The sequence below is a fragment of the Ostrea edulis genome, chromosome 10, assembly GCF_947568905.1.
Source record: "Ostrea edulis chromosome 10, xbOstEdul1.1, whole genome shotgun sequence".
Lineage (NCBI taxonomy): Eukaryota > Metazoa > Mollusca > Bivalvia > Ostreida > Ostreidae > Ostrea > Ostrea edulis.
In genome coordinates, this window is record NC_079173.1 from 23,574,139 (window position 1) to 23,646,227 (window position 72,089).

Below are 72,089 nucleotides of genomic sequence, written 5' to 3' on the forward strand. Positions count from 1 at the left end.
ACATGGAATATTTACTCCTCCTCGGCACCTGATCCCACCTCTGGTAAATCCAGAGGTCTATTTTAGCGTTACTCGTAATTTTATATTCTTCATAGGCATATTTTCATAAAAAAGGCCTTGAAATAAATGGCTTAGACTAACCTTTTTGGGAAATTTATCGTCCATACTCGGCATTGCGTGCAATGAGGATAAATCTTGTTATTTGTTACAGTCTGTCAAAACCGAATGAGAGGCCCATGGGCCACATTGCTCTCACACGAGTCACCTTGGCCCTGCCGTTGTTAAAAAAATATCAATCTTTATTTCTTTGAAAATTTTTGACCAGATATTGTGGCCCCAATCTAGCCCCAACATCGTCGGATACCCACAGCTGATCTTCTGAAGACAATGGGTATCCGACAATGTTGCCCCAAATGATCTCAACATAACTGATAATGAATTCACTTAAAACAGATATACCCAACACCAATATGACTAACATGATCTTGCTGTTCTGGTGAAGTCGAAGGTCACAAGGTCATGGATCATGGTATGAAATGAAAGATATTGCCATTAAAAAGTATATGCAAATATGAAAGCTCTATCTTAAATAGTTCAGGCGATATTGATTAGGTCAGATTATTTTGTAAACAAATTCTTTAAAATCCAAGGTCAAGGCCAAATGGTCAAACACCACGGAATAACAGTCTTGCCATAAAGAATGCATATGAATTCTCTAATTTGAATAGTTCAGGAGTTATTGATTAGGTCAGGTTATAAAAAGTAGGTCAAGGTCAGAAGATAAAACACAATTGTATTACAAGGTTTTGTCATAAAGAATCTATATACCAAATATGAAAGTCCTACCTTGAATTCTTCCGAATATATTAAACCCATTTTCTTACAAGTAGGTATCAAGATCAAATGCCATAGTGTGAAATAAAAGGTCTTGTATAAAATATTAAAGATACACCTTGAATAGCTGATAAGATATTGAATAGTTAAGATTTTTATAAAGTAAATCGTCAAGGTCACAAATTCAAACTTCACTGAAGAATAAGGTATTGTCATAAAGAATTTATATGCAAAATATGACAGTCCTACCTCAGATACTTCAGGGGATATGATAATGTTATGACAAACGGGATGATTTCAGCTTCTCCACCGTTAACTTCCCATATTTATGTAACAATATTTTATTATCACCCGTATATGGTATTTATATCTCTCAACTGATTCCATACGAAAGAGCTTGTTCTGCGTGTGGTAAGTTTTTAAAGAGCGTACCACTAAGCCAATTTCAATCAAACTTAGCACAAATCAACCTTAGTTAAGGAGATTCAAGTGTGTTGAAATGAAGGACCATATTCTCTTCAAAGGGGAGATATAAAAAAGGCAAACTTAGGATGGAGTCATTAAAAATCTTCTCAAGAAAATCTTCCCAAGAACCACTGGGCCAGAGACGTTGAAATTTACATGAAAGCTTCCTGAGATAGAGTACATTTAAGTTTATTCAAATCATAATTCTCGGAGGTAGAGTGGGATCGCAATAGTGAATGAAATGTTATGCTAATATATAGGGAAAATCTTTGAAATATCTCTTGAACAATATAAGCTAAGGCTTTCATATTTTGCATATACATTTTTTTACGTCTAGACCTTTCATATGACATAATGGTGTGTGTGATCTTGTGATCTTGTCCTGGAAATGTGTTTTACCTTTAACAAAAAATCATCTGTTCAATATTTCCTGAACTATTCATGGTAGGTCTTTCATATTTTGTAGATATAAACCATATGGTAAGACCTCTCATTTCATGTTATGGCTTTAGACTTTGTTCCCTTGATCTCGGAATTTGACATATTTTTAAGAAAACAAAACCTATTAAATGTATGTGAAACTATCTAAGGTAGGGCTTTCATATTTTGTTCATAGAGTCATGGCATGAAATTGTGACTTAATGGTATTTGATCTTTTTTCCTTAGAGTTTGATCTATATCTACTTTTGAAAAGTGACCCATTCAATGAAAGGCGAAGGTAACGAGCAGTGATCAATCTCATAATTCCTATAAGCAATACAAAATAGAGAGTTGGGCTAACACAGACCCCTGGATATACCAGATGTGAGATCAGGTGCCTAGGATGAGTAACCATCCCCTGTCGACCGGTCACACCCGCCGTGAGCCCTGTATCCTGATCAGATAAACGGAGTTATCAGTAGTCAAAATCAGTGTGTTGTATACCAGGGTTGATTGAAATTGGTTCAGTGGTTCGGGAGTAGATAGTGTTCCTATGTATCAGGATGTAAAACTTTGATCCCCTATTGAGGCCCCATCCTATCCCTAGGGCAATGATCTGAACAAACTTGAATCTACTCTATGTCAGGAAGTTTTCACATAAATCTCCACTTTTCTAAACCAGTAATTCTTGAGAAGAAGATGTTTAAAGATTTTCCCTGTATGTTCACAACACAAAAGTATCTACCATCTATCCTTCTGTGTTTAGTAATCCAGAAGTGATCAAAGAATTGGGTTACATGAGAGGGATATGTTTTGGTTCCAGCTGACAAAGCTTCCAACAACATTGTATTTAAAACGAACATGGCATTAATTCCACATTCGGTAACACTATTTATAATCCAACTTTCCTTTCAAAATATGAAATTGTTCAAAACCATGCTTCAGTTTCAAACACATAATATCCTCGTCAATGGGACGAATGAATGCAAGGTGAAGATAACGAACAGTGATCAATCTCATAACTCCTATAAGCAATACAAAATAGATAGTTGGGCAAACACGGACCCCTGGACACACCAGAGGTGGGATAAGGTGCCTAGGAGGAGTAAGCATCCCCTGTTGACCGGTCACACCCGCCGTGAGCCCTATATCTTGATCAGGTAAACGGAGGTATCCGCAGTCAAAATCAGTGTGCCAAGAACGGCTTAACAATCGGTATGAAACACGTCAGACAGCATTTGACCCAATGCGAGGTTGTATTGACGAACTAGATCGTTATAACGACCATATAATTTGCTAAATGCTGACTTCAATCGAGACTGTTGAAATCCCTGTACCATCAACTTGTTTGTCAGCAGCTTACCTCGATTTAAAAACTGACTATACCCAGAACAAGCTCTTGCATATCGAATCAGTTGAGAAACTAGATAGTAGAAGTATCTTCCTTTCTAAATGAAAGGTGAATATAACGAACAGTGATCAATCTCATAACTACTATAAGCAATACAAAGAGATATTTGGGCAAACACGGACCTCTGGACACACCAGAGGTGGGATCAGGTACCTAGGAGGAGTAAGCATCCCCTGTCGACCGCTCACAACCGCCGTGAATCTAAACAGTTAGCACACAATCTGGGTGCGTAGTTATGACGCATTTTGGAGAGGACAAAATAGCCTTGATTTTGCTTCATGACTAGACCGCGAAGTAAACCAGCAACGGTACCTTTTGTGTATAAAGGCTACTTTCACTTCTTGAATCCTAAATCAAAATCGGAGTAAAAGGTCATCATACATATTTGTTACGGTCATCATACTACAAAACTTGGGAGGTCGTTTTATCGATAAATAAGTTTGCTTGGGAGAAAACTACAGTGACTAACATTATATACTCCACTGGACACTTGATAATTATCGTAAATGATGCAAATGAATAATCAATTGTCTGAAAGCGTGATTATAAAATTCTTACAGATGAGGTCAGCTGCCATTTTAATGACCCTAATATATACTGCGGTCATCGACTTATACACAGTGATGATGGGCATAAAGGACTAAAACACTGTCAAATTCTTAACCCCCAATCTGATTAAAATACGATCTTTGATCCGCTCCTGTTATATTATATATCGCTACACAAAGCACAATTACTGAAGCAGATCAAAGGTCTGGTTTTATTCAGATTGCTTAACCCCTGGGGTAGTGTCCCAGCATTTAATTTGGGTTTATGGTATCACAGAGTTCGGGTCTAAAACGGCCTTAGCCCCTGTGTCACACACATTTGACAATCATTTTATTGTTTGTAAAGTTGGTGATCAAATTATCTTTAAATATCTTTTATAAAGATCTATAGAAAAGCATTTAAATTGATGATTGATATTTGGGGAGTATAACGACACCATATGTTTTATAGTTGTAAATATTCTGTGATCTAGTATAAATATATAGCTCTATAATAAAAGTAAAAAATTGGTTATTATTATTTTTGTAATTTTGAAGCTAGTGCTAAAATAGGTAAAAATTAGTTCCACATCAATACCCCACTTTATTGCACGTGTTAAACTTCATTGTCATTATTCCTGTTTCAATTCTAATGTCATTGTTGCTCATTTGCAGGGTGATGACATTTGCAGGGCGTTTCGCATTTAACTATATAGCAAAATGACAGCTTATGTCCCTTTAGGGTGTTTCTTTGTCAGTGATCAGAACACAATGATGATTTATTTGAATATATCTTAGAATAATATTTAATAAAGTCGAAGAACATCTTCAGGGACTCACATCTTAAAAAAGATCTTATGTCCCAAAATTTTATATTAAAAGGAACCTTTGAGGATTTGATCTTATATAATATGTAAAGAATTTCTTTCGATAGATGTGAATGATACGGTCAAACTGGACTATATAAACAACAAAATAAAAGTGTAAGGAGGTGATTGAAGTTGATTTTCTTTTCAAACCCCAGGACCTACACAAGGTTAGTCCGCTCGGCTTCCAACTGATTCATAATAATGTCCTGTTCATTCGGCCAAATTCACTGATGAGCAGTGGGAGCCAGACAAGTGATTGGTTAGTCCCATAAGTGGGGATTATATATTTTATTTGAATTATGATAAAGGACAGCTTTCGTGTTCAATTACGGTATATCAGATTTTAAGTCGACTTTGCTGTTTGTTGATTTGTTATGTCCTCACTTTTAAAAGATATTGTTGTTACCCTGGTTCGTCCGTCCGTTTGTCACTCTTTCTTTTTCTTCAAACTCCTCTTTTATTTTAAGCAGCAACCAATTAATGTTTTAGAATATGATAGGTGGTGTTCTGTAGATGGAACAATCATATTTACCATGGAAGCAAAATGAGGGTTAAAAAAACACACACCGACGTTTCCGTACAAAAACGTGATTCTCAGAACTCCTCTTGCATTCACGCAGTAGACAAAACATCTTTTTGGGAAATGTTTTATTGGTATCTGTAGATGTGCAGCAAGAATTTTGGAATTTTTCTTTTCACCCTGAAACCCAAATGGGGTTTGAAAAATGACGTTTTTGTATGCAAAAAACCCTGATTCCCCAAACTTATCTTACAATTTAAGCAGTTGCCGAATAATCTTTTGGAAGATGATTGATGGTGTCCTGTAGATGACCAAGAAGTTTTGAGATATTTCATTTTCATTCTTGGGCCAAAACGATGCTGTTTTGACTCAGGTGAGTTAACAAAAAAGTCTTTCTTGGGTCAATAATATGAAGATATTTTTAAATGAAGGCAATTTTTCACTAATCAGTTTGATATAATTTCTATTTGTCTGTGTTACTTTTGTAGGAATATTTAGATACTTGTTGTAATGTTATTGATGATGAACAGAAGATTGTGACCCTGAGTCTGAAGATATACATTGTATGATGAAGAATGAACGTTGGGGCCACTAACTCTTCTGTACTACAAAACTAAGTAAGAAATAAGATTGTTCTCTAAATCATGTTTATCTATGTACTAGTATATACATTGTTCAAAACTAAAAGATAATTTACAAAACACAAATAGCTAAAAGAGTAATGTTCAATCAGCCAAAAATAACCACAAATCTACAGTGTCAATACACAGGTTAGTTACACATCACAAACACTGCTGTAATTAACAGATTTTATAGGTGTAATTAACACTGCTATACTCAACACGGTGTTGCTAGATGTACTTAACCGAGTGTTGGGATGTGCAATTGACACTGTTTAAAGTATTAGATATTGAATTTTCTTCACTTTACCAGTGTCACACTCAGCCACAAAGAGGTTGTCTGTGATGTCCACACATAAACCCCATGGATCGTGTAAGTCACAGTTCTGAATGTAACGGAGGAACTGTCCGTCCTGATCTAGGATGTGGATACGGTGATTGTTACAGTCTGCTGTCAGGATGTGACTCTGGTTGTCTCTAGTGATGCCGACTGGATCAAAGATTTCTTTGGTTTTAAAGAGATGACTAGTGTATCTAAATCGGAGTTTTCCTGACTGATTGACCGTGACGACTGCACTAGCTCCACGGTCAGCCATACAGATATCCAGGTTCCTGTTCTCACTGATATATTTATGTAGAGCAACAGGTGAATAGAGAGGTTGACCCTGATCATCAAACTGAATGGTTTGTTTTTCTGTGGAGTCAGAGTAACGCACAACTTTGCATTGTTACTAGTCATCACTGATCATGATAACAAGGAGATCATTAGAGGCGGTGCTGCACATATAGTGAGGTTTCCATCCCTGTAGTGTGATCACGGTCTGTATCTGATTATTCTTTACTAGGTTTACAGTTTTAATTTCAGGGTCAGTGTAAAAAAGATATCCGTCCCGTGTTGCTGCTATGTCCCGTGGTTGGTACCCTGACTCGGTTTGTATTGATGTCAGTATCTTACCTCGGAGGTTGAGAAGCTTCATGATTTTGTCATACCCACATGTCCAGACTTGGTCTTCACTCAGACAGTTAACACGGAGTAGTTGTGTATACCCAGTGTCTATGGTGGCGGTGATTCGCGGTTTATCAAGCAGTGTTTTGACTGGAGAAGATACAGCTTCTGGTGACTTCATTGTGTTGTCAAGTTCTTTTGTAATGGATAATGATGACAGAGAACCAAATATTTCATTGAGCTGATCTTTGCTTATTTTCTGAGGAGAGAAACTTGGTAATGTAACTAGGACTTTAGGAGGCAATCTTCTGAACTCGTTATTCCTAGATTTGTAGGTAGAGATTAGAGAGATATCTTTGGATTCTGATATCGCCTTGAGGTTTAGAATGGCTTGTTTGAGTTCAATAATACTATGCGTAATTTCATCTGTGTTTTGATCTAAGGCAGCCATATGTTTGTTTTTCATCTCAGCAATGTCAGATTTCCGTTAGTTGACAATGGCGGTGATCTCTCGGTGTAAGACTTCTCCTTGTTGGTCGGCATCTGTGGTCAGTTTCCTGTAATTCGTTTCTAACTCGGCTTTTTCAGTTTGGACATCCGACACCATTTCTTCATATCGAGGATAAATTTTAGTCTCTAATTCTTCCAAATCTTTTTGTAAACCATGTGTTTTAGAGCCGAGTTTTTTCAAAACATCTGATATTTTGTGACCTCTGTGTTTATCTGATGAAACGCAGGTAGAACAGACAGGAACGTCGCATTTCTCGCAGTAAAGTTCACAGTGTTTGTCGGCATGTTTCGGACATTTTGGGTAGTTTGGGCAAGAACTTTTCTCGTTCCGACTCTGTGTTTTCTAGACGAATCCAAGAGATGTTTTCCTACACAGTTAGTACATAGGTGGATATTACAACGTTCACAGTGGCTCTGTAAGGGGGGGGGGATTTTACAGGAGTCACACAGTAGGACGTCCTGGGCACTACGCCGGGGGTGCAGCATTTCTTGTGTCGGGGTCACATCAGTAGTTCACTGTCAAAAAAGAAATCAATGTTTAATCAGTGGCGAATCTAGACCTTACGTGGTGGCGGGTGGGGGTGTTGAGGCCCGAAGGAGAGGGCATAGGAGGGGGATAAAAAATTAAAGATTGATTCAAAGTGGTGCATTTTAATGCATTTTCGACTGAAATTCTTGTTCCTTCTTCCTTTCATTTATAGTCACCACATCCTTTATAGAATTTAAAGAAAAAGAGTAAACTTGACTTATTGATTCAAAATAATTCATTTTAATGCATTTCAGACTGAAATTCTACTATAAAAAAAGAAGAAGAGCGGTCCGGGTCCGGACCCCCCCCTTAAATCCGCCACAGTTTAATTATAGTGTTAATTTTCAATTGTAGAAGATGGATGTGAACTTCAAGAAGCATTTTACATGTAACCGATTGAAACAAACAATTTACACATTAAAATTACTAGTAGCTTTCTTTTTTCGATAATCATAAATATGAAGGAATACACATTACCACACCCCTACCCCCGAGTTTTAAATTCAAGAAACCTTGATGATCAGTGTTAGCCAACCTATCTTATTAATGTCATTGATGATTCAAATACATACCTTGTGCATTATAACAATATGGTGACACTGTAAGTTTTGTCTCACCGCTAAATCCAACATGGTGTCCGTGATATTTCAATCTTCAGTGCAGCCTTGTACGTGGTATGATCGACTCTGTACACACTATCTAAACTGTAGTATATGCTATTTGAATAGATTTAACGTTCACATTGACCCAGTTCTTGATATGGCATTGAACTGCACACAAATGCTGTCTTTCAGATAGAATAAAAACATTCATAAATGTCTTTAAAACCCAATATGTATAAGAGAATGAAGTAGGCTAATTTTAAAAAATAAATAAAATGCCATTCATTCATTTCTTTTCGTAGTTTAACCTTTAGTTAATAATGATATTTCATAACATGTACGAAGATGACTAGAAAGTTTCGTGTTCATGTAAAACTTATACGGTACCAATTCTGATGCACCAGATGCTCATTTCGACAAATAATATCTCTTCAGTGATGCTCAACCGAAATGTTTGAAATCCGAAATAACAATGAAGTTGTAAAGGCATTACAGTGTGCGAAAAGAGTGGAGTCAAATTCGTCTAAAGATAAGAGCTATGCGTGAGGGAGATAATCCTTAATTTTGAAATGAATTTCTAAATTTTATAACAGCAATTAAATATACATCCGTATTTTCAAGCTAGTAACGAAGTACTTAGCTACTGGGCTGTAGAGACCCTCGGGGACTAACAGTCCACCAGCAGAGGCCTCGACCCAGGGATCATAATGTAAAACTTATACGGTACCAATTCTGATGCACCAGATTCGCATTTCGACAACTAATATTTCTTCAGTGATGCTCAATCTACACGGATTTTCTCTCTGGATTGACTTCCATAGTCTTTGACTTTCCTAAGCCTATACAAGATAGTGGAGCTAATTGACCTATAGCTTGGGGTGGGCCATGCGTACCGTGCATCTAGTCTCCTCCATTACCTTGTAGTTCTGCTTGGGGCCGTAAGGTACCCAATGTCCATCTGCTACCTCGAGGAGGGATCCCATATCTGGGAACGTAGGACTAACTGTGGAGAGGGTATACCTGGCAGATAAGACTTACAAATTTTGCTCACTTTTCACAGCGAACTGATAGCCAGGAGTGGAGCTAAAAGCGAGAGTGACAAGCACATAAACAGACAGACTCACACATTTTACGCATCACCCACCAATTTAGCATTTCTCGGATTTCTAAAGCCACAGGAGCGTATACATCTGGAGGTCAACAAAGATCAGCACAAACACCAAAATTAGGATTTTTAAGAGTAATGTGCTTGGGGTCCTCCTGTGTGGCGATGAATCTTGGAAAGTAACAAAGGCCATCTAAACCAAGCTAGATGCCTTCTAGACCCGTTGTCTTCGCAGAATACTACGAATCTTCTCGCCAAATACAATATTGAATGAAGAGCTGTACCGAAGAACTAAAACCACTCCTCTATCACAAGAAATAAGAAAAAAGAAAATGGCTGTGGATAGGGCACATATGTAAAAGGCACCCGACCTCCATCTCAAAGGTTGCATTGAGATGGACACCACCCGGTAAGAGAAAGAAAGGAAGACCAAAAGACACCTGAAGTAGATCGGTGGAGAAAGAAATGAAAGAGAAGAACTGGACATGGGACTGACCAGCATTGAAGGCTCTGGTGACGGCCTTAAGTACTGACTAGCACGAAGAGGATTAAGTTAAGTAAGTAATATCGGTATTCTGGGTTTGACATTTACTTTTTTGAGCACTAGACCAGTCGGGCTACTTCAAATGATTTTTACTAGACCTGAATTTATATCCACTAGCCCTGACCAACTTTCCAGAAAAAACCCTGATAGTTTCTCCATATTTAAATACTTCATGTAAATGACAAATGTTTACGACGTAATCTATTAACTTGATAAACACTTTAATTATTACAGTCAATTCAAATAAACTGTTTAAAATTAACATCGAGTAGATGTCGTAAAACATCACTACCGACCGCGACTTATTTATTAGAACTAAAAATAGAGATTATTCCACCACACATTTCAAGATAGGTAGTTTCTTGTTTATTATTTAACACGACCAGTCGGACTAGTAAATCGACATTTTACCCGACCGGACCTATCATTTAGTAGACTCGGTCGGTCGGACATGCCTTAGTGTCAAACCCTGCGGTATATGTATAAACGTGTTGAATTTCCAATGAATAAAATATTGCAAGTAAACAAGGAGGAAACAGGGAACTATGGAGGGATATCAGTGCCAGAATTCTATTTTAATATATCTGTTTCTAAACAAAACGCGAATCCCTTAACTAAGGATGGTTTGTGCTACATGTAAGTTTTATTGAAATTGGCCCAGTGGTACGCTCTGGAGAAGATTTTTCTTATACCTGTAAATCTCTATTTTAATATATCTGTTTCTAGATAAAATTAGAAAGTTAGCGCAGTTACAAATACAAGCGGTATTCTCTCGAGATTTTTACGTATTTGGATTACATAACACCAATAAAAGTATAACTTTCTAATTTTGTATCTTACTTTTATTTCCTTCAAAATTTTTGACCCGATATTGTGGCCTCAACCTAGCCCGAAATGATCAGAACATAACTGAAAATGAATTCACTTAACACGGATATTCCTTAACACCAATATGACTAACATGATCTTGCTGTTCTGGTGAAGTCGAAGGTCATAGATCATGGTATGAAATGAAAGATCTTGCCATAAAAAATATATACAAATATGAAAACTCTATCTTAAATAGTTCAGGAGGTATTGATTAGGTCAGACTATTTTATATTCTTTAAAATCAAAGGCGAAGGCCACAAGGTCAAACACCATGGATTAACAGTCTTGCCATAAAGAATACACATGAATTCTCAATCTTTAATAGTTCAGACGATATTTTAGAAAGTAGGTCAAAGTCAGAAGATCAAACACAATTGTATTACAAGGTTTTGTCATAAAGAATCTATATACAAAATATGAAAGTCCTACCTTGAATTCTTCCAAATATATTAAACCCATTTTCTTACAAATAAGTATCACGATCAAACTCCATAGTGTGAAATATAAGGTCTTGCATAAAATATTAAAGATACATCTAAAATAGCTGATAAGATATTGAATAGTTAAGATTTTTATAAAGTAAATCATCAAGGTCAGAAGATCAAACTTCACTGAATAATAAGGTATTGTCATAAAGAATTTATATGCAAAATATGACAGCCCTACCTCAGATACTTCAGGGGATAGAACTCAACTTTACGACAAACGGGATGATTTCAGTTTCTCCATCGTCAACTTCCCATGTTCATGTAGCAATAATCCATTATCACCTGCATATGGTATTTATATCTCTAAACTGATTCAATACACAAGAGCTGGTTCTGCGTATGGTCAGTTTTTAAAGGGACTGATTCACGATTTCCCCCGAAATTTTGTTTATTACTTTCAATTATCAAAATCTACAGTCTAATTTGTTTAAAAGGTTTCACAAAAAAGTTAAGGTAATAAAGTATGACAGAAGCGCATTATAGAAAGTTCATTATCTGTTTTGAAAACAGATTGAGGTGTGTTGTTTACAAAGTTTTCAAAATAAATGGATATTCATCGAATCGAAGGTTATTGTACATATCACATCTCAAGTATACCTTGGGTAAAATGTGTCATTTAAAAGTGTACAAAATTAGGATGCTTTAGATTGCAAAATTAACAATTCACTGGTTTTGTTTACATAAAAAGACTCGAGTCTTTGTTTACATCATAAATAATTAAAACTAAAATATTGCTCTTATCCTTGCATTCAGAAGGCCCAAATTTTGGTTGTCAACATCAAATTTGTTATATTCTTAATTTATAACATCAAGAATGAAAAAAAAAAAATCTTCGAAAAACCTGAACCAGTCCTTTCAAGTTAATGGTGCAGGGATTTCAAAAGTATTGAATTTCGCAAATCCTATGACATCATCGGACGATGATTCTATGGTCGTGTTAACGATCTAGTTTGCCAATACAACGCATCAATGGGTCAAATACTGTCAGACGTGTTTCATACTGATTGTTAGTCCGTTCTTGGCACACCGATTTTAACTACGGATAACTCTGTTTACCTGATCAAGATATAGGGCTCACGGCGAATGTGACCGGTCAACAGGGGATGCTTACTCCTCCTAGGTACCTGATCTCACCTCTGGTATATCCAGGGGTTCGTGTTTTCCCAACTTTCTATTTTGTATTGCTTATAGGAGCTATGAGATTGATCACTGCTCGTTATCTTCGCCTTTCATTGAATAGGTCACTTTTCAAAAGCACATATAAATCAAACTCTAAGGAGAAAAGATCAAACACCATTAACCATGACTCTATGAACAAAATATGAAAGCCCTACCTTAAATAGTTGAACATACATTTATTAGGTTATGTTTTCTTAGAAGTATGTCAAACTCCGAGATCAAGGTAACAAAGTATAAAACCATGACATGAAATGAGATGTCTTACCATATGGTTTATATCTACAAAATATGAAAAACGGATAAATCTGGAAATATTGAACAGATGATTTTTGTTAAAGGTAAAATACACTTCCTGGTCACACACCAATGCGTCATAAAAATGTATATGCAAAATATGAAAGCCCTAGCTTATATAGGAAATGAAACATGATATCATATTATCGCTGTGAAACCTGCACACATACTTATAGAGTGTGTATTCATGTTTGAATAGTTTATCCATAAGTCTTCACGCCGCGGTGGCCTAGAATTTAGAGCGTTCGCCCCGCATGCGGAAGGCTGGGATTCGAATCCTGGCCGCGAAAGACCTAAGTCGTTAAAACAGATAGTGGCAGTTCCATCGTCAATTGTGAGTGTCACAGGTCCTCGGAGATGACCTTACAAACGGATGTCCAGTGGCATGCTAAAGAACCCCCACTGGTCAATGGGCATAAGCGCCATAAGGCCTAAATTTGACGCCCTTCTCCGGTCTTGGTGATATCCCCATATGCGTGAAAAATTCTCGAGAGAGATACAATCAATCAATCAATATCCATAAGTCTTTTTATCATATAGCTAATAAATAGTCTAATATAAAATCTGCGTAAATTCTAGAGAATGTTAGCGTTCGATATCCTGAGAATTTATTGAACGCTAACTTTGCATTGGGTAAATTGTATGCGCCCGAAACATTCCGAGTATGAGCGTTCAATATTGACGTTACCGTAACGCCGTAAACAAGCCAAAATGGCAGACGACGGTCCTCCGAATCTGACAGAGCTGGTATTTTGATATTTACTTAAGCAAAATGTTTTGCTGTACATAAATTATGATGTCCCCATTTACAAAATCAGTTTGCTTCATGCATTAATGACAGGTTAAATATTGAACAGTTAAGAAATGCATGCTGTTATTGCACACTGCCAATATTGATGAATTGTCGTCTATTTTGGAGTAGTTTGAGTGAAAAGGGATATAATTTAAAAACTAAATACTTTAGCTATATAATAAAAGGGTTATTGAACTTATATTGGTGAATATTGGCACGAGTTGGCTGTGAAAATGCACCAGAGAGAGATACAATCAATCAATCAATCTCCATAAGTCTTTAAATTGTTCTTGCATTGTTACAACATTATCTTTACACACATTGCATTGTGGAATATCATCAGCCGCAGTACATATATGTGGGCAGCTCGTTCCATCCGGCTGCAGTTTTGTACACATTTGATTTGAAAATCCTCAAACTGTAGGGGGTTGCAAATGTAGCCATAACTTTTTTATATTTTGAATTGTTTACAAAAACAATTGATGCTCTTGGTAGTTTATAAAACGACCGTCCTATCAGTATCTAATATGTCATCCTTCATCCATCAAGAACGCTAAGTACTACATTGTTGAGAAATGTCATGCATCGTTTCCCACAAAGACTTTTCTTCACGAGGGATAGCGAATTGCTTATTGGTATATTAATGAATGTTATCTACCCTTTTTTGTTTTGGATATTATCATTATGTACCTAGCTGGTGCTGATTGGTTGTCATACACGTCACACATGTGGATGTGTCGTTCAAAGACAACTGAAGTGTGGATAGTGTTTATAGATCTTAAACATACTGATTTTGACTACGGATAACTCCATCTACCTGATCAGGATATAGGGCTCACGGCGGGTGTGACCGGTCGGCATGGGATGCTTACTCCTCCTAGGCACCTTATCCCACCTCTGGTGTGTCCAGGGGTCCGTGTTTGTCCAACTATCTATTTTGTATTGCTTATAGGAGTGATGAATTTGATCACTGTTCGTTATCTTCACCTTTTACAGAACCAATGATTTATCTAAAATATGCGATTTCCCCCGTCATTGGTCGTTCTGCCGAGTCTGTCTCTATTTTACCTAGGCTTTTGAGATGGCGACTTGTGAAGTGATGGGCGGGGATATCACATATTTTGAATAAATTATTGATTCTGTATGTTTTCATTGGGTCGAAAGGGGGGGGGGTATGTGCATAAGATCTATACACGCAATCCATACATCAGGTGTCTGTGGTTAAAGTAACATGCCGAGACTCACGAAACTCCGGTGATTTGGAATAATTGAATGACTCAAACGATTAAGAATTGCAGTGAAACATGTGATAGCGTTTTAGGTCATCTGAGCTGAAAGCTCAAGTGAACTTTTCTGATTTCTCGTTGTCCGTCGTCCGTCTGTCTATAAACTTTACACATTTTCGACTTCTCCAGAACCACTAAGCCAATTGCAATCAAATTTGGCAAAACGAATCCAATGGTGAAGGGGATTAAAGTATGTTGAAATGAAGGACAATGCTCTTCTCCAAGTGAAGGGGAGATAATAGCAAATTAAAAATCTTCTGAAGAACCACTGGGCCAGACAAGTTGAAACTTACACGAAAGTTTTTTACATAGTGCAGATGCCAGGTTTTTTTAAAAAAAAAATCACGGTCCCCTGGGTTAAGGTGGGGTTACAATAGAGGATCAAAGTTTTAGATGTGAATTTATATGGATTTTTTTTTATATCTTCTCAAGAACAACTGGGCTAGAAAGGTTGGAATTTATATGGAAGCTTCCTGACATAGTGCAGATTCAAGTTTATTAAAATCATAACCCCCGCGGAAAAGGCGCTGTCTCAATAAGGGACCAAAGTTTTATATGCTAATATATAAGAATTTTTTTTAAAAATCTCTTAAACTATTTAAGCTAGGGCATTCATATTTTGTCTATACTTTCCTTACGAGAAGACCTTTCATGTGATGCAATGCTATGTTATCTTGTAACTTTGAACTCGAATTGTGACCCACATGTACTTTTAATAAAACTAATACCTATGAAATGAGAGAGGAAGATAGCGAACAGTGATCAATCTCATAACCCCTATAAGCAATGCAAAATAGAGAGTTGGGTAAACACGAACCTCTGGATATACCAGAAGTGGGATCAGCCGGTATCTGGGAGGAGTAAGCATCCGCTGTCGACCGGTCACAGCCGCTGTGAGTTTTATACCTTGATCAGGTAAATGGCGTTATCCGTAGTCAAAAATCAATGTGCCAAGAACGGCCTAACAATCGGTATGAAACACGTCAGACAACATTTGACCCAATGATGGGTTGTATTGGCAAACTAGACTACAGAATTTGCTAAATGCTGACTTTGAACGAGACTGTTGAAATTCCTGCACCATCAACTGTCAGTAGCCTGCTTCGATTAAAAGAAATGATCATATGCAGAACAAGCTCATGCGTATCTAATTATTTGAGAGATATAAACACCATATCCAGGTGATAATGGAATATTGCTACATAAATACATGTATGGCAAGTTGGCGATGGAGAAGCTGAAATCATCCTGTTTGTCATAAAGTTGAGTTGTTAGTTTGCTGTTAATACATATATATTTTCAATAAAATATCTACATAGGTTGCAGAAGTGGACGATTTGGTGGTGTCTTTTATTTCGAGTTCACAGGGATATATCGAACCGGAATATGAATGAAAATCCTTATTGTTGGTAGTAAAAACTTTGTCGATATATCTAAATGTCGAATTGAAGGCCACAGCAAGAGATATTTTCTTCTCACGTAGAAGTTTTTGAATAAATTCTGCTTCATATGAATATAAAAACAGGTCAGCTAACATACGAGCACAATTCGTGCCCATGGGAATTTCAACAGATTGAAGACCTGATCACCAAAGACTACGAAGATATTGTCAAAGAGGAACTCCAGCATATTTTTTATTTCAAATCCAGCGTGGAATCAGAGTGTTGTTTAACAAAGTGATTTTTGGGATGACTGATCACAAGGTAAAGGATATAAGCCAAAAACTGTCCATTCTGTGAGAGAAAGAACTGATCAAGGCCCGTAGGCAATTTGAGGCTTATATCCTACTTTTAAAACATTTTTGTTACGCAATCCTTTGTCTTTTTAGGCTTTTATATAGAAGAAAGTCCACTTGTAGTGAAAAGGTTACCTGTAGGTGTCCAATAGGTTGACAATTGCTGTCCATTATTTTTAAAAATGGACAGATACTGTCCGTTCTTAAAAATAATGGACAGTAATTGGCAACTTATTGGACAGTGCCAGGTAAACCCAATAACTTATTAGACGTCTACATGTAGGCTGAAAATAAGAGAAAGACAATACATTGTCAAAGAGATACAGATTTAATTTCAAATTCCCTACAACTGATATCGGAAAAATCACTAAAACACTTAAAAACGATATTTCTCTTTAGTAGAATTCTTTGCTTCAACTCTTAATTTTTTAAATTCCATTGGCCATTACTATATCGCATCAAAACTTAAATTTGAAAGACATATTTCCATACTGTATTTGAATTTCCCTGGATTCAGAGGCCCATTCTGAAACTTCTTCTTTACGCTTTTTTATGTTTTCTTTATTAGCATATCCTAATTCTGAATTATTATTTTCGCTTTCATGAATAATTTCATTTCACGAGATAGGCGTATTGGGTTCTTTTGGCTGGCGTTAATTATTTCCTCATCCAAATATTTGAAAACACAATGCTTTTCAAATCAAAATTTGGCTCCATAACTTTCTCACCCTCCATATCCAGAATATAACACATATTTGCAGTACTTTCACTAAAATCCTTGAATTTTGATTGTGCAATGAAAATGCTCTCCCCATCAGAGGAAGACATGTTGATATGGCTCAGTACTATAGAAAAAGTGAATATAAAACCTGCAGTAGAAGACTACTTACCTGTCACTGTCCAATAAGTTAACAAATGAAACAGAATTCTACGCCAGACTGGTTATATTGTCAGACTATTCAAAATAGCTTTATTCATAATTATCATTGTAAGTGGGTTTACCTGAGTCTGTCCATTCTCAGAACAGAAGATGTAATGTTTTATATGAATAGTTCCGTTTTCCATTTTTGTTGATTGATTGATTGATGTTTTCCGCCACAATCAACAATTTTTCAGTTATATGGTGGCGCCCAGTTTTTTATTGGTGGAAGAGAAAACCCAGATACAATGCACCTGGCCTGGAGGTTATAAAACGTTTTTGAACATGTTTTCTTACTCAGACTCAACCTCTGTATTCTAAATTGCACTTATACTCAAAAGTGAAGGTTATAAAACTGTTATAAAATCATTTTTACACTAAAATGGAGTACATACTCAAATTTTTAAAGTATGTTTCGAAGCTTGTTCAGAATTATACTCAAAACAAAAATGGCTGAGTTTGAGTATGAGTACAGTAAAAGTTTTATAACCTCCAGGCCTGGGAAGAGATACAATGCACCTAGGAAGAGACCACCAACCTTCCGCAAGTAAAATGGGAAACTTTCTCACTAACCGGCGCGAGCGGGGTTCGAACTCGCGCCGACCAGAGGTGAGAGGCCGTGTGATTTCGAGCGCGATGCTCTAACCACTCGGCCAGGAGCCCCCATTTTCGTTGAAGAAGCAATTGTTTAAAATGTCAAAAAATATAGTCTCTAAATTATTGTGAGGAATGGTCGTGTAGTGTTAAGAAGTCATACGTTTTGATGTTGGTATGAGAAAAGTTTTGCGATTTTAAATTTACTAAAAGTCCTAAACTATCTAAGGTAGATCTTTCATATCTTGTATATAAATTCTTATTGCAAGACTTAATTTCATATCATGTCCTTTTACCTCGTGAAATTCAATTCCGAGTTTGACTCACTTTTACAAAAAATAACCTGGTAAGTATTTCCGGAACTATATTTGGTGAAAGGTAAAAATAACGAACAGTGATCAATCTCATAACTCCTATAAGCAATACAAAATAGAGAGTTGGGAAAACACAGATCCCTGGATATTCCAGAGGTAAGATCAGGTGTTTCGATTTGGACGATTGATTCTAAAGAGTAAAATTGATTTGTGTAACATGTCGTTTACCTGTGTTGGGTACCATTCAAGGTTTAGCTGCCTTAGAATTTCCTGAAATAGGTAGGGCTTTTATAATTTGTATAGAGATTCTTTATGGCAAGATTTCATGTTGTGATTTTGGAGTTTGACCTACTTTAAGAAAAGCCCGACTTATTAAATATCCCCTGAACTATTTAAAGTATAGGCTTTCATATTTTTATATAGATTCTTTATGGCGAGACTTTGTTATGCTTTAATTGGTGTAGACCTTGAACGGCGACAACGGCAGGGCCAAGGTGGCTCAGGAGAGCGATGTGGCCTATGGACCTATTGCGTTGTTTTGTCTAGGGTACTACTCATTCAATAAGGTGTTTCGATTCTGAAGGGTAAAATCGACTCATGTGAAAGGCGAAGATAACGAACAGTGATCAATCTCATATGTAGATTACCTGTGTTGGGTAGCATTCAAAGTTTCGCTGCCTTAAAATTTCGTGAAACACCCCCACCCCAGTATTGCATTGCATTGCTTTACACTACTTTTTCATTTGTGGAATGTCAATGTTGATCAGAGGAGTGTTTATTGTTTATTTAACGTAATAAAGTTTGCGGCACTCTCCCAGACAAGATGTTATAATTTTATGATAGTGTACTTTCATGTACAAAACGATAGTTAGCGACTTTTCATTCCGAATATAACGAAAAGATGACAGCCCGTCACGCTAGTCCAAAAGACGACAAAAAGAACCAATTGAATTCATAATGACTTCTTAAATACGTATATAGTCGTCATTTTATCCACCATCTTCTTTCAGCAAATGTTATTATTGCACTTGAGTGATTTTCTAGCTGGACTCAACCAGTCCACATATTCGATAGCAATTAATAAGAAATAAAAAAAAAAACGAAATCACGTTTTAAAACATTATTATGGTGCTCACAATTACGAAATTCATACCGAACATCATTTAGTAAAAACATACTGAACGTTTATATGATAAGCGGAAAATGCGATAAAAGTCTTTTGCATTCTTCAGTCAATATCCATCGCACCGGTTTTTTTAGACACAATATCCAAACCTTGGAACAATTTAATCAAAATTCAATCGATATCTATACATAGTATAGATGAAGATCAAGTTTTGATGATATTGAAATAAGAAATAATGTGAGTAAAACTCCAGATTTGGCACCCAAAATGACTGAGTATTTTGGTTAATACTTGACTTTCACAAGTGCCCCCCCCCCCCCCCCCACCTTGTTTTCGGAAATCCTGGATCCCCCACTGTACTTGCATATACATGTAAACATTCGCAGTTACATGTATCACGTCAATAACATGATAAACGTGGAGAAATCGTTTGCCATTTACATACCGTTATAGAACGGAAAATGCAAAGAACATATGACATAATTATAACTATAAAACACATTCAATTCTTACCAAATACAGTTGCATATGCAAAGATATAATGTAATGCACATGATTTGCTTGCCTAAAATACGTATCAAACTATTTACCCGGGACCGGTGACGTGCACTTACCGAAAATGTTAGATACTATTTAAGTTCATATTTCCATATCCATATAGCAATATTCCATTATCACCGTCATATAATGTTGGAATCTCCGAACTGATTCAATACGCAAGAGCTTGTTCTGCGTGTGATCAGTTTTTAATTCAAGGGAGGCTATTGACACACAAGTTGATGTTGCAGGGGTTTCAACAGTCACCATTAAAGTCAAATTTTTGCAAATTTTATGGTCGTTATAACGATGAAAGGTGAAGATAACGAGCAGTTGTCAATCTCATAACTCCTATAAGCAATACAAAATGGAGAGTTGGGAATACACGGACCCCTGGATATACCAGAGGTGGGATCAGGTGCCTAGGAGGAGTAAGCATCATCTATCGACCGGTCACAGCCGCCGTGAGCCCTATATCTTGACCAGGTAAACGGAGTTATCCGTAGTCAAAATCAGTGCGACAAGAACGGCCTAACAATCGACATGAAACACGTCAGACAGCATTTGAACAAATGATAGGTTGTATCTAGTTTACCAATACACTTGTGTAATATCATGTACTTGTATGGGGAAAAGTATAAATCGTGACAATAACATATCATAAAATAGTATATTTTCAAAAAATGTTTTGTTAAAACTTACAAACAGATATATAAACAGGAATACATGTATGTCTGTTAAACACTATAAAAAGTACAGTTTCAAAAGTACATAAAAAGCAAATATAAAAATAATGCTGCCCTTAACTGAAGACATTGTGTATGTCAAGATCACATGCAACATTTCTGATTTTTGTTTTCTTCTACACTTATATAATTTCATCAAACTATATGGAGATTCCATGTATTCTTGTAGGTTTAAATTTTATATTGTTGTTGTTCGTTGATTGTTTTACGTTCCGTCGAGAATTCTTCACCCATATTGAATGGTAGGTAAAGTACCACAAAAGACCTATGCTTCGCTCTCAGGGCAGTAACGTGCAAACACCTGCCGCGACACGGGACCTACGTTTTTAATGTCATATCGGAAAGACCTGTGATTCTCACTTCCCATGGGGATCCGGGTTAGAATAAATCCTCAGTACCCCTTGCTTGTCGTAAGAGGCGACTAAATGGGGCAGTCCTTCGAATGAGACCATAAAAACCGAGGTCCCGTGTCACAGCAGGTGTGGCATAGAGATCCCTCCCTGCTCAATGGCCATAAGTGCCGAGCATATGCCTAAATGTTATAGCCCTTCACCGGCAGTGATGACGTCTCCATATGGGTAAAATATTCTCGAGAGGGACTTTAAACAATATTCAATCAATCTAAATGCTAAGTGTTTGGCAAAGGAGCAATCAATCCATATATTTACATCTTGGGTTTCACAACCTAACTAGTAATGCAAGAGTTCCGGGTTCGATCCCTGATTGATCCGAAACATTTTCTCCCCTTCTTCACTAAGATAATTTAGTAATATCCTTATATAAAACCTTCTGTAGTACATAAGAACTGACTTTTCATTTCTTTTAAATTGCCACCACTAGGAACTGTCCAACTATGCTGAATTTAAGACAAACCTGGAAACAAAACAGATTTTGTAGAAAAGAGATAGGATGTACCCGAAATCTCACGAAAAATTCTATATTATCGAGAAACGTCGCGCATGACTTTTAAAAACAAACATTCATAACAAACACATGCCTAATAAATTCGAAACTTATAACAGTAATTGTACTTTAGTAACTGGGACCTATATTCAATATAAAATCTTATATATATATAATAAGTATGACATTTGTAATCGTTAATTGATTCTTACATCCTAAATGGCAAAGATAACAGACAATTTTGCAAAACAATAAACTTGGAGATCTGCAATATTGCAATATACAAACAATTATATATATATATATATATATATATATATATATATATATGTGTGTGTGTGTGTGTGTGTGTGTGTGTGGTGTGGTGTGTGTGTGTATATATATATAATTATATGTGTGTGGTGTGTGTGTGTGTATATATACACTTGTATATATATATATATATATATATATATATATATATATATATATGTGTGTGTGTGTTACAAAAATAACCGGATAGGAACAATTAAATTGTCAAATTTTCTTGACGACTATTCCCAATCTTAGGACAAACGAAAATGATTTACATGACTAAAAGATGTACAAATAAGCAAGCGCTAAATATACAAACGTAAAAATGATCTTTCTACAGACTTCCATGTAAATTTCAAGATGAGATAAATCATGCAGTAATCAAAATTTTGTGAATTCATTCCTAAGATGACGGTGGGTCATTTTTGTTTGGTAAATCCTTGAAAACGATACAATGATTACAAAGACCACACCATCCATCTATAACATCTGAAATATGATCGTTATGCATTGAATACCTTATTATTTACATGGTGTTCTTTTACATGAATGAAATACAACTGGTTGATGACCGTAAAGCACGGCTCCTCTTAGGACAGCCAGTCCTGGTTCCGGTAGAACGATCACATCTAGATGCATGAATTCGTCTACTATCATTTGCTGAATCTGCGAAGAATCCGAAAAACCCCCAACCATCAGTATGATTTTCGTGCCCTCGGCCTCTTCCTTGTCAAGACTTTCTCTGATTGATTGCTTAATTCCTTTAAAGGCATCGTCAAACAGGGAAATGAAAAGATTCTTTGTCATTCTAAACTTTTCGTCCTCCCACGTCAATTTGCCATCATATCCTGCTCTTTGTATTTTCTCTGAAATATCAGGCTTGTGTTTGGCCTCATACATATCCTTTAGATTCATTGGGAGCCTTAAAAGAACTTTTTCTGCATTTATTGAAAGAACCTTCCGTTTAAGAGCTTCAAAATTTCTCATCATTTCTATGTAATCTGCTGGATGTGTTTTAATGAAATCATCCATGAGTTCTTGGCCCACAATATCACAGATGATCGACTCAAACGCATTGTCAACCGTAGTCCCACCAAACGGTCCGCTACACTTTGTAAGGGTTTTTGAAGTGCCATCTCGCTGCATTTGATTGACGGTTATATCAATTGTTCCACCTGTATAGATATATATACCATATATAATTGCAATAAATATATATAACATAAATAATTAAAAGGGGAAACCTATATTTAGATTGTCCAATGAGCTGTAGAAAAAATCAAAGATAACAATCACAGGATTTAATTAAAAAATTGTAGTTTTTCTAAGTACACACGCGTGATCACATACACTTTTTCAAATTATACAGACAATAATCACTATAATAATCTACTAGGAACATGAAACTTACAATTTTAGTAAAAGATTGCTTACACCTTCTGAATATATATCTAGTTTCAATTTACCAAGTTTGGCTCCACCCTGGAGTCAGAACCTCTACACCTACCATACTGCAGGATGAGTATTGTTAATTTTATTAGATCTATTGGATTCTTACCTTCTTTAAATGTTTTTCGCGCAATATCAACCATGATGTTAATTTTCAATTGTGTAATATTCACTGTGACGTCATAGTGCTTTTGTGTATGTAGTCTTGCGTTTGGTTGCAATGACAGATAAACACGACTGAAGAAGACCGGTAACACGGTCGAAATATTACAAGAAAGTGTTTCGAGATATATATAGATAGATAGATAGTACTTACGACTGTCAATAGCATATTATATAATCTGTCTGTTTGTAAAATGCTTTTTAGCCATAACCTATTTCCATTATGATAACCTACAACTGTAAGTAGCATATATATATATATATATATATATATATATATATATATATATATATGCTACAGTTGTAGGTTATTATAATGGAAATAGGTTATGGCTAAAAAGCATTTTACAAACAGACAGATTATATAATATGCTATTGATAGTCGCAAGTACTTTATACTGGAAATATGCTATGGCCATAGAACATCGAAAAACAGTTATATTTTCCAAACGTTGTTATTTAGTGTATATCAATCTTATCTTTATCTTTTGAACTGAATCAGCAACAACTGTACCTCCTGCATCCAGAAGAAGATATTTTCTCCCTTCCACAAAAACAGTCATATTGCTTGTGCCATCCTGTCTATAGTAAGGCAAATGATGAAGGTAGTACGACACGGCCTGAGCCTCCTCTGTGAGGACGAATTTCTCTTTTGGAATTCCAGCCTGAAACCATCAAGTTTTTAAAATATGAAATCTTTGTAAGTAAAACTTCTAGGTAGTCATAAAGAGGCAGAAGATTACATATACACATATACACACATAGCAATATTCATTTACATTTTTAAAAGCGTTCTTGGCACACTGATTTTAACTACAGATACCTCCATTTGCCTAATGAAGATATAGGACTCATGGCAAGTGCGATCAATCGACAAGTAATGCTTACTCACCCTCGATACCTGATCCCTCCTCTGGTATATCCAGGGGTCCGTGTTTGTCCAACTCTTATTTTGTATTGCTTATAGGAGTTATGAGATTGATCGTTATCTTCACCTTTCATCAAGTAATTTAGATTTGAAGCCTTACCTCTATTACAGCGTTCGCTAAAACACCCTGTTTATAAAAATTCCAAAGACCGGGATACGTAAACACCCAGTGTATATTTTCCAAAGATGTTCGCTCGATTTGTCGTAGGAGTTCCTCTTTTAAATATCGAATACCTTGTCCAATGACAAAACTGGCTGAAATTTGTTTTCCTAAAACATCTTTGATATTTACATCTTCTCCCTGTAATATCAAATTGAAGCAAGTTATATTAATTCATTCTACACTTACAAGGCAAGTATTTTTGAAAATATGTAGTTTTCACAATTTTATTTCGATAGATAAAAAGAAGAACTTGATACATTGTCAGAATGGGTTAAAAGCATGAGAGGAATATTAAAATCCCTCATTAGACATATTAAAACAAAAGTACGTATCATCTATCCTTCTGTGTTTAGTAAACCAGAAGTGATAAAGAATTAGATAGGTTACATGAGGAATATGTTTTCGTTGCAGCTGACAAAGCTTGTAACAACATTGTCTTTGTTTGTAAGGCTCATTACAACTGTATTTTAAACGAATTTGGCATTAATTCCACTTTTGGTAATCGTACTTATACTCCAACAGCCCTTTCAAAATATGAAATTCTTCAAAACCATGCTTCAGTTTTAGACACATTAATATCCCAGTCAATGGGTCGAATGAATATGAGTTACTGTACCTATACTGGATTCCTAAACTACATAAAAACCCTTACAAAGATACATTGCTGGATCCAGTAAGTGTTCTACCAAGCCCCTATCTTTGCTCCTCACGAAAATATTATCAGCCGTTAAGGAGAAACTTCAAACTTACTGTGCAACTACATATGCCAGAAGTTGTGTTAATCAAATGTGGATTCTAAAAAATTCTTAGGAACTTTTAGTAAACTTGAAATAGCAAAACTTTTTCCAAATCAATAACATCAAAACCTATGACTTTACACGACCATTCCTCACGATAAATTAAAGACTAGACTTTATAAACATCATAAACAGTTGCTTCTTCAACAAAAATTGAAAACGGAAATATTCATATCTAGTGATCAGTCATCCAAAAAATTACTTTGTTAAACACCACTCTGATTCCACGCACAAGTATTCTGAAGTTGAAATAAAAAATATGTTAAGAGTTCCTCATTGACAATATCTACGTGGTCTTTGACGATCAGGTCTTCCAACAGTCTGTTAGAATTCCCATGGGCACGAATTGTGCTCCTTTGTTAACTGACATGTTTCTATATTGATATGAAGCAGAATTTATTCAAAAACTTCTACAGGAGAAGAAGAAATCTCTTGCTGTGGCCTTCAATTCGACATTTAGATATATCGAGAACATTTTGTTTATTGACAATAATAACTTTCATTCACATGTCGCTTCTGTGAGCTCGAAATAAAAGACACCAGAGTCGTCCACTTCTGCTTCATGTTTAAATATTTCATTGAAAGTAGACATTAACGGCAAACTGACAACTCAACTGTGTGACAAAAGGGATGATTTCAGCTTCTCCATCGTCAACTTCCCAAATTTATGTAGCAATATTCCACTATCACCTGCATATGGTGTTTATATCTTTCAACTGATTCGATACGCAAGAGCTTGTTCTGCGTAGGATAAGTTTTTTTTAAATCGAGCAAGCTACTGATAAACATGTTGATGGTACAGGGGTTTCAAGAATCTCGATTGAAGTCAACATTTCGCAAATTATATGGTCGTTATAACGATTTAGTTTGCCAATACAACCTATCATTGGGTTAAATGCTGTCTGACGTGTTTCATACCATTTGTTAGGTCGTTCTTGGCACACTGATTTTGATTACGGATAACTTCGTTTACCTGATCAGGATATAGGGCTCTCAGAGGGTGTGACCGGTCGACAGGGGATGTTTAATCACACTGGACACCTGACCCCACCTCTGGTGTGTCCAAGGAACTGTGTTTGCACAACTGTCTATTTTGTATTACTTATAGGAGTTATGAGATTGATCACTGTTCGTTATTTTCGCCATTCATAAGACAAAGAGGAAAATGTTAATATAACGTACATTGATCTAACTGAAAACTCATATAAAGAAAACAAAATTAAAAGAATTAAGAGAGGTTTGTGTCGAGGCATGCTACTGACAAATAAGTTGATATTACAGGGATTTCAACATTCTTGTTTGAAGTCAACATTTTGAGAATTCTATGTTCGTTATAATGATCTTATTTGCAAATACAACCTGTCATTCGGTCGAATGATGAAAAAGGGAAGATAGCAAACAAGAACCAATCTCAAAAGTAAGAGTTGAAGTCTGATACTTAGGAGGAGTAAGTAATCCGTAGTCAAAATCAGTATGTAAACAACGGTCTAACCATTGGAATGAAAGACGTCAGACAGAATTAGACATAGTGATAGCTTGTATTTTCAATTAAATCATCACAACGACTATAGAATTTGCGAAATGCTGGTTTCAAACGAGACTGTTGAAAACTCTATAACGTCATCTTAATGATCAGTAGCCTGCCTCGATTCAAAACATTGACAATATGCAGAGGATGTTCTCGCGTATTGAATACATAAATGATAAAATTGAGTTGCTAGTTTGTAGTTTGTAGTTAATATTTATGTTCATTGATCAATAATATATCCAAATACGAAGCACATATGGAATATTGTGCATATACCAAGTTTGGCCCCACCATTGGCTAAAATCTCCACACGGAGGTTATGAAATGTACAATTTTGGTAGAAGTCCCCTATTCTACATGACTATGCCTTTAATCTTCCTTGTACATTGTATATGTGTGGTTGTGGATAATATGCATTTTTCTTTAAAATGGTCAATATTGACAGTTTTTTCAGCGTGTTTAAGATCCCAGGGGTGCAGGAGTCTTGAAGTTATAAATCATGTCCCATTGTCCTAAAGATTGAATAGAATATATATATCTAAATATCGAGTTGAAAGCCACAGTAAGGTATTTTTTCTCGTGTAGAAGCTTTTGCATAAAACCTGCCTAAACATAGCAACCCCTCAGAGGATCTCAGTAGAAACTTGCATTACTCGTCAAAGGTGCATACCTACATCTGTAATGAATACACGTATAGTTATTCGTGCCAAGGATACTTTCTGTCAGGTTTGGTTTTAAATGATTTTGCAGTGTTGGAAAAGAAGCATGGAAATTGTAGATTAGATGCTCACAACACACTAACCCAATCCCATTCATCAAACACCACCCATAAACAATAGATCTCGAACTTCTTGATCGTTGTGTGAGTTAAAACGCCACTCAGTGTCCTATTTTCAATAAATGCATACCTTATTGACCTGTTGTCTGCTGATTTCCATTTTAAAGCGCTGAAAGTAATAGTAATCCTTGTGGTCAGCCTCATCCATGTCTGCGTATTCTGTTTCCGCTTCAAATCCAAACGATTTCACGTTTTTGTCCTTATCGAGGAGAATGGTGGTTGGTATCTTCATTGAAAATGCTTTTTGCCAGGAAGAAAACTCCCAGTTACCTGAAGTTATCTTTAAAGGATTTTTGTAGTAATCTTCATGTGTCGAGAAACAATATCCTGAATATGTTGTTCCAAAGTCAACAGCAGCAACGATTTTTTCACATGCTTCAATGGTTCTCTTTGGATCTTCGAACTCTGAATTTAAGATATCAACATTACGTAATAAAAATGACTTACTACAAGCTTATACGAGATAAAATGTACATGTATTACAATATAGGTGGAAACAATCCACGGTAGGAATATTTTTATTTTATCATTTTTACCACAAATGCGTATACAATGTATACCTTTTACTCACGCTCTCATACAGATTAAAGAAAGCTATATAGAAAATTACATGTAGGAGGGCGAGTCAATAAGTAACCAGCCTATCCCATTTCCGATTGACCGAGACCGAGACGGTCACGATTTTCATTTCTTGTTTCAATACATGTTAAAAAATGATGTTTTATAGCGGGGTACAAAATTGCACGCGTATCGAGTCATTCTATAATAAGATATTGAATGTCAAACATGGCTAGTGATGTTAAGGCATGCTTTTCATCTAAAGTTGAGTATCGTGCTATAATTCGGTACTTAAAAGGTAAAACAGGCAAGGAAATCCATGTACATGATGAGTTAGCCGATGTTTATGGGTCTTGTGCACCATCTTATGATCAGGTTGAATTCTGGGAAGGGGAATTCAAATGCGATAGAACGTCTTTAGAAGATGAAGCATGGTCCGGACGCCCACTGCTTGTCGTTAGAGGCGACTAAATGGGGCGGTCCTTTGGATAAAACCGCAAAAACCGAGGTCCCGCGTCACAGCAGGTGTGGCACAATAAAGATCCCTCCCTGCTCAAAAGCCGTAAGCGTCGAGCATAGGACTAGATTTTGCAGTTCTTCACGGGCAATGACGACGTCTCCATATGAGAGAAAAAGTCTCGAGAGGGATATTAAACAATAATCAATAAATTTTTATTGTCTGATTTATGTCTTCCAATTTTAAAAGTAATATGACGTTCAGAAAAAATGTTATGGCTATGACCCTCGTATACACACACACACACACACACACACACACACACACACACACACACACACACACACACACACACACATATATATATATATATAAAGCACTAAAAAATAATCACAACTAGGTACTGAAAATGTTCGCCCCAGCCCGGGTTCGAACCAGCGACGTACGGCACCCACCGTCTAGCAAGATTTTCAAACCAGTGCGGAAGTCGTTGTGGCCGAGTGGACTTACGCACTGGTTTGACAATCTTGCTAGGCGGTGGGTGCCGTACGTCGTTGGTTCGACCCCGGGCTGGGGCGAAAATTTTCAGTACCTAGTTGTGATTATTTAGTGCTTTATATATCAATTAATTGATTATCACATGCATCGTTTAGATCCTAGGGGTAAATGTAAGGTTGGGTGTTATAATTGTTTGTTTGTACTTTATATATATATATATATACATAAATTGACGATCAGATGGAGTTCAATCACATAACATTTATTTCTCTACAGGCTGTTTCGTAAGGGGATGGTTTCCCCTCACTCGTCGGGAGAAAAATGACATCTAACGAAAAACATCCGCGTGGCTGAGAATATGTTACACAGAAACATACTGGATAGTTGCTAAGCATGATTACACACAGGATTGAGTAAATAGAAATTTATGGGAATGACGGCAAGTGCTGACAAGTTCTGAACGCTTATTCAATGAAGATTTTTCGGGATGACATATTATAAAGAATTTCTCTAGAATACAAAGGTTGCACTTTTTTGAAATGTTTGAGTATGATGATGTTTTTCCTAAAATTTCCCACTTGATTTTGTAGTCAATATTTTTGTCTTTCAATGTCCATATGAATTTGCTGAGCTCGGTAGTATTCTTTTTCGTGGAATTACGGAATGAATGAGTGTGGTTGGCGTATCTTAATTTGAACTCGGTGCAAAAACATCCATGCAAAATGTAATTGACTCGCATAACGCTTCAATCAAACAAGTGCGCCAGACCGGAGATACATGTAACAGGTGTAATTGCCGAAACAAAGATCAATGCCCGCTCAACGGTGAATGTCGCGCCCACGGAATTGTGTATTTAGCTAGAGTCAGAGCCGATAATGGACAAGAAGACAGCTACGTAGGACTAGCAGACACCGAGTTCAAATTAAGATTTAGATTAGATTAAGATTAAGACGCGGATGTTTTTCGTTAGATGTCATTTTTCTCCCGACGAGTGAGGGGAAACCATCCCCTTACGAAACAGCCTGTAGAGAAATAAATGTTATGTGATTGAACTCCATCTGATCGTCAATTTATGTAGCTCCGTGAGGCCACGTCGAGCACTCTAGAAGATTATATCGGAGATTTATCCCACTATATATATATATATATATATATATATATATATATATATAGGATATCAATATTGCGTGTTTTGGTATTTGGTTTATTCAACGTGTTGATATGGTGTATTTATTCACGAAGCCTGACGAGCGAATAAATACACCATATCGAGTTGGATAAACCAAAATATCAAAATACGCAATTATAGATGTTCTACTTATCTCATACATCTTCTTTTCGCTTAATTTTGAGATGATCCCCAGTATGGTACTAACAGCTGATTGAATATGTTTTGAATCCGTGGCTCAGGCGTTGTACTTCTTAATTTTATTTACGCAGGAAAAAACAGTGCACTTATAATCGATTCATGTATATTATAAAGGTCATTTGTATAAAAGAAACCATGGATGAAAATTGTTTTAGACGGGATGATAGTTTATAATTAATAATGGTTTTGCCATACCAACAAAATAACAACTATTGACCGAGTATTTATTTTTGACGTTGGCCTGTCCTTCTGATAAGTTTGATGTCGCCGTCTTTTTGAAATAAATATGTGTAACAACGATCAATGAAAATAATATTTTAATGCAGCGTTATTAGAATGTTCAATAGTTTACAATGATTGAATGAAAAGTAGAAGTGTTTGTGTATTTGGATTTTATTCATGTGGTTTTTTTTTTTTGGATCTGAGGGCGAGAGGAAATCCTGAGGTACTTTAGTAAGTAAAGCTGTTGAGATTTATTACATTCGATTTACTCCAGAGAAAACTGACTGTAATGCTTGGTACCGCAGCATGTCGAGGTACTTTCGATTAGGCCTGTCCAGTAGGCGGTTGATTCCTTGTTGATGATAATAGTGTAAACATATTTTTGTTTTCTTATTGTAATTTTTGAGTAGGCCTAGATAGTTATTGATCGAGTTGACATGTTCATAGCCGGTAACTTGCAGTATATGTCAGTGGGGACAACATAATTTTAATTTTGCTATAAAAGAAATTCTAAAGTAATACATAACAAGAAGTTATACGCTTTATTTCATGCATGGATATGCATCAACACAGAAAATATGTCATCCAAGCGGGGACAGTGTCAAAAGTAGTTCGGACCGGAAGTGCTTTATCAAACGGGCCTGTGATAAAGCTAATGCTTTATACACCACATCTATGAGATAGATATATATATACATGCAGAAAAATTATTTCATATAGTTTATGCAATTTTCAAGTTGATGTACACTTTAAATCTCATTACCTAATTTTCGAACTTGACGCCGAGGTGCTTGGCCTTCTGCAAAAAATTAATTTCGAGTTAGATTATCCATTGTTACTTATCGTCGACTGACCAGTTTCGGTGACTTTAGTGATAAACCGCGATTTCCCCATTAATCACTTGGATTAAATAAATAATACACCTATCTTTAAAGTAATTTAATTCCTTTTCTTTCATCTGAAAATCCCAACTCCATTGGTACGTTAATTGAATATATTTTCGTGACGAAAAACATGACACTTTGTGCTCCTAAAACCTATTTTGGTGATCATTGTTAATATAGGTTTGCCAAAAGTTTGTAACTGTTAACACATACATACAAGAGGAAAGTGCAACTAAACGTCAATTAATAGAATAAAATAGTGTAGAATTCTAGACTTTTGGTATACTTTATATCAATTTAAAGGTTTGCTTGAAAAAGTAATAATTAAATGGACTTATTTTTGGGGTGCCCGTGTTGATTTTTTGCACACTCTCCTTCTAGTGGTTCATTTTCGGGGGGGGGGGATGAAGACGTACTCTATATATGTTTGCAAACACTACGGCGAAATTGATGACGCAATTTACACCCAGAAACGACAACACGCACACGTCAACAAAAGATCACCGATTCTGGTCAATCACCGAAATAGGGTAGTCGACGATACATGTATCATATTTCATAATCATTCAATCACCATTGGTATGTGATTTAATTTGGTTTCGTTAAGTATAAACTTCATAATTTTTGCTTTAGAGTTTCACGAAGATCATAATTCATTGTGAGTCAGCATTTCGCAAATTCTATGGTCGTTATAACAGTCTAGTTTGCCAAATAATACAACATATCATTGGGTCAAATACTGTCTGACTTGTTTCATTCCGATTGTTAGGCTGTTCTTGGCACACCGGGTTTCACTGGTCGACAGGGGATGCTTATTCCTCCTAGGCACCTGATCCCGCCGTGAGCCCTATATCTTGATCTGGTAAACGTAGTTATCCATAGTCAAAATCAGTGTGTCAAGAACGACCAAACAATCGGTATGAAACACGTTAAACAGCATTTGACCCAATGATAGGTTGTATTGGTAAACTAGATCGTTATTAAGACAGTAGAATGTGCGAAAAAACGGGACTGTTGAAATCCCTGCACCATCAACTTGTTTCAGTTTGTCAGTAGCCAGTCTCTATTCAAAAACTGATCATACGCAGAACAAGCTCTGGTGTATTGAATTAGTTGAGAGAGATAAGCACCATGTGCAGGTGATAATGGAATATTGCTACATAAATAGAATAGATGAGAAAGGATATTATCTACCTGTCATGTTAATTTCTGCATCTTTCTTCTTTACTGTTTCATAATCTGATAATGAGGAAAATATCGAACTATGAGATATCTAAACATTGAAAGTCATATTTGACACACATTATAAAAATTTAAACGCTACACCCATTTCTACATGTATGACATGTGCCTATAATCAATGCACAACGAATCTTTAATATTAGTTAAAATACACTGTTAATACAGTATCTTCATTTTGATAAAAATTATATATAAAAGTACACTCACCTAAAGATGAATCTATTTTGGCACCTACGCCAGATTCGTTTCGTTCTGTAATATGAAATATACAATATGTCATTCTCTCTTAAGAAGTTAACTTTTGCAAAACTTTTAGATAATCTACAATTTGTTATAGAATAAAATACAGACGTATTCATAATTAACTTAAGGTTGATCGATCCTCATGTGATGTCATAGGTTTTTGTAAAAATCTTAATAATTTAAATTTTGCGCATGATAAAAACATATCTTTCTCAGGAATTTTATTCACTGGATATAATAAAAAATCTGGTAAACTACTGATAGTGAAAAAGTTTATTTTCCAGAGATAATCAATTATTTATGATTTAAAAAATGTTGTCAAGGGCAATAACTCCTATGCTGGAATTTCCTCTACTGGATGTCTATAATACATTGGTTTCCCTAATATCCACAGTTATACATATTTATGAATTAGCAGTTTTTTTTAAAACTGATGATATTTGAATTTTGTCATTTCAACAAGTTTTTATCTATTTTTATTATTCTGTTTAACGAAAATGTGTGATTTTCCAATGATGATGTATACTTCTGTTTTTGTATGCCTGACATCTTTAAAAAGGTGGCAACATATACATTTTCTTCGGTTATTAATTAAATTAAACTATATTGAGTGGAAATTAATAAAGTTTTCCACTTTTAACCATTAATATTGATAAGTCACATCAGGATGGAGCTACCTTAAAACATCAAAAGGGGAAGAGAAGCATAACATTTAAAACATTAAGATAAAATAGATTAACATAAAAATTAAGGGAAAGATAAACTAGATTAACATACAAATTATGTGAAAGATAAACATGTCTCTTTATTAAACCCACATGAAATAACAAAAGTTCGCAGATATTGCTCTTTTCCCCCCTTCCGTCTGTCTGAAATACGTTCTTCCTATATGCAAGGTGAAGATAACGAACAGTGATCAATCTCATAACTTCTATAAGCAATATAAAATAGATAATTGGGCAAACACGGACCTCTGGACACACCAGAGGTGGGATCAGGTGCCTAGGAGGAGTAAGCATCCCCTGTTGACCGGTCACACATCTAAAGAGGTAGCAAAAAATACTTGTAGATGAAAGGTGAAGATAACGAATAGTGATCAATCTCATAACTCCTATAAGCAATACTTGGTATCGTTGGTATTGTTTACTATTCTCGTTAATTAAAATTGAAGTTTATTGCATTTATTTTATCGTACTCTCCTCTATTTGTGTAAAAGCAACAAGTAAATGACAACTGCGATAGACTGTTTGTATGTATTGCACATAATTTTGTTGACATTTTTCTTTCAACATGTTCTTGCGTGACTTAATAATCAATCAAGAAAAATTATCATATATAAATCAGAGTGTATAGTCGTTGCATGTCTAAATGTCGAATAGACGGCCACAACAATAGATTTTTTCTTCTGACGAGAAGTTTTTGAATCAATTCTACTTCATAGGAATATAAAAACAGTTCACCTGACAAAGTAGCACAATTCGTGCCCATAGGAATTCCAACAGACTGTTGGAAGACCTGATTACCAAAGGCCACGAAGATATTGCCGATGAGGAACTCCAGCATGTCTTTATATCAACCTCAGAGTACATGTACATGGAATCAGAGTAGTGTTTAACATACTAATGTTTTATATGACTGGTCACTAGATATGAATATTTCATTTTCCACTTTTTAGCTCACCTGAGCTGAAAGCTCAAGTGAGCTTTTCTGATGCATGTTGTCCATCGTCTGTCAGTCTGTCTGTCTGTCTGTAAACTTTTTACATTTTCAACTTCTTCTCCAGAACCACTGGGACAATTTCAACCACACTTGGACAAAAACATTCTTGGGTAAAGGGCTTTTCAGTTTGTTCAAATGAAGGGCCATGTCTCTTTCAAAAGGGAGATAATCACAAAAATGCAAAAACAGGGTTGGCTAATTTAAAAATCTTCTCAAGAAACATTGAGCCAGAAAAGCTGAGATTTACATGACAGCTTTCTGACATAGTGCAGATTCAAGTTTGATAAAATGATGGCCTCCGGGGGTCGAATAGGGTCACAATAGGGGATTAAAGTTTTACATACAAATATATAGGAAAAATCTTTAAAAATCTTCTCCTTAAGAACCATTGAGCCAGAAAAGCTGAGATTTACAGGAAAGCTTCCAGACATAGTGCAGATTCAAGTTTGTTAAAACCATGGCCCCTGAGGGTATGATGGGGCCACATTTGGGGATCAAAGTTTTACATTTAAATATATAGGGAAAATCTTTAAAAATATTCTTCTCAAAAACCACTGGGCCAGAAAAGCTGATATTTACATGAAAGCATTCTGACATAGTGCATATTTAAGTTTTTATAATCATGGCCCCCGGGGTAGGATGGGGCCACAAGGGGGATCAAAGTTTTGCATACAAGTATATAGGGAAAATCTTTAAAAAATCTTAAAAACTACTGGGCCAGGAAAGTTGAAATTTACATGAAAGCTTCCTGACATCGTGCAAATTTACGTTTGTTAAACTCATGACCCTAGGTGTAAGATGAGGCGACAATAGGGGATCAATTTTTACATACAAATATATAGGGAATATCATTAAAAATCTTCTCAAAAACTACTGGGAAAGAAAAGTTTACATTCACATGAAAGCTTTCTGGCATAGTCCAGATTCAATTTTGAAAAAAAGTATGCCCCCCGGGAATAGACTGGGGTCACAATAGCGTTCAAAGTTTTACAGGCGAATATATAAAAATCTTTAAATATGAGCCAAGATGACTCAGGTGAGTGATGTGGCCCATGGTCCTCTTATTGAAGAAGCAACTCTCTATGATGTCATAAAATCTAGTATTTAATTTATTGGGGAATGGTTGTGTAAAGTGTCGAAAAGTCGTAGGTTTTGATGTAGCTGATTTGAGAACAGTTTTGTGATATCAAATTGACTAACAGTTCCCAAGACTTTTTTTAGAATCCACATTTGATTTACACCACTTTTGACATATGTTGTGGCACAATACGTATGAAGTTTCTCCTTCATAACTGTTAATATTTTCGTGAGGAGCAAAGATAGGGGGTTAATAGAACTTTTACTGAATCCAGCATTTATCTGGTTTTTGTGGAGTTTAGGAATCTAATATAGGTACGGTAACTCATACTCATTCGTCCCATTGACTGGAATATTCATGGTGTTTAAAACTAAACCATGATTTTGAAGAAGTTCATCTTTTGAAAAAGAAGCTGGAGTGTAAGTAGGGTAAGCAGATGTGAAATTAATGCAAAGTTCGTTTAAAATACAAAGACAATACTATGTTGTTACAACATTTGTCAGCTGGAACCAAAACATATACATGTAACCTATCAAATTCTTTTTATCAATTCTGGTACTCACTTTTGTTGTGATGTAATGTCTCTAATACATGATTGTGATATTTCTCTTATATTTTTATGCATACATGGAATGCTTTACCCACAAAATAAGGGACCATTCCCTCTCGAGCTTACCGTTTGTATTAGTTACATCAAGAAGAGCTGTATCATCTGCTTCAGAATTTGGTGATTCTGCTTGATATGATGGATCTGTAAAAACAAGAGGTACTGTGAGCAATGCTAACTAAGAATACCCCCACTTACCCCAATCTCCCAAAGGGTGTTGTTAATATGTATAGATTACCACTTTCCTGAGTGTAAAAATATGGTATGCCTTTGTAAAAGAAAATGGAAGATATCGTCCGAACACAAATCCATGGTATAAACCTATAATTTTGACCTTGAGATCAAAGGTCAAGGTCATAAAGAGGTCATGAATGTAAATGACACATAGTCTCATGGTGATACACCCATGTCTTATGGTATGACTATGTCAAAACCCTATAATCAATTTTGACCTTGAGGTCAAAGTTCAAGGTCATATAGAGGTCATGAAGGTACCCGATACATCGTCTCATGGTGATACACTCATGTGTCAAATATGGTATGCCTATGTCAAAGAACAAAGAAGTCATGCCCTGACACGAATCCATTATAAAAACCTTTCATTTTGACCTTGAGGTCAAGGTCATATGGAAGTGATGAAGGTACCCGACACATTGTCTCATGGTGATACACTCATGTGTCATATATGGTATGCCTATATCAAAGAACAAAGAAGTTATGGTCCGAACACGAATCTGCACAGACAGACAGACGGACAGCGTGATTCCTATATACCCCCAAGAACTTCGTTCGGGGGGTATAATAATTGTAAATGATTTAAAAACGTCGTTAAAAGGCACGTTTTATGGTTTTATAAAGGCATAAAATCAAAAGGTTTGTCATAAAATCTAGTATTTAATCATTCGGGGAATGGTTGTGTAAAGTGTTGAAAAATCGAACTTTTGATGTTGCTGATTTGAGAACAGTTTTGTTATATCAAATTGACTAACAGTTCCCAAGACTTTTTTTAGAATCCACATTTAATTTACACCACTTCTGACATATGTTGTGGCACAATACGTGTGAAGTTTCTCCTTCATAGATGTTAATATTTTCGTGAGGAGCAAAGATAGGGGGTTAATAGAACTTTTATGGAATCCAGCATTTATCTGGTTTTTGTGGAGTTTAGGAATCTAATACAGGTACGGTAACTCATACTCATTCGTCCCATTGACTGGGATATTAATGATGTTTAAAACTAAACCATGATTTTGAAGGAGTTCATCTTTTGAAAAAGAAGATGGAGAGTAAATGGGATAAGGAGATGTGAAATTAATACAAAATTCGTTTAAAATACAAAGACAATACTATGTTGTTACAACATTTGTCAGCTGGAACCAAAACATATACATGTAACCTATCAAATTCGTTTGATCAATTCTGGTTTACTTAACACAAAATGATAGATGGTACTCACTTTTGTTATGATGTATGAAAGGTGTCTAATACATGATTTTGATATTTCTCTTTTATTTTTATGCATGCATGAGATGCTTTACCCACAAAATAAGGGACCATTCCCTCTCGCGCTTACCGTTTGTATTAGTTACATCAAGAAGAGCTGTATCTTCCGCTTCAGAAGTTGGTGATTCTGCTTGATGTGATGGATCTGTAAAAATAAATGTATGATTGAACAAACGTCTTTAAAAGCAGTGATTTTTCTACGTTTTTTTTTTTTACAAGGGTCCTGTGGCTTTCAAATTGGGACAAATTGTCAACATTTCAATCAAATTGGGAAAAATCAATTTTATCATAAATAAGTTTTAAAATCATATCAAACATTATATTATCTTTATTTTACACATCTAATTTTCTTTAACCCTCTAAAATTTTGAACTATTCTATCCAAATCATCATTCCCATAACTCTTTGTTAAGTCGTGTGTATATAATTCACATCAAATGTTTATTTTTTTTTTCAAATACGTTTTTCTTTCAGAATTTTATGATTGGGGAAAATGCAAGCTAAATTGGGGAAAAAAATTGACAATTTTTAGGAGGGGAAAGGGCCGAAATTCGGACCCAAATGGGCCATAAAAAATCACTGAAAAGGCACGTTTTATGGTTTTGTAAAGGCATAAAGTCAAAATGTTTGTCATAAAATCTAGTATTTAATTTATCAGGGAATGTTTGTTTAAATTGTTGAAAAGTCTTACGTTTTGATGATTTGAGAACAGTTTTGTTATTTCAAATTGACTAGTAGTTCTTTAGAACATTTGATTTACACCTCTTCTGACATATGTTATGGCACACTACGTGTGAATTTTTCTTCATAACTGTTGATATTTTCGTGAGGAGCAAAGATGGTAGTTAATAGAACTTTTATTGTATCCAGCATTTATCTGGTTATTGTAGAGTTTAGGAATCTAATATAGGTACGGTAACTCATATTCATTCGTCCCGTCGACTGGGATATTAATGGTGTTTAAAACTAAACTGTGATTTTGAAAAAGTTCATCTTTTGAAAAAGAAGTTGAGTGTAAGTGGGGTAAGCAGATGTGGAATTAATACGAAGTTCGTTTAAAATACAAAGACAATACTATGTTGTTACAACATTTGTCAGCTGGAACCAAAACATATACATGTAACCTATCAAATTATTTTTTTTTTTATCAATTCTGGTTTACTTAACATAAAATGATAGATGGTACTTACTTTTGTTGTGATGTATCTAATACATGATTTTGATATTTCTCTGAAATGCTTTACCCACAAAATAAGGGACCATTCCCTCTCGCGCTTACCGTTCGTATTAGTTGCATCAAGAAGAGTTATTTCTTCCGCTTCAGAATTTTCCGATTCTGCTTGATGTGATGGATCTGTAAAAATAAATGTATGATTGAACAAACGTCTTTAAAAGGTACGTTTTAAGTTTTTTATTTTTTTATTTTATCCTCATGAAATAAAGACAAGACTCAGCACATTGCGATTGTATATCTCTAATGTCAAACACACATAGCAGCATGATGATGAAGAACCCTCACTTCTACGGCTTTGAGCTTGTTTTCAATTGTTTATCAAAAACTACATTACTAATCTCTCCATAATAACTAATACAGAAATATGTAAGACTTTTTCATCGGTTGTTCTTTGTACTATTAGATAAAAAGATATTTTCCCATTGAGAAAAAAAATTGTCATATTCAAGTTAACCTCCATTTCAAATTTCACTACCTTGAGTACCACCGCGGTGGTCTAAAGGTAAAGCGTTCGCCACGTATGCGGAAAGTCGGGGTTCGAATCAACCTAAGTCATTAAAACAGGTAGTGACATCAGATGTGAATGTCACTGGTCCTCGGATGTGAACTGAAAAACGGATTTCCCATGTCACAGTATGAGTGACACGCTAAAGAACTCTCACTGGCCGTAAGCGCCGAGTATAGGCCTAAATTTGAAGCCCTTCACCGGTAATGGTGACGTCTCCATTGAGTGAAAATTCTCAAGAAGGACGGTAAGCAATATGAAAGGTGATGATAACGAACAGTGATACAACCAATCAATCAATCAATCAATCAGTACCTTGTTTTTCATCTTCCCTTGCAGTTGCTGAACCTTTATTTTAAAAAGAAAATGCATTGTTACAGGCTTATCATTTTATTTTCGCGAATGCCCTTTCTACTTGTCTGGATAGTTTTTGCATTTACAAATAAAATGAGGATGTTAATATTGTTCAAATCTCTCTATTCATTGCACTACACTGTGGATGAAATGTCAGAAAAATATCATTTTATATTTTCTTTATACTGAGTATTCGAAAATGGCAAACCAACCTCCCCACAGTCTGGATACACAAGAAAGCGACATCAGAAAGCTGTAGATGGCTGCTAAACGATATAGTATTCATCAAATTATTGCGAGTGTCAATTAATTCTAAACGAATAAGAAATGCTGCAACTATTTATATCACAATTTTGCTTTCACTTATAAAATGATAATTTTAAAAAAAAAAACCATTTGTATAGTGCGTTGTCTAGAGTAGATACTCTAGAGCGCTTGACAAAAAATACAAGGTTTAAAAACAAACACAAGTATGACAAATAATGAATAAAATTAATCTAAACAGTTGTATTAAGAATTAATAATACGACGCAAGTGAAGCAAATATCGAAGATAGGTAAAATTTAGCTTTTCATCAATATACTATTATTATTGTTATTAAAAAGGTTGGAAAATACAGCTCATTCAGGTATTGAAGTTTTCAATTACCTCGTCGTTTTTTTATGAGGAATGCCATAACCAAGACAAACAACACTCCAAATAAGATATAGCCTATGTAAGCTGTCATAGAGTCCCCAGTATCTGCCGGATCTAATATGTTGTTAGGTACACTGCATAAAAAAGGTGAATACAACAAAAAGTGATCAATTTCATTTCATGAATATTAATCTAACAAAGAATACAAAATTGATAGTATGGCAAACAAGGACCCCTGTTCACACCAGAAGTAAAATCAGGTGACTAGGAGGAGTAAGCATTCCCTGTTGTATGTAAAAATAACAATGCTCTACTTTCATTGAGTTTAACGGGACGCTCGAGGATATTTCACTCATACGGAGACGTCAACATTACCAGTGAAGGGCACTCATCGATCTGGGATGTTTCAGTCTATTTGATCAAATGCATGTAGTATTCGTGATATATAATTTTAGAAACAGTATGTTCTTTCGCCGCGGAGCAACGTTACGTCAAAACACAATGTCGTGCAGCGTCGCGTTTCACAGTTTCTCAAAATATTCTCCTCTACATTTCACACACAGCATGTGGTGCCCTCTAGCTTTATCGTCTAAGTATCTAGCGGGCTGCAACTCTTCTCATTTCCAAATGATTCAGTAAGAATAGTGAAGACAGTGCCGGAGCTATCTAGCGGGCTGCAAATCTTCTCATTTCCAAATGATTCAGTAAGAATAGTGAAAACAGTGCCGGAGCTAACATCAATAATATCTTATAATTTCGCAACAGTGACGCAGCCATCATTTTTCACAATCTCTACCCAGAGTTATCGTTCCTTATACACAAATACCTCTGTTAACATCTCAAAATAAGCAATGTTATTCCACATGTAAATCCACTTTTTCACGGCTAATAAAACTAAGAACTACTTCATAAAATATTAGGAAAATGTAGGACAAGAAACTATTTGTGGATTTTTCCTCATTACTATATATTCTTCAGGTACCCATGTATAGGCCTGGTGCAATAGAACAACCCAATATCCACGTTTCAACCCAAATCAATGCTTCTTGTGTCACAAAAGACTTGACATCTGCTCAGTATTTATTTATGTATATTTTTGTAACTGAAGTCAAAACCATACTTTATATGAGCATTCGTGCCATTTTACAAAAATATTGTAAAACCCTTGAGACGTTGACAGAGGTGCAAGTGAGAACAAGGAACGACAACTCTGGGTAGAGATTGCATTTTTCATAGCGTTACTTATTCTTTAGACATGATTCGTTTCCTACCAGGACGTTCATCATTCAATATAGTCTCTACCACAAGAAAATCGTACAAACCATAAATACACTAAAACATGACTCGCTTTTGACATATCATCAGCATCGTCCAATATTTTTTCAGTTTCTATTGGAGATTTCCGGAGTGCGACACAAAATTTTATGGCTATTCGCTGCTCCGTGATTTCCCGTAACGTCGATCACGGTTTTGTTTTTTACCTTCACGAAAGAGAACTACGTGCCTTTTATAATCGATTTCCGTCAAACGCCTTGACATATCACGTCAAAATTGGCCTACTAATTCTTTATTACAACGAATAGATTTTATTCTGTTTTAACGCCATTTTTGAGAAATTTGACAATTAACATGATGCAATTTTGTAAATAACAAAATTTTACCATGCGCCGTAAACTCATTTTTTGATATTCATTTTTAAAATATTTTCTTATATATATATATAGTTAAAGCTATTTTTAAGTTGATGTAGACTATAAATCTCATTACCTAATTTTCGAACTTGACGTCGAGGTGCTTGGCCTTCTGCAAAAATTAATTATGCATTGTTACCTACATGTATCATATTTCATAATCATTCAATTTGTATGTGATTTAATTTGGTTTGGTTGAGTATAAACTTCATGATTTTAATTTCGCCAAGACCATAACAACTTATTGTGAGTCAGCATTTCGCAAATTCTATGGTCGTTATAACAATCTAATTGGCAATACAACCTAGCATTGGGTCAAATGCTGTCTAACATGTTTCTTACCAATTGTTAAGCCGTTCTTGACACACTGATTTTGGCTACGGATAACTCCGTTTACCTGATCAAGATATGGGGCTCACGGTGGGTGTGACCGGTCTAAAGGGGATGCTTACTTCTCCTTTCTTGTAAATATATAAAAGAACTCCGTTTCGACATTACCCAATACCTGTCAGTGTCGGATCCAAAACGTATGGAATGAGTATTAAAAATAATCACTAAAAGTCATCAAAGACACGAACAATTGCATCATATGGAGATGTTGCCATTGCCGGTGGAGGGCTGCAAAATTTAGGCCAATGCTTGGTGCTTATGCCTTTGATCAGGGAGAGTTTATTTACACTATTATATCACATATCATACATGTATATCTATGGGAAAATGGTGTTCTTGATATAGTGAATATTTGACTTCTAAAATATGGATCGTATTTACAACTTCTCTAAATACATGTTAGTACAAGTGTATATACATATGTTCAATGACTTACTTTGGTTTTTCGCATCCATTCGCTGCTACAAAGCATTGCTGTTCCGTGTTGATTTCTAAACAGGCTGGATCTATCAAACATGACAATATAATATATTAAAATCATTTCCATTATGTTGAATTCCAACTCCAAGTCTACGCGTGTATTTGTAATCTATTGTCAGGTTAATAGTTTCATTTCTAACTGATATGATAGATCAACTCAAAATTTATGGCAAGAAAGAATCCCACCATTACGGATCTCATTATAATTTACATGATTTGAATTACGTTTATACTATAACCCTGCTTTTAATCGTGTGCTACAACAGCCTCATCATCGCGAACCAGTCCTTTAATGTCTCTTGTATGTTTCAGATAATCTCGGTTCCGAAAATTAGTGGTCGCGAACCAGTTCACTGGTAAATCGCGAAATAAAGAAGTCGTGAATAAAAGTTAATGGTTTACAGTATCTATATAAAAGTGATCTTGTATATACAGCAGTAAAAAAGCTCTAGTTCATCAGTTTTTATTCTGATCAAAAGAAAATTATTCCATCCTGTTCTAACAATTTAAAGGCAAATACCTAATGATTATAAACCATATTCATAGAAATTTTAGACATCGCAGTGATCCGATTGGCGTCATAGTTCATGCCCTCGTGTAAAGTCAAAAATGATATTTATTTCTTGAATAAAATCTTAAACTTTGATCCAAATTGCAACATGACATGAACTCAACATCAATTCATAGGTGGGGCACAATTTGAAAACGTTTATTAGATAAATTATGTTTACCTGTCTCATAATATACAGTATGTTACATTTTCAACTTTAAATATCTTTGTTACTTATCATACTTTTTACACACACCATATATCAATTTAAACATCAAATCCTACATTTTTATTCTTGTGAAAAAGTTCGGGAAATTATTGCGTCATTAAGCTTAATTGTGACATGAACAATGATGTCACAATTTTAATGCCTTTCAAAATGGATTTAACCAATCAACAGAATGCTGAAATTGTAAAACTCTATTACCAATATAAATCACCAAAAATCGTTCAGAAGTTAATGAAGGAAAATATGCCAAAGGAGAAGAAGCTCTCTAGAATGCTCATCAGGAGGTAAGTGACAAAGTTTGAGAAGACAGGGACAGTATGTGATACAAGACATGGTAACCCGGGAAGACCAAGGACTTCAAGAACCGATGACTTTATCAATGAAGTGAAGACTTTAGTTATAGAAACTCCTCAGAAAAATGTAAGACAAATGTTTACGGAAATCAATGCTGAAAACACAAGTATTTCCAGTGTTTACAGAACTTTGAAATATGACATGAAGTTGACACCTTACAAGCTTTCAGTAATGCAGCACCTCAAGGAATCAGATATCCAACACCGACTTGAATTCGCAAGGTGGTTGCTTCAGCAAGGAAATGACATTTTCCAGAAAATTTGGTTTTCGGATGAGGCACAATTTTACTTAGACTGTGAAGTGAATTTATAAGCAAAATGTGTGATACTGGTCAACAGAAAAACCAGAATTTCACCAATAAAAACCTCTTCATTCACAAAAGGTGACAGTATGGGCTGCATTGAGCAGTCAGGGAGTCATTGGACCCTTCTTTTTTTGAAGAAAATGGTGAAACAGCAACAGTAAACTCAGAACGCTACCTCCACTTATTAGTCTTCTTGAGAACCAAATTTATCCCTATCTTGCGAAGAAAATATGGAAATCTACAGACTGTTTGGTTTCAACAGGAGGGAGCTGCATCCCTCACTTCTTTTGCTGTTTTACACTGGTTAGAGGAAACATTTGTGAACAGATTGATGTCATACAGAACACAAAGAGTATGGCCTCCGCATTCACCGGATCTAAACCCTTTGGACTTTTTTCTATGGGGATTCTTAAAAGATGGGGTATACAGCCCAAAACCACAGACGAACTCAAAAGGAACATTAAATTTCATATAAGGAGTGTCTCGGTAGAAATGTGTGACAATGTTGTGAAAAATTTCCAAAAAGGCTTTCACTTCTTGTTGGAAGAGACGGTGGTCAATTAGAACATTTAATGTAAAATTTGACGTTATGAGATTGAACATGATAAAAATGACGTAATTCAGAAATTTTATAAATTTCAGTTGATGATCCAAATGTCCTCTTCAATTTGAAAGTTAGGTTCAGCATTAATCACAATGAATCTAATGAATACATGTAGTTATATGATATAATCTTTTTTTATTTATCTATTTCCTGTGTTTGTTCAATTATAGATTCAAAACGTAACATGTATATTATAAAACACCCTGTATGTGTTGTGTGCCGTCGTGGTTGATATTAAGGTAACACACAATGAATGATTATTGTGCCTGGAACAAAGTCTGCTAATTCGAGAATCGACTTTTATTGTGAAATGTTGGAACAATTTACTTTATAACAATAAATTACTCTCCGAAATGAAACTTACTTTCAAAATCATAATTTATTTTACTGGACATTAAACAAATGCCCATAGTCTGGGTTTTTCATAAATTTGAAATAAATTATCGATATGATCCTTTATTTGAACAGACATGAAAGTCCTTTACCTAACTAAGACGCTTTGTACGATGTGTGGTGGAAATTGGCCCAGTTCTGGAGAGAAATTTTAATATGCGACATCCACCCCCACCCCCGCATAATTCTCTATCATTTCCCTTTAAAATGAATCTCCGTCACTCAAGAATTTGGTTAAAATGGGTCAAACTGTTTATGAGAAAAGTTAATGCCGACCGCTACAGACGACAGACAGATTTTGATCAGAAAAGCTGATGCACTTGATCAGCACAATATAGCGAAAAACAAAATATTTGAACATACGTTGATACATTTCATCACTGTAGTAATGATTCGTAGGACAGCCATAGGAAAATGACTTATCGCAATCTTCAAAGTTTAGACTGCCACTGTTTGCAAGCTCCAAACACTTTCCTGTTTAAAATGAAAAACAGTTTTAAAATACTGCCCATGTGGAGCAGGGTAGATTCATTGGTGTCTTTGTTCAATGTCCGTCCGTAACACTTTGTAACTCAAATTACATTTTAAGAGCTAACCAAAATGTCTCTTTGCAAATATTTGAACATACATGTTTAATGCTGATGCACAGTGAGGTTTTAAAATTTTGATTTTCATTCCAGGGTGTCCTAGTATACGGATGTATATTTAATTGCTGTTATAAAATTTAGAAATTCATTTCAAAATTAAGGATTATCTCCCTCATGCATAGCTCTTATCCTTGGACGAATTTGGCTCCATTTTTTTTTTTTTTTTTTTGGCACGCTGTTTTTGGCTATATTTAGCTCTAAAACTTCATAGTTATTTCGGATTTCAAACATTTCGGTTGAGCATCACTGAAGAGACATTATTTGTCGAAATGCGCATCTGGTGCATCAAAATTGGTACCGTATAAGTTTTACGTTAACAAAGCCTCCTATAGTTTAAAGGATTTTAACCTTGGGATAAAAAAAAGCGTTTATCTTGTAAATGTGCAGTAAGGTTTCCGGAGTAGAAATATTATCTCTGGATGGGTAACCACTTTAAATTCCTGTGTACAGGTTTAATCTCAGGTAACTGCATGTTTAAAGATATTAAAACTTACACCATTATGTATCTGATTGGCTGCATAACATCAAACATACTGGAATACGCATATCAAATATGAAAGGTCTACCTCTTCTTATGTAAAAGATGTGACCAAGGTTAAAGTTTTTTTTGATAATTTCCAAAGGTCAATGTTAAAGTCACAAGGTCAAGATATCTGGTATAGTTGGATGGGTCTTTTCACAAGAAATACACATGCTAAATACAAAAGCAGTACCTCTTTATTTACGATTTGAAAGATATGGCTTATATTCGAATTTTCTAAAGGCATGTCAAAGGTCAATGTTAAGGTCACCAGGTCAAAGATTTTGATACAAATGGAAATGTTTTGTCGGAAGGAATATACATACCAAATATGAAAAATTGACTTTTTATGGGGTAAAAAATATGACCAAGGTTAAAAGTTTTTCGTCACAAAAACAAAAACAATAGGCAGAAAAATAGAATTAATTCCGTATTTCGTCTGACTTTAGGTGTCATTGACTTTGAGCAACATATAAACAGTAATTCATATTAACACAATGAAAACAATTTTTTGATACATGTATATGCTTAATTTAGATAAACATTTTCCTTACAGGACGTTCAGCCGGAAATGCATACCTATGCTTACTAACGTTCTTGTTCTATCGTAACAGAATTCCAGCAGGAAGGACCTCTGTTGGTCAGGGACACAGTGATACCGGTTTTTCGCGTCTTTGGAATCAAACTTGCAGCCTAGCCTGTCTGAGGAGTCCCTCCACGCGACAGCTGTTCTGGGACAAGACTGGACAATGTGTACAATCATCGGGAGAAACTGGGTCACGTTTACAGCGACCATGTTTCATCTCTGTAAATTAAAAATGAGGGGAAAAAATCAGCCTATCTAAAAATCGTGTGCGTAGCAAGCAGTGTAAGGATGTAAAAACTAGTTTTCTTACCAGTATGCTCAACTTGGTATTACTATACAACATGTATGAAAGGCGAGGATAACGAAGAGTGGTTAATCTCATACAATGTAACTCCTATAAGCAATACAAAATAGATAGTTGGGCAAACACGGACCCCTGGACACACCAGAGGCGGGATCAGGTGCCTAGGAGGAGTAAGCATCCCCTGTTGTCCGGTCACACCCACCGACATAATAAGGCATCTACTTCACACTATGAGAATAAGATGCTTTTATCCAGGAAGCGCAATTTTCATTGAGTTATCTCCCTTGGTGATTGATGCACGTCTGTCGCATCAAATTACTAGCGGACTGAGCGGCATACATTAATTTAACTCTAATTTGTCTGTTTTGGATCACTGCACCACCCAGGGTCACAGTTGAAGATCATGTAAATATTGAGACACTTGATTTATTTCCCTTTGACCTCTGCACCTCTCAGGGTCATGGACATTTAAGACTATTTTTTTTTTACATTGAACCTTCTATTCTTTGACCATGACTTCTGCGTCTCCCAGGGTCAAGGGCATGTGCACATAAAGTTGTCATTTTGCATTGGAATGTTGTATGTTGTTGATTGTGTTTCTGGGCCTACCCGTTGTTTTGGAAAGCCAAATTTGTTTGTATTATCAACTGTGCCCATAAACGCCAAATACATGTAACCCATACTTTGTTTCTTTTTTATTGCGCTTGTACGAGATAGTTATAGTATGATTTGTATAAATAAAGTTGGGACTTTTGCTGGAAGATTTCCCTGTCAGTGGATACATGCGTATCCATATCATCCAGAGTTAGCTCACGTGTTATTCATATATTCCACGTGTTATTCATATCATCCATTTCAAGCAGAGTTAGCTCACGTTTTATTAATTTCCTCCACGTTTTATTCATATCCTCCATATTAAGCAGAGTTTGACCCGTTTTATTTTCGCTCTCATCCTAAATGGGCGAATTTAAAACTGAGCAAATAAAAATTCCTTCATTATTTCAAAGCAGCAAAGCATAAGCCAATTTTTTTTTTAAAATTGTACAAATAAATGCTTTTTCATTTTCGATGTTTAACATACAAAATAAAAAATATATAACTCATCTAAGGTTGATAACAAATATGTGGATCTTCTTAATGCAAGGATAAGGGCACTATTTTAGCCTTAACTCTGCTATGTAAATAAAGATTCAAACTTTGTTTATATTTACAATCAAACTTGTGATGGAATGTCAATTTTATAATCTAAAACATCCTAATTTTGCAGACACAAAATTAATTTTTAGATGGTACATTTTACCTAAAAGAATACTTGAAATATGATATATATATATATAACATATACGTAGATTAACTTTTAAACAATATAACATACTTGTTATCTTTATTTTTTGTTTACATCTACACTTCTCATAATGAGCGTCTGTCATATTAAGGCCTTTTTTTTTTTATTATTGAGTTGGTTTACGAATCCGCCGCGCTGATTTTTTGGGATGTTGGAAAAAAAATAAAATGGTTTTTCACTCCTTTTTATATTTCCGACGCTATAAGTTTTCCCTTTTCACCCCCACCCCCCCCCCCCCCCCCCAAAAGAAATTAAAGAAAATAGATTCCGCTGGACTGGATATTTGGACAGACGTCTCTGTCCATAATATTCATGTGTGGAATATCAGTCAACTTCAGCAGGTGAGGTGCTAACAATTATTCTGCACCTTAGTAACAATGCTTTTTGCTTCCAATAAGTTATCTGTTTATGAAACTAATTTCTAATTAGCATTAGTTATGCATTGCATGCCATTTAGATATGTAAATCCCAAAATAAAAACAAACACTTGTTTTCAGATGGCATCCATGACGTACGTTGGGTTGCACTAATCACCTAAACAAGTATAACCCTACCTGACCTTACCATGCATACATTTTGCCAAGGATACACTTTTGAATTCTTATTAATGAATTTTAAAGAAATATTTTTCATAATTAATATGTGAAATTCTTCATATATTGAAGGAGATTGAAAACATATTTAACATTATTGAATTCATTCATTGTATAAAATTTGTTGACTACCAACAATAAATTGATCTGACCTATATAAAATTCAGAATTTTTGAATAAATGTTTATAGGGTTCATGAATTTTATTAATAACTTTACTTGACTTCATAAATAAGACTTTAAACTTAAAAGTAAATTTTTAGACAAAATATATGCTTGGTAAGGTCAGTCAGGATTTTAGTACTTCAGGTGATTAGTGCGTCCCTATATACGTCATGGATGCCATCTTTTGAATGGAAAAACGATGTGGTTCTTTTATTTTGGGATTTACATAACTAAACGGTAAACAATGGTCATTTGATAATGATAGAAAGTTAATTTAATAAACAAATAACATTTTTGAAGGAAACAGCATTGTTGCCAAGGTGCACAATAGTCACTAGGCATATATACCACCGTCTGAAGTTTACAGTGAAGAGAATATTAAAGTTGATAATAAAACATTGACCTCAAATCAAGTTCATTTTTATTACTTAACATTTTGTCATTTGAACCTGGGGGGGGGGGGGGGTAGAATAAATAATGATATTGATAATTTACACAGTGCCTTATATAAAAAAAATTTACTCCAAGACGCTTTGCACTAACAAAACCCTATGGAACTTTTGCTCTTGCATAATGAGGTAAACATATTGGGATTTCACTAAATCCCGTATTATGATTGGATCGCTATATCTGTTCGCTTTCAACTAAATATAGAAAAAGGAAATACCCGGAGAACATGCGCAGTGGTTGGAAATTGAATTTCCTGTCACATAGCTAGTTCGTGAAGAATAAATGGTGAAAATTCGGTAAATAGAAGCCGAAATATTAGTTTTTGAAGTAGTGGTATGTTTAGGACTTAAAATGACATGCTAACTTTGAAAATTCATTAATAAAAAGCTGATTTATGTACAAGAAAGAGGTATTTTGGTATGAATATTCTACTTTCGTTTCATTGTTGACTTGTCGGGAGTCTTTATTCAGAATTTAGGGTCATGTTTACTTAACCCAAGCGGTTGAGCAAGGTCTTGTCGGCCATTTTCTCAGCCATTTGTAAATCACTCAGCTCGCGCTCGTATTGCTGCATGCTGTATTCAGAATTGTGCAATGTGAATATTGTGTATTTCTTTGTTTATCCTGCGCCTAGTTGTAATAAATATGGATGCACATTTTGGTAAATTTGGTGCACATTTGCAGCGTTTGTGAATTAAAGTGTAATAAAAAATCATATCCGTTGAAACCATACGAGGATGAAGTCTTGGAACTTTTCAGGATTGATATTTCAAATGATTTGACAAAGTTCCAAAATAAACAAAAGTTTTATTTAACCTATTTTATTTACCAAAGCGCCAATGCAATCAATCAACAGTAACATTGCATTAACTATTTCCAACCCGGCTCAGGCGGTCAGCTAGCAGCTGATTGCATACTGTGTTGTCGTTATTGTGTTTGTAAACAAATACGTCATTTGGGGCATGCGCACAGGGGTAGAAATCAATACTTCCGGGAGTTTCATAGAATGTACTGAGCGGGGTTTTTTTTGTTTTTTTTTTTGTTATTTTTCTTTTGTTTTTGTTTTTTGTTTTTCTTGATAAACTAAAAATATGTCAAGACCTACAGGTAATTCAAGACCTACGGAAGACTTACAAAAACATAGGCTATTTACATCAAAACTAATATGATTTTCTCATTAAGCATGTCTCAAATATCTAATATAAACAAAAAACGTTTGATAAAAATAAGTTTTAAAGCTGGGTAGGGGCAACTGTTTTCCTCTCTTGACGACCTAGCGCAAGAACGATAACTCGTATAAAAATCAGCTGTTCAATTAATAATCATTTCTTGTATATTTTCTTTGTTAAAAAAGATCGGGAAAATGTTTCAAACTTGTATATTAAAAAATAAAAGAAATGAATAACAATTGAACAGCTGATTTGTAGATATATATTTACGCGAGTTATCGCTCTTGCACTTGTTCCCCATACTGAGCTTTATAAATATATTTTTATCAAAATTGTTTGTGGTTATTTTATATTTGAGACATGCTTAATCATAAAATCATATTAGTTTTGATGTATATAGCCCACATTTTTGTAGGTCTTCTGTAAGTCTTCCGTAGGTCTTCAATTACCCGTAGGTCTTCAATTAGGTATGCCCATTACAAGAATGTAAAAGTCATGCTTCCAATAAAATTCCCCCTCTTGAAGATAAGAATGACGAGACTGTGAATCAAGACCGATAATTATAATTAATTGTCCTTTTCACCTTCTATTAGGGTTACAAACTCTCGCAGATCACACATGATCAATTCTGTGAATGGAAAGAAATACACTAATGATGTTCTGTTATATAAAAGATAGTGGGTGACTCCCCCTTCCAACTATTTTCGATAGTAGTAGTGAATATGAGAAGAATATGGACTTGAAAGGTATGAATTGAAACTATGAAGCGAAAGGGGGTGAGGCGCGTCCCCAATCACCTCTTTCACCATCGAAACCTGGTGAAAATGGCGGCATTAGTTGACGAAGAAAATCTAAAACAAATCAACTTCTAAGCTCTCCTTTGGTGCCCCACCCCCACCTCCACCCCCTACACACACTTTGAACGAAAATGGGTTTGTTGTCCAATAGGCAGACAATCTGGTATAGAATTAGATATAATCTTAATTTGAAAATTGATTATATATCATTATTTACAGCTATATTATAAGACGAAATTTAAAATAGTTTGTCTACTTTCGTTTTAGGTGCATGACGACTTTATATAGCTTTACCATGCATTGATTATATATTTCAAAGTTTAAAATCCATTCGAATCATAACGTAAATATTTCTGTTGAATGTTCATTGTGCAGATTAAAGTAAACATAGTAAATACTTACCATTCTGCCTTACTACCTGCGAGTTACTCTAGGACGTACTCAAGTACGAACGTACCACACTAGTTTAAAAAGACAGCGACAGATACATGTATGACTCATAAAGGGGAAAGGGGTCAGTCTGCTTCAGTACTGCACACCCAGAACATGCTGATTCCTGTTGAACAGATCACAAAAACTCTTAATGTCATGATCATAGACGGCTAGACATCGGAATCAAAATTATTTGTAGTGTTTCAGGGAGGGGGTGAACTCCGTGTCGATTAAATAGCAAAATAATGAATAAACAAATACGGGGGGGGGGGGAGAATTTATTTGCTGCACAGGCAGATACAGGTCCATCACCTGGAATTAATCATTAATGATCCCCAATATAAGTAACCGTGGTTTGCTCTCTCTCTCTCTCTCTCTCTCTCTCTCTCTCTCTCTCTCTCTCTCTCTCTCTCTCCGACCAAACCTACTAAGTGAGGACGTCCTCACAATGTGTAGAAGAGAATACGCACATATATTATTCTAAAGGCAAAAAAGTACTACGTTAGGTATAGCTATAGGGATATCTATAAAAGTTTATCGAATACTCTCTTTCGAATTATGAAAAAATAGGTTTTTGAGAGAGTGAATATTAGTAAGGATATGTCCTCACCACTTGTCCTCACTAAGCTAATATTTTGTATCTACACCTTTCACATACTGTAGATCACATTTATGAGGACGAAATTGCGAGGACATTTCTTTCTTCTTTCTTTTTTTGTCCATATAGTGCAATTCTGTCCCCACAACTTTGTCCTTTGGTTGAAATTTGTCCTCATTTTACTCTCTCTCTCTCTCTCTCTCTCTCTCTCTCTCTCTCTCTCTCTCTCTCTCTCTTTCTTTCTTTCTTTCACATGTCACATTACATTTCTAACTTGAAAATTCACTTCCTCCATTGGGCCAGTCTAGAGTTTCACTTGCCCGAACCGAGATTTCATTTGCCCCAGGTGAGCAATATGACAACCCTTAGTTTTCTATCCCTATGTCCTCGTCATAGAGTCAGATAAAGACCTGGAAATTATTGTAAATTTTAGCCACAACGAATTACAATTATTACAGATAACTTGTATCCATTTAAATAGCCACCTGACGCACTTGAGTAGGACAGAATGAGAGATAAAATGTACATAAGAAGTATATGTTAGGTACACCGTGTGTGTAGGAAGATTTGTGATAATTTACTTATTGCTAACTGCTATTTATAACCATCGGTGATTGCAACATACTAAAAAATAAAACTAAGTTACAATGCCTATTCAGACGCGGCGCAGGGAGCTCACTCGACCTCCCTAGCCACTCCCTCACCCCACCCCCCCCCCCGCCTCACAACTCCCTAACCTCCACCCAGCAACTCCCTCACCCAGCAACTTCTTATTCCCCCGCCCCACAACTTCCTCACCCCCACCTAGCAACTTCCTCACTCCCCCACCCAGCAACTTCCTAACCCCTTACCCAGTAACTTCCTCACCCCCGCCCCGCAACTTCCTAAAATCGTCGTACTACAATGTATATATATCAAGATTCATACGCACCCGTTCATATTCATGAGAATTTGGCCATCATTTGAACTGGTAAAGATACCCAAGGTAAAAACATTGGAAATGTAATTATATGATAAACAATCATATTTTATTTATAACAGCATGAAAACAATATAACAACATGAACAATAAACGATTAAAAATGAATTATGATATATGTATACAATTGTTAACGTGTACTGTTTACCATGAAGAATGAATAAAATAAAGGTATTTCATCAAAACAGTCATGGCATGTGACATTTTTCTTAATCACGATAATCCAACTAATGACGTTTCACTGTATCACGTGTTCAGTAATCACCGACATCTTTAATAAAGAAAATTTTATTCCAAAATAATAAAGAGAAATCATCAAACTTGACATCGTATACATGTACGTGTAGTTAATTATTAAGCGTATCAGATTATATAGGAAAATAAAAGAACAGAATTTACTGTGACTATAGCTACATGTAAATGTATTTTTGTGTGTCAGATTGTAAAAGGATATACACATGACTAACGATAGTAAAGTAAATTATTTTTCATGTCTTATTAACAAAATGTACATGATCAATGACTTAATAATCACAACATCAATGTGCGTGAGATGTTCAGTTAGATAAAAGTCGAAGGACAGAAGCTTTGTAGAAGTCGTCTCGGTCACAGTATCGGAGTCCCTTTAGGGTTTTTATTCCCAAAGGAATCTTGAAATCCACAGTGCTCCTCGTCTTCGTAAAAATTGGTACCAGAATAATATCAGACCCATACAGTGAATTTCGGATGAAATTCTCTTGTGAAAGTCTCGGCCAGGAATCTTCACAGAACGATTTTGTTAGAAAAAGAAATACGAACGTCGAATGCTGGGAGGCCATTTGAGTATCGTCAAGCATGGTGATTGTTGTATCATTTCCTGATATCAGTACTTCACTTTCTAAATGTTCACTAAATTTTCTAGCCTCGCTCTCGTCTACTTTGGCATAAATTACGACAATGTCCGATACAGCTTTTTCACCTGTATTTTGTGAATTGGGGAGATCATGTCCAGTCTTCATATTCACAAATTGAAATGTACATAAAAAGTATACGTTAGGTACACGGTATATAAAGGAAGACTTGTGATAATTTTCTCTTATTGCTAATTGCTATTTATAGCCATCGGTGATTGCAATGTACTAAAAATAAACCTATACTAGGGTACGTTTTCGGAAAATAAAACTACTGTAACAGCGAAATAAAAAGAATAAAACTATTTGCGTAATAAGGATATTTAATTTGCATTGTAAACATTTTTAGTTTTGATCTATATGAATGATATCTTTTGTCCTAAATATTGATCCAATATCGATCTAAAATAAAAGCATTAATGAAAATTCTGACAATAAATATACATACACGTACTTGTTAAAATTTACAGGTGGTATGTATAATCTGAAAGTAAATTAAAACACGACCATATCGTTTTATACACAATTGTGCACTGGAAAATAATTTTCCACTATCAGAAATACTAATGGAGTCTTTTTGGAACATTGCTTCAATTCTTTTTTCTAATCTAACTTCTTTTCTGTTTTACTTTACATTTTTGTGTCTGCTTACAATAGCAATTCCATTTTCAATACTTTTGTTTGTGATTATATATTTTTCTTTTGTAATTTCACTATTTTATCTATCAAATACAATATTGTTAAAACAAAAATATAGAATTGAAAAAAAAAAGATGCATTTAAATGCTAAAATAATGTTGTAAAAACGAATATATTCATAGAATTAAACTCAAAATTACCCCCCACCCCCACCCCACCCCAATCCCCCAAAACAAAAGACCCCCTCCAGAAACATAAATGCTTAATAAAATAGAAATACTAGAATACAAACGTGGCACTGATATATACACTGCACACGTATCGTGGTCTATCTTCAATCTGAAAATGCTGAACAAATGTAATAGGTACGAACATTTCATTGGAAGGTAGGGAGGTGGGTAGTTTAATGTAGACAGTTGTAAAGAAACTACTCTGTAATGAAAACACTGGAACCTGGTACAATAATCGAAATGAATTAATTGATGGGAAACTGTACATTTCTTTCAAACTTAAGTATAAATTATCTTAATAAAATTGAAAATACATGTATTGATATTAGAAGATCTATTTGTAAATTACGGATATCAGTTCATAAATTAATGATTGAAGTTGTTAGATATTCTGGTAATATGTATACGGTGTGACCGTTGAGACGAGCGAAGACCCATGGCATCTTACAACACGACTTTTTGTAACAAGCTAGTACATACTTTGCCGTAGCATAAACCGATAACATAAAAAACAAACAACCATAGACTTATTGATTTTTATGTTATCAGTAAAATTTATGCTACGGCAACGTATGTACTAGCTTGCAAGCTGACATTTCTTCAGTTCTAAAGAACATTGCATTAGTTGTGTTATTGCCGTTGTGGTAAACAACAAATTTGTAGTGTCTTTGAACATAGTTTACATTAGAATTTATGTACAATTATCGTTTTGGTGAATGTGAATATTTCTGATTCTTTTCCCGAACAAAATATTTTGTTTCATATTTTGTCAGTGCTTTGATTATCGATTTGAACTTGATACTTTTGTGATATATATTACTTGTGTTTTTCTTTGATACCTTACTACACCCGGTTACAATGGCGCCCCACATTGGGCGCCATTGTAACCGGCGCGAGTGTAATAATAACACTAACTCCGGGGTTGTGGGTTGTATCTTTATTGTGGCGATATACCTAAAAATTATTGTTGCATGACCCTGAAATACAATCAAAGTTATGAATACAAGAACAATAACTCTGCATAAGAATTTTACAATCAATTAAGGTCCTTATCAAAATATTAAAAGAGAGGTTAATTGTACAAATGTTTTACTATAAATTCAGTATTTCACATGCAAATTGTTAAAGCATTTATAGTCAGTTTTCTTTTTGTTCAATTCATGTACTTTAGAAGTTTAGCATGAATTATCTATTATTTAGAATTTATTCAGTTTGTGTATATCATAAACTCTTTACTATGATAAGCTTATTCATGCTAACATTAGGGAAAGATTATTGATTCAAGAAATTATTGTAATTCATAATTTCTATGTATTTTAACCTCTCTTTTAATATTTTGATAAGGACCTTGATTGTAAAATTCTTATGCAGAGTTATTGTTCTTGTATTCATAACATTTTTCAGCTGATGAAGAGCAAACCACGTGACTCAATTGCGTAATCATTGGAGCGAGCTCGTCGCGTCGCTTCACGACGCGAACTTCGCTCGCTAATATGTATACGGTGTGACCGTTGGACCGAGCGAAGCATGTACGTAACTCCGTTTCCCGAGTGGTAATCATAATTCCATTAAGTACGGTAGATTATGATTCATTTAAAAATATATATTTTGAATGAAATTTCCTTACGCTAAACACCCAGTAACATCTCATTAAAGAAGTTTATATGGGGACAGCAGTTTTACATGATCCGCCTATTCACTGAACGCGGGAAATAAAACGCAAGGCGACGTAAACTGCATTGTGACGTCACATTTAGCCTCGCCTTTTTTCTCTTTTTCAAAGCAAATAATTATAAACAACATTAATACATTCCGTATGCAATGAAAAAGGCCGTTAAAACTAAACAAAATTAACCAATAAATTCAAAATGGTAAAAAAGTAACCGTAATTTTATCGTATATTCTTATTCAAAGAAACTCATGAACTCGTTCATCTATTTAGTCGTATTACGGTTTTATATGTATTTATTTGCTAAAACCTGTTACAATGATAATTGTACTATTCACTTTGAACAAACTGAGTGTTTAAATTACGAATTGCACGTCAGAGTCTTCTATTATTGGCATTCAAAATAAAACACGAATAACTGTTGAAGCAGGTAATGAAAAAATAAATGGCGGCGCCCATATGGATCACGAAAATTTCAGTGAACGTATATAGAGATTATCTCTTTTTCTTTTGCTGATTTTGACTTTTTTCTTTTACATACGTGTTACCTTTAGAGCCTTGCTTCGCGGACGGGCCTTTGGCCCGTCCGAGCTTCGCTCGGTATTACTAGGAATGAACGAATATGCAACAAATGCAACTCCGGTTCATTAGGTGATGAGATTATTTTTTGATTAAATGTGAAAAGTTTGTTGATGAAAAAAAATCTTTTTGTGATCCTATAGAAAAAAAAGTTAAGAATTTTATTAAAATAATGATGAACAAAAATTCATTAACATAAATCAATTATGTTCTGAAGAGCCATCTATTCTAAATATAACTGAAAACATTATTTTCAACAATATATGACACTGTATATGTTATATAATCACCTTTTTAAAATATATATATATGTAGGCCTATAATTATATGACATGTCACCAAGTCGGCGCATTCTGGTAATTTCAAATGGTGTGATTTACATATTTAATAAGTCAAAATTCGCAATATTCATTATTACTAGCATGAAAATCATAACGAATGTTGTATTATACAATGTAGCATTGTATGAGACGACTGTGTACAGATGACACCCACTCTCTTGTTTCAAAAAGTCTCATACTTTCAACAGTTGCGCTATGATATGTTTTAGGCCTAGGCTAATCGACGGCATGTTTCATTTGTAATGGTCTGCAATAATAGCAGACATCTACGTATCCTCCACACAAACGCTTCCTGTCTCAGATAGAAATGTAGATTATGCCTAACTGAGGATCAGTAGGAGTAGGTATCATCTCAAAAGAGTGTGGTTTTATGTACTACATGTAGATTTCAGTCGAATTTGCATATAAAAATGTAAGACATATGACGATGTGAGATGCAATGTTTTGTATATAATTTATTCCTCATTCATTCAAAATACAGGAAGCGTAGTGGTTAGGTGTAGGTACCGCGTTCAAATCTCAGATTTGATGGAAATTTTTTCCTCAATTTTTTTTTTATATACAATAATTTTTTTCCTTCAAGGTATTCTATATAAACACACACAATTTTTTGAAATATTATTTCATATGCACAAAATCATTTGTTTTAGTGGTCACCATCCAGCTCTTGACAAATCAGAATTCATATTTAAAAATATATGCATACTACTAGACATATCAAAGTAAATATTTAGGGTCTGTAGTTTTTAAAGAATTCCATTTTATTGTCAAACAATTCATAATGTTAATTATAAATCTTTATATCAATCAATAAGACTAAGTTGAGTCTTCTTGACATTTTTATTAGATATCTATTATATTACTATTTAAAGTCTGCCTCAATTTGATATGGTCATGGGGACTGGTCAATGCATGGGTTCTTGAATGTATATTTCTAATAATAATATATAAATATAACAAAGATCAAGTCATTTAGCTAATGTATATTTCTTTAAAGTTTTCATACCAGCATCATGGAGTGTCATTACCATCACTTCATGCATTGGAAACCTCTGTGGTCAATACATAACTGTAAATACATGTAGCACATATGTACCGATGAATCTACAGTGTAAATGTTTTATAAATCTCAAACTTGGTAGAGCAGTATTATATAAATAATCCTAATATACAAACACTATATGACCCCTTCTGATAATGAGGTCAAAGTCAACCCTCCCCCATTATAGGAAAATATTTGTCACTCAGAAACCAGACTCAAAACCTGATACAGCTGTTGCCCTGACTAGTATCTGAATCTACTTGTCACTGATTTAGAATATTTGGAACACCTTCTCAATGCCATATCCAAGTTTCTTTAAGTATTTCTTGTTTTCAAAAGTTTTATATGCTGTTTTAGTATTTTTATTCTTTCTAACTACATGTATAATTTAAATATAAATGTGTACTATGATTACTAGGCTCTGATGTGTGTACTTTAATTGAAAGTTTTATGATATAAAATGTTCAAACATTCTCAAAAACTAAAGAAATATATATTGAGGAGAGAAAAATAAGTAAATTCTTGTGTCCTGAAAATCAGTGTCTATCTTATTGTATTATAGGTCTCTGCAAAACCCAATGACATACTTAAAGTGGTGACAGGAGGAAAATCAATCAAACCAAGTGAAAGTACAAGACAATATTACAAAAGGAAAGCAAAGGAGTCCATAAATTCAATGTTGAACATCAAGACAGTGTAAAAAATTGAATCCAAACAAAATATCAAAACTTTATGAAAAAATAAACGACAAATTGTCAAATAAACATGAAAGCATTCTTATATATGGTTTTTATTCAAATTATTTCAACTGAAATTCCTAATGTACCTAAATTCGAAAGGGAAACAACTTATGAAAAAATTGAACACCATTGGGTTGAACTGTGTAATGAAGTTGTGTTGAAATGCAAAAACACATGTATAATGTGATGCATCCTAGAATAGCTCAAATGGTCAATTTTATGCAATTTTTAGGCTCTTCACCCACCCCTTTCTGGATGAAGAAGGTACAGACATGAGTCACAACCCCTCCATTTCCACCCTTATACTTTTCTGGATCTGCCTCTGCTTTGTTTTTAAAAATACAATACGTCGGTTTAGCGTATTTAGCGTGGCTATTGTCTATCTGAACTCCGATCGCCATTCCGTCATAGTATTTGCTGAAAACATCAGTATTGTATAGATAGTAAACGTATCTCATACAGAAATCTATATTAAACGAGCAATATGTAAATGAATAACATCACAGAAATCTATATTAAACGAGTAATATGTAAATGAATAACATGACAATCACAATATTTTAAAGTGCTTAGATTTTATTTCTCCTCTACAGCCTTATTGTATTTTGAAAAGGTGGTGTAACACGTTCATTTGGGAGAAATTGTCACGTATTTCAGTTCCATTTTGACACAGAACATTGGAATTAAAAAAAACCACACACACAATAAATCAGAAACATATGTATACAAAAGAATGTTACTAAGTTTTACATCTTCATCTTTTTCATGAAAAAGTAGATTAAAGCGACTATTGAGTGAACATGTAGAGACCGCCGCAAAATTAAGCATGGTTTTTATTTGACGGTCCCACCGGACCCTGGGTTTTCACATATTATTTTACAAAAGGAGAAAATAATATGATCAATCAACTATCAGAATGCAGTCATCGGATGCCATATCTAAATAAACGAGAAGTGGGGCTTACATATGTAGATAGTCTGCTTTATTCATTTTATCGAATATAAAATGGGACCGGGGCCGAAGACCGTAAGTACCGTTTACAAGGCATCGGTTTTTAATATTTCATACAAAAGGCCAAGTGATATAATTCAACATTATCATGTAACATAGATTGCAGAACTCTTTAACTTTTCATAGAAATCCCGAATGATATCCTGTTTGACCGGTGAGTGGTGTTTTCTTTCCAAATTAGCACTGTGATTACATCGTAATCCCCCTGCACATGAAAGGTGAAGATATCAAACCGTGATCAATCTCATAACTCCCATAAGCAATACAAAATAGAGAGTCAAGCAAATACGGACTCATACACATACCAGAGGTGGGACCAGGTACATGTATATAGGAGGTGTAAGTATCCCCTGTCTACCGGTCACACCCACCGTGATCCCTGAATCTTCATATTTCACGTCATGTTATTTCTTTCGATATTATAGATAAATGTTTCTGAATATCGATTCATTTATATTGGACAGAGGAAATCTAAAACAATGTATGTGAATTCTCATAAACACCTGTACCAGCTGCATAATACGCGCTGTACATACATGTATATAACCAATGATTTACTCATCTAAAAGTATGACGAGTTACATGTATATTTATTCAATCATAATACCATGATTTCATCTAAAAGTATGTCGAGTTTTATTTATTTCAATAAAATAACGTTTTATAGCGGGTTTTTTCACGAGGTGATAAATTTGGCTCATTTTAACAACTACATAGCTAATGTCCGCCAAATATGCATCCAACTGCGACTACAGTATTTACAAGAGAGATAACATAACTCTTCCTTGTCCGTCAAAATTTATTCCGCTAAAATTATTAGCATATCCGAGTCCGCAAATCGCCAAATTTTAGACCGCGGTAAAAAAAAAAAAGTTATATAGTACCAGAAATTCATCTAAATTCTATTTATTAAATTATAATACCATTATTTCGTCTATAGGTGCAGCGAGTCCTGTTTATTCAATCATAATTTCATGAATTTATCTAAATGAGTGACTATTTACATTTACTGAATTATAATATCAATGATTATTAATCAAAGGTGCGGCAATGTCATCATTGCATTACAATAAAGGCAAAGATAATGAAATAGTGAGATGAGTAAAAAAAACCCACGGAACCCTGGATATACCAAAAGTGGGACTTCTCACAGAATGTTTGCAAACAGGAGACACAACGACACAAAATTAATGCAAATGCTGCATACCATGAACACGTTCTCCATTCTCAAGGCAATATCTTTATTGTTACGTGTTTTGATTGTAGTGGGTTCTTTTGACCCGACAGCTGGATTATGTTTCCTTGTTCCTTCTGTGGTAGTCTTCAGACGATATCCAGATATATCAACTTCTCTCTCATACTCATCATTTTGCGGATCCTGGTTGTAAATACGAAGTACAATGGATTGCAAGATAATTGTAACGGCGCTGAGAATAACCTGTGTTGAAACGTAGATATTGAACCATGAAATGTTATTGGCGGATGATGGCATGGTTTCACTCAACAAGGTAGCATACACTGCAAATGTAAGGAAAATAGCCATTGACATTCCGATTGTTTCACCATCTGCAATAGGAAGCACGAAGCAGAAAACGTTTATAATAGAGAGTGTGATGATGGGAAACATTACCGTAAGAATCGCTATCGTAGGACGCCGTCGTATCTTTATTGTAAAATCCAGAGCGTAGTCCAAAGACTGGTTATTCTCACCTTGTCTACTTTGAATTTTCTTCTTAGTAGACACCAGACTCCATTCACCATCGTATGTTCCGTATGATGTATCAACCAAAGAATAATCTTCATTCATTTCTAATTGGTGTATTGATGCAAACACTGATTTGAATTCAAAAGTGCATTCCTGCTCGTCGAATGGATATTTCCGTAAATTGATTTTGCACTGAATGGTACTTTTAGTTGTGTGATACAAAGTGACAAGTCCTGTGTAATGAATCAAAGCCTCGTTTTCTTTCACAGATTCGTAAGTCATACACCTCTTACCAGCAAGCTCGTTAGCTGTACAAATGGACGGAACCCATATTTGTTTAGCTGGAACCCGAAGATATCTTGTTTCATATTCAGATGTATTCCAGCATAGGTACTCATCTCTCCACTTGTAAAACAGCAAGATAATGGATGAAAATGTCTGTGATTTCTCGTCCACCTTTTCTATACTGAACAGAGAAAGTACCATTCCAAACGGAACACTAGTGGTAATATTCAATACAGGTTTGCGATACCGATTATAACCCTTGAAAAGCATGTTTTGTAAAGCAGTTTCCGTGTCCACATGTCCGAATTTCTGACCATTGGAGAATATCAGAATGACGAGAAGAGATATTATACACGTACAAGGACTCATCTGACTGGAACTATCCCGTGGGTATCCGGGTTACAATAGGTCTTCAGTATCCCTTGTTTTTCCTAAGAGGCGACTAAATGGGTTGCTCCTTCGGATGCGAGAGCAAAAACTGAGGTCCCGTGTTAGAGCAGGTGTGACTCGATAAAGATCCCTTCCTACTTAAAAGGCTGCAAGCGCCGAACATGGGCCTAAATTTTGCAGCCCTTCACTGACAATGATGATATCTCATATGAGTGAAAGATTCTCGAGAGGGACGACGTTAAATAATATACAACCAACCAACCGCTGGTAACATATAGCTACTATTCATGTATGACATGTAAAGACTGGTCTAACTGAGAAACAATAATATTGCACCCAAAGTGCAGAAGAAATTATTACAGGTGAAATGAAACGAAGTTAACCCATTAAAATAGTCAGCGATATATGACAGAAATCCATAGAGATTATGCGTAGCTCATCAATATTCTCTCTGTGTTCACGGAGGAGGATAATTGCATCATCCAGATGAAATTAACATATATATACCAGGGAATACCAGCTCTTTGAAGGACATAAGTTTAATTCTATATAACATGCTCTTCCATTGGTAGATATTGTAACAGTATGATGATGATTGAATTAAAAGTGGATTATGTTGACAACAATTAGTGAATATCAGTACTATATGTACTGGGACACAAAATTCAACTGTTATAATTATGTAATTATGTAAATGCGACAATTAATGCAAAAATGCGTTTATCATATATCATCCGGTTTTCAGCGCTTGCTCGTAGATTATCTACATTCATTATACATAGATAATAAATTTACAACAACTTTTCACCATTGAAACAATATCAAAATTAGCAATATCCCCCTAAATGTAAAACTTATACGGTACCAATATTGATGCACCAGATGCGCATTTCGACAAATAATGTCTCTTCAGTGATGCTCAACCGAAATGTTTGAAATCCGAAAAAATATGAAGTTTTAGAGCTAAATATAGCCAAAAACAGCGTGCCAAAAAAACACTGCATGAAATTTGGCGTTTACAGATATTATATTTCATTAAACTTATATTATTCGTGAAGTTTCAGATTTAATTGGAGTTTACAGTAAATTTATACGTGTCCGTAAAATGAAATTTAATTTTCAATTTTATTCCATGTATAATGCAGATTTAATGTTAGTAAATTTCATATATAATATGAGTTTAATAACCATTTTAAATTTTATCCCATATGACACAAATGTATGCGTTTCTATCAAATATGTATGATTTCAAGTAGATCTTACACACGCGCACTGCTTGTACAATATTCATATTCTACTGCCCAGGCAGTCCGACCTGCACTACGCAAATGTTGCGCATAAGTTACATGTACCCCCGCTTGATAAATACAAGAATTTAAAATATTAAATACTACAGAATGTATATATGAACTATACACAATATAAACGAGTATTCAAACCCTGTTGTCAGTTTATAATTCTAGCAAGAATCCAAGTACAGATTTTCTATATCAATTTCACAATGTTTATTTGCAACGTGTGTTATTCCTCCGTGCAACCGATCAAGAGGAGATACGTGCTCCTAATTAAATAAGCATCCGTCCTTACCTCTGTTGTGTCCAGAGGTACACGTTTGCCCTACTCTTAGTACTCTTTGTGGATTTATGAGAATAATCACTGTTCATTACATTCACTTTTTCATGCACCATATGTTTTAGCAATGGGTTCAGCATTAACTTTCATATTCCTCAAACATTTTCACCCTGCTAGTAATAATCACATCACAACAAGTATAAACAATGGTTTATTGCACATTTCAATAGTTTTTAAAAGTATATATATCATAAGCATAAATTACTAATCGTTGATAATCACAAGTGTAAATGTTCAAATGAGTTCATTTGAAAAGTTTCGTATTGATATGAAAAATTCTCAGAATACATCCTTCCATTCAACTGGCAAAGGACGAAACATCCTTCCGAGAGACATTTGTCAACCGGCACAGGACGAAACATCCTTCCGAGAGACATTTGTCAACAACCGGCATAGGACGAAACATCCTTCCGAGAGATATTTATCATCTGGTGTAGGACGAAACATCCTTTCAGAGATATTAGTTAACCGGTGGATGACTATACATGAACATCTTCAAACATTACATTGTCAATTACCACAAAATGAGAAAACTAACTTAAAAAAATCTTTCAAGTACTTGCTAAACAATTATACGTTACTGAAATGAACACACTTCGTGTACATTATGAAATATTGCTTTAAAACATCATATATTCACACCTTTGATATTGGGACAAATGTAAGAAACATCTTTATTCTGAACCCTTCCATCTGCACAAATATATTTACAGATTCTCTGTACAGGAATAAATACAGATGGTCCAAAAGTGTCATATAGGTCAAGAGGTATATTTATTTATTAATCTGGAAGGATATACAATTCTAACAATTAAACATTATAACTACATGCTACCATATACAAATGTATATCCTTTATGCATATGATCTTATAAGGATTTCTATATTGACATTGGTCTGGACATTGCTGATAATAATACCGATGGCAAATACATTGCACAACAACTATGCTATATATGGGAAGTAAATATTGAAACAGTATAAAATGTCCCGAACACAGAGGGTACCAAGGGTAGTGTCTGTGCCAACTGCCAAGTCAATCAGACTGGAAAGCTTGTACATGCATGTACCCTAAGTATTCAAGACAGCTTATTTATAGTAAATAGGCATACATGTGACACGGAAGTGAACCAATGGACATAGATAATTCGTAAATTACTTCTCTCCATTTATTTTGATTTGAACCTATTCTATTGTATAATAGAGCTACATACAAATGGATTGGATACGTACAAGTCCTTGCAATTTAATGATCCTCTCCAATATACTTCAACACGATGCGTCTATAAACTAGAAGACTGCCATTTATTTTAATATTGTATGTATCACCAGCTGTACATAGCACTGCATCATGAGTCTCCTTTATTATCCCCCACAATATTTATTGTGAGCGGGGAAAAGGTATCAACAGGACTGATTCGATTGATTTGATACTTCACATTTAGTTTTATAATCAAGGGTAGGACAAACCAACTAATAAGCTTTCGCAACAAATTTTTGTGAAATTCGAGAGAACTTTAATGTGACAAATATTTCTGTTCATATTCTGTCCTTCATTTGCAAATAAAAAATGGTTACCAGTATCATACAGCAATTTATATATTTATGAAAGTGTTTCACTACGCTTGCATCTATTTTTTTATAGAATGAAATCATACAATATTTATGCCGATTGAAAAAAAAATTGATGATCTGGCAAAGGAAGTTAAAGAAATTAAGGAGCAGACAAAACAAAAACCCGAAAAGACCCGAAAACAAGAGTCCAGCCTCTTTGTACCTCCACACATAAGAGTAAATGTGTATATATATACATGATACCAGTACTTTTATAACAGAATAGAGGTTAGAGCTAGGGGAAAGTCTATACAGTAGGAAAACCAGTTTTATACTAGCCCAGATAGCATGACTATGTTGGGCCAACGTTGGTAAATGGTTGTATTGTCGGCCGATGGTTGGCGTTGGGCATACAACGTTGGCCCAATGCAAACATGCTGCTTTTAATTTTCGTCACACTTAAGTCGGGAAGACAATGTTGGCCCAACAACGGCGCTATGTTAGCAATGTGCGCCCGAGAGTATTTTTTTTTTTTTTTACGTTGGAATAGTTGTGTTGGGCCAACGTTGGCCCAACGCTTGAAATGTTCTTGATAACTGACATTAAACAGGATATCGGCATACATTTATTTTAAAAATCGCATATAATAGCGATAAATTAACATGTAAATAATTTTTTAAATCCATATATATGTGATATCACAAAGATTGGATATCTTTTATAAATATGCTAGAACATGAAATAAGTTGTGTGTGTGGGGGGGGGGGTGGGGGTGGGGGGGGGGCTTAAAATTAAACAAATGAAAAGACGCCAACATTTATCTTAGAAACAACGATTTTAGGGGGGCATATTCCGAGATAAGAGAAAGTTTCTCTGTTTAAGAAATTAGGTCAACATCATCAGTGTAAAATTCATACGGTACCAATTTTGATGCACCAGATGCGCATCTCGACAAATAATGTCTCTTCAGTGATGCTCAACCGAAATGTTTGAAATCCGAAAACACTATGAAGTTTTAGATCTAAATATAGCCAAAAACAGCGTGCCAAACAAGTGGAGCCAAATTCGTCCAAGGATAAGAGCTATGCATGAGGGAGATAATCCTTAATTTTGAAAGAATTTATAAATTTTATAACAGCAATTGAATATACATCCGTATTTTCAAGCTAGTAACGAAGTACTTAGCTACTGGGCTGTAGAGACCCTCGGGGACTAACAGTCCACCAGCAGAGGCCTCGACCCAGGGGTCATAATGTAAAATTCATACGGTACCAATTTTGATGCACCAGATGCGCATCTCGACAAATAATGTCTCTTCAGTGATGATCAACCGAAATGTTTGAAATCCGAAAACACTATGAAGTTTTAGATCTAAATATAGCCAAAAACAGCGTGCCACACAAGTGGAGCCAAATTCGTCCAAGGATAAGAGCTATGCATGAGGGAGATAATCCTTAATTTTGAAATTAATTTCTAAATTTTATAACAGCAATCAAATATACATCCGTATTTTCAAGCTAGTAACGAAGTACTTAGCTACTGGGCTGTAGAGACCCTCGGGGACTAACAGTCCACCAGCAGAGGCCTCGACCCAGGGGTCATAATGTAAAATTCATACGGTACCAATTTCTTCTCACAGCAGGAGACTGGCCATTTTTCTTGGTAACTGCGAAATCTAATATATCGAGATGGTCAGCATGTGTATCCATTTCACAAATTTCGCATTTGAGCTGCTTAATTGGTGCACACGGAAATTTTTGTTGGATTAAAGAAATTTGGATATACTACTTCGCAAGACAATATGTAAGTACATCTTGTTATTCAATGTGTGATCTTTCTAACTTTTTTTTTTACAGAAATACACGTTCCGGGCTGTATCTACAGTATATATATATATATATATATATATATATATATATATATATATATATATATATATATTACATAACGTCAGGCTTACATTCAAAGGAACGTATTTACAAAAAAAATTTAATATGATGTACAATTCCAAAGAATGAGTTATACTTTACTTATACTGTTTTCCAAAGTAAATCAATTTTCCAATTTTACTACTTTCGTCTTTTTCCGCCTCACCTTTTAAGATATCACGTGATTTGCCGGTCACATGAATTAGTAATGGCCGATGTTTCGTTCTATACTTGGACAAACACCACCAAATGTTTTCCCATAGACTTCCATACAAATTCCAATCACTGTCAATTATTTATTAAGCCAATTTTCAAAAAATCAGTCACCATTCAGCAAAGTTCATCATCTCCCCTTCAAAAATTCCACCAAAAAATATATGGCTTGCCGTTGCGTTTTTCCTTCAAATTTTGGCCTGTTTACAACTAGTGTAGATCCGCACTGAATGAAATTGTCCATCCAAATATCACCTCTCCACTCAGATCTTCCCTTATAACTTCTGTATCTTTCTACATATTCTGTTACGTCACCTGTCATTTTTATCACTTATATTTCACTACTAAATTCCATCACAAAGATTTTCTGTTAATGACCAATCAGATCTCCTGTCAACTTTTCTTCTCCGCACAACTTTGGGTGTCCACAATGGCGGCGCCCTGTAGCTAGGCAATTCTGGTGTTTTTCCACTTGCACCCCTGTTGAGGCTGTTGATTTTTTCCCCCTCACATATGTGTAATCTTCAATTTTTAAATGCATTTATCTTGTGCATGCGAGAGGGGTGGGGGGGGGGGGCTGGGAAATTATTTGGCTGTCAAGTAAATTATAAGTTGTCATCTTGCCCCATTTCAAAATTGTAAAATATTGCTTTTCACCTCTCAGTTGTAAGTAATCAAATGAAACTTGAGAGAGAAATCAATCGCAATATATATGATGCTGTATATCATGCTGTATTTATTTAAAGTAATAATGTATATAAGCCTTATTTCAAACTCGTGTACAGGGTTTGTGCTATGTTTAAAAATAAACGTTTGAGATTTTTTAAAACCAGAGTAACAAAGTGCTTGAATTAAACAAAAATCATTTTTTAAATATTTTTATTGTTTTAATTGCACATGTATTATAAAACAGTGTACACAAAAGGCTTAAAAAGTGTTCTTTCATTGCAGGTCAATCTTTCTGTTTTTGGTTTTTTCCCACGCCATTGCATATTCAAATTTTTCAAAAACACTTTCTAAATTATTCATATTGGGTTTTTTAAAATCTATTTTGCTGACTATCTCTTTTCACAGAAAATGAACAAGTACTCAAGGGGTAAAGGGACGTCATATTGGTAAATTAGAAGACGTGTGCAACAAAGCAACATCAAGTTCTACAGTTTCACTATTTGACAAAAGCCCCACTAGCTCAGGTACTTATATGATATCATTCTGTGCTGATTCCATTTTTTTTTTTATAAATGATATCAAAACCATACATACATTTTGGACTAATTGCATGTCTGTCTTAAACTCTGCCGTGGATTTCTTTCAGTAACAGAAAAGAAAATCCTAAACTGTTTGGAGAAAGTTATGACAAACGTGGAGGAAATAAAAGTACAGACCCACCTAAATACGCAGCTTCTGCAGGCCACAATCACAAAGATCGATAGACTTGAAAGCCGTCCTGCTCCTGGTGCAGAGGAGCCCGACACTACACTGCAGTTAGATGTATGTTTTCCTCTGGGAAAACAAGAAGATATACAGAAGCTGGAGGACCTCTTGCAGAGTAAAAACACGTGTAAAACTTTGGTAGGTTACTGATCATTTTGTTTTATTGAAACATATACATGCATTTTTTTTTTATTAAAAAAAACAAACCTGCAAAATTATGTTCATCTTAAGATATTGTATTTTGAATTATCAATACATGAAATGGTATATACACTTGACTCTCTATCAATATTTACAATGTGCAGGTGAGATCATTATCAACTATTGGTGGTGAAAACACGAAAAGTTCAGTAAGGAGACTACTTTCCCATATGATCACCACAAAACTAGCAGTAAACATCAACTGGATGGGAAAAGGGGGGAAATTGCCTTCTCTTCACTGAAATTACAGGAAATATTGAAAGGTATGTAAAGAGAGAGAGAGAGAGAGAGAGAGAGAGAGAGAGAGAGAGAGATTTCATGAACAAGCTTTGAAAAATAAACACTTTTGATGAACATTCTTTTATCTATTTTAATCAGAAACAGTGGGGAAGAATCGCCTCTGTGTTAATGCAACAGACGTGGAAATTTTCAACGTGGCAAAAGACTGGTTTCGCTTTGCTAGTGATAGAGATGGGGGACGAAGGAGAAGGGCAGAGAAAAAGAAACTTCAAATTCAAATTCAAGCTGAACAGAATGAGAGTGAGCTTGAGGATGAGACCAATAATAAATAGATTCTTTGTAACACGCGTATTACCGCTCTCAATACTTACATGTAATAGAGTATTAACAATTTCCTTGTTAATTTTGTAATTGTATGGGTACCTTCTTTTTCATTTGTGTAACTGATTTTTTAAAACTCTTTTAAGGTAATACACTAAAACATTAATAAAATATTAGGCAAATGAAGATCCCTTTCAATTTGATTAGTTATTAACTTTGTTGTTGCAGAGTTCTGAGACTTCATTTTTATATTTAATATTTTATGTCATGCCTTATAGAGTTATGGGACTTTTAACTTTTTTATATTTACCTTTTATGTCATTCCTGCCTCTGAAATATATATTACAGGTCCTTTTCTGACTTGTCAGTTTTCTAGTTATTATGTACATATACCATGATACTTGTAGATGAATATATATTGCATATGTCATAAAGATTTGTTCATTTTGCTTTTCAAAGGAATAAGAAAACATTACTTTTTCGGGAATAGTTTGTCTTCATTGAATCGACAT

At 35.0% G+C, this 72,089-nt stretch overlaps 4 protein-coding genes across 11 annotated transcripts; 1 reads left to right on the forward strand and 3 right to left on the reverse strand.

Moving 5' to 3' along the window:
* Positions 1-6,397: 6,397 nt before the first annotated feature.
* LOC125665292 (uncharacterized) lies at positions 6,398-7,063 on the reverse strand. Its single transcript, XM_048897943.2, has one exon. It carries the CDS (start codon positions 7,061-7,063, stop codon positions 6,398-6,400), a length of 666 nt encoding a protein of 221 aa, XP_048753900.2.
* Positions 7,064-19,479: 12,416 nt separating this feature from the next.
* On the reverse strand, positions 19,480-53,060 carry LOC125665572 (heat shock 70 kDa protein 12B-like). 7 transcript variants are annotated; one of them, XM_056152318.1, is made up of 19 exons: positions 52,927-53,060; positions 47,696-47,921; positions 46,313-46,423; positions 43,472-43,541; positions 42,722-42,757; positions 40,967-41,088; positions 40,531-40,584; positions 40,280-40,312; positions 39,505-39,579; positions 38,296-38,370; positions 36,792-36,866; positions 33,283-33,327; positions 33,028-33,072; positions 31,713-31,748; positions 27,916-28,250; positions 24,620-24,820; positions 24,106-24,256; positions 22,499-23,155; positions 19,480-21,656 (listed from the first exon to the last, which is right to left on the reverse strand). In XM_056152318.1, exons 2-18 carry the CDS (start codon positions 47,910-47,912, stop codon positions 22,503-22,505), a joined length of 2,334 nt encoding a protein of 777 aa, XP_056008293.1. In that variant the 5' UTR covers positions 47,913-47,921; positions 52,927-53,060; the 3' UTR covers positions 19,480-21,656; positions 22,499-22,502. The 7 variants fall into 7 exon arrangements, with proteins under 7 accessions (XP_056008293.1, XP_056008294.1, XP_056008292.1 ...); XM_056152319.1 differs by having other exon boundaries at positions 19,480-23,155; positions 40,531-40,581; positions 52,927-53,059; XM_056152317.1 differs by having other exon boundaries at positions 19,480-23,155; positions 52,927-53,059.
* Positions 53,061-62,821: 9,761 nt separating this feature from the next.
* LOC125665296 (neuronal acetylcholine receptor subunit alpha-4-like) lies at positions 62,822-64,033 on the reverse strand. Its single transcript, XM_048897947.2, has one exon. The coding sequence runs from the start codon at positions 64,031-64,033 to the stop codon at positions 62,822-62,824; it is 1,212 nt and encodes a 403-aa protein (XP_048753904.2).
* Positions 64,034-70,390: 6,357 nt separating this feature from the next.
* LOC125668161 (uncharacterized) lies at positions 70,391-71,587 on the forward strand. 2 transcript variants are annotated; one of them, XR_008799458.1, is made up of 3 exons: positions 70,391-70,574; positions 70,697-70,953; positions 71,121-71,587. XR_008799458.1 is itself a non-coding variant. In XM_048901976.2 (2 exons), the coding sequence occupies exons 1-2, from the start codon at positions 70,735-70,737 to the stop codon at positions 71,256-71,258; spliced, it is 357 nt and encodes a 118-aa protein (XP_048757933.2). In that variant the 5' UTR covers positions 70,586-70,734; the 3' UTR covers positions 71,259-71,587. The 2 variants fall into 2 exon arrangements, 1 of the variants encoding a protein (XP_048757933.2); XM_048901976.2 differs by lacking the exon at positions 70,391-70,574 and having other exon boundaries at positions 70,586-70,953.
* Positions 71,588-72,089: the final 502 nt, after the last annotated feature.

Bases quoted from the DNA above. Each gene is read 5' to 3' on its own strand.
- LOC125668161 (XM_048901976.2), top strand. From the start codon at position 70,735: ATGACAAACGTGGAGGAAATAAAAGTACAGACCCACCTAAATACGCAG. The intron at 70,954-71,120 runs GTAGGTTACTGA...TACAATGTGCAG, and splicing joins AAAACACGTGTAAAACTTTG to GTGAGATCATTATCAACTAT.
- LOC125665296 (XM_048897947.2), bottom strand. From the start codon at position 64,033: ATGAGTCCTTGTACGTGTATAATATCTCTTCTCGTCATTCTGATATTC.
- LOC125665292 (XM_048897943.2), bottom strand. From the start codon at position 7,063: ATGGCTGCCTTAGATCAAAACACAGATGAAATTACGCATAGTATTATT.
- LOC125665572 (XM_056152318.1), bottom strand. From the start codon at position 47,912: ATGGTCGCTGTAAACGTGACCCAGTTTCTCCCGATGATTGTACACATT. The intron at 42,758-43,471 runs GTAAGTCATTGA...TAATTTTTGCAG, and splicing joins AATGGATGCGAAAAACCAAA to AAGGCCAAGCACCTCGACGT. The intron at 31,749-33,027 runs GTAGATAATATC...AATTTTTTGCAG, and splicing joins TGCAGAAATTAACATGACAG to AAGGCCAAGCACCTCGGCGT.